General features: G+C 39.1%; 3 protein-coding genes and 1 long non-coding RNA gene across 8 annotated transcripts; 3 read left to right on the top strand and 1 right to left on the bottom strand.

Annotated features, from left to right (window-relative positions):
• Positions 1-26,200: 26,200 nt before the first annotated feature.
• Positions 26,201-29,094, top strand: LOC103421635 (large ribosomal subunit protein uL29c-like). 4 transcript variants are annotated; one of them, XM_029098920.2, is made up of 3 exons: positions 26,202-26,690; positions 27,217-27,427; positions 27,880-28,213. In XM_029098920.2, exons 1-2 carry the CDS (start codon positions 26,349-26,351, stop codon positions 27,397-27,399), a joined length of 525 nt encoding a protein of 174 aa, XP_028954753.1. In that variant the 5' UTR covers positions 26,202-26,348; the 3' UTR covers positions 27,400-27,427; positions 27,880-28,213. The 4 variants fall into 4 exon arrangements, with proteins under 4 accessions (XP_028954752.1, XP_028954753.1, XP_070671120.1 ...); XM_070815019.1 differs by lacking the exon at positions 27,880-28,213 and adding an exon at positions 28,899-29,094 and having other exon boundaries at positions 26,210-26,690; positions 27,217-27,416; XM_029098921.2 differs by having other exon boundaries at positions 26,210-26,690; positions 27,217-27,416.
• Positions 29,095-45,851: 16,757 nt separating this feature from the next.
• LOC114820178 (uncharacterized) lies at positions 45,852-48,030 on the top strand. Its single transcript, XR_003767578.2, has 4 exons — positions 45,852-46,087; positions 46,223-46,343; positions 46,758-46,824; positions 47,622-48,030. It is a non-coding gene; the product is annotated as an uncharacterized lncRNA (long non-coding RNA).
• Positions 48,031-48,381: 351 nt separating this feature from the next.
• Positions 48,382-54,012, top strand: LOC139192871 (uncharacterized). Of its 2 annotated transcripts, XR_011577378.1 has the most exons (3): positions 52,983-53,221; positions 53,357-53,477; positions 53,902-53,968. XR_011577378.1 is itself a non-coding variant. In XM_070815730.1 (2 exons), exons 1-2 carry the CDS (start codon positions 48,391-48,393, stop codon positions 53,970-53,972), a joined length of 1,125 nt encoding a protein of 374 aa, XP_070671831.1. In that variant the 5' UTR covers positions 48,382-48,390; the 3' UTR covers positions 53,973-54,012. The 2 variants fall into 2 exon arrangements, 1 of the variants encoding a protein (XP_070671831.1); XM_070815730.1 differs by lacking the exons at positions 52,983-53,221; positions 53,357-53,477 and adding an exon at positions 48,382-49,444 and having other exon boundaries at positions 53,902-54,012.
• A 1,150-nt stretch (positions 54,013-55,162) lies between these two features.
• LOC139193167 (uncharacterized) lies at positions 55,163-55,627 on the bottom strand. Its single transcript, XM_070816150.1, has one exon. It carries the CDS (start codon positions 55,625-55,627, stop codon positions 55,163-55,165), a length of 465 nt encoding a protein of 154 aa, XP_070672251.1.
• Positions 55,628-72,089: the final 16,462 nt, after the last annotated feature.

Raw genomic sequence — 72,089 nt, 5'->3', positions numbered from 1 at the left:
GGTGGGTTAGGTATTGAGTCATCCATTCACATGTCATGGTGAGTTAAGCATTGCATCATCCACTCACATGTCATGGTGATTTAAGCATTGCATTATCCACTCACATGTCATGGTGATTTAAGCATTGCATCATCACTCAAATTTCTGGTGAAAGTGAATCAATGCCCACGGCATTGAAGAATTTCTTGGTTTTGAGTGAAGTTTTGGTCAATCCTTCTAGAAATTTATCCCTTCTTGCAACTTGTATTTGTTTCACCAGATTTTTAGCATGTTCATAGCCTCTTTTGTCTTCAAATTCGTCCCTCCTCATGCCTCCATGCTTGCACAATCCAATCTTGGCCCAAAAATGCTCTAGAATGTTCCAAATTGCTCCTTTTTGCATACTTTGACAATAAAACCTGAAATTGCACGAAAATGACTTTAAACACTAAACTAACTAAGGAAAAATAACATAAATGCATGAGAACAAGCCAATTAAGTCGCATAAAAATGCTCCTATCAAATTCCCCCACACTTAGCTTTTGCTAGTCCTCGAGCAAAACAAAGAAATAAAACAAAACAAAACCAACAAACATAACCTAAACCTTCCAACGTTTGCCTCAGGGATTTCCAATGCACATGTCATGTTAAAGATTATCATTCCCACAGATTTGAGTCAATTTAACACTTAAGCACATACTTAATCATAGTCACTACTTACTAGTTCACAATTAACCAATTAAAACAATGTTTTGAATGTAGTAACATGCCTTAGAGAATTCCCTCAATCCTTACAAGATATGCACTCTATTTTCACTCAGATTTTCTAACTACACACCCTATACTAGTTATATGTGAGAGAATTGATGTAGATATAAAAACGAATGCTCACATATATGTATCACAAAGAACGCAATTTCCGGAGTTAACAAGCATGTTTAGATATGATCCCATGAATGGAATGCTACTACTTAGATGCGAGAACCAGTAACACCATATGCTCATACCAAATTCAAACTCCACAAATTGAAACACATAACACTCAAGATAGAAGTTAAGGGTTGCAACGGGGCTTGGGGTTTTGGTTAACAAAGAAAGGATAGGGAAAACAAACGTTCTTCAAGCATTAGTACGCAAAGTAATGGAATTAAGACTTAGAATTCACTTAGATTGCAGAAATTAACTTTAAAACACAAAGGGAAGACTTAGACAACTCCTTAGGGTCGAATTCATTGTTTTGGACCCTTACTTCAACAAACAATACTTTGGAACACTTTTTCACATCTTTTCAACTTTTTTTTTTTTTTTTTTTTTTTTTTACCCGTGCCTATGGCACATAATTGACAAAATAAAAACTTCCCCCACACTTGGTTTCTGCCACAAAGGAATTCAATTTGAATCATGCTTACTATACTTTAAGAACGAGGGTATGGATAGTCCTAATCTAGGCTAGGTGAGGGTAATGTGGGTTAACAAAGAAAAGGCTAAACAAGGCTCAATGGGGTTAACACCTACAAAACATAATGACAATGGATTCACGGCTTTTTGGCTAAGGTGGTGGTCACTACACAACTTTATCTTGAATATGTGTTATGTTAATCAATAACATGCTTTGAATGAAATGGGCATGAGTTCTAGTGTTTGGAACTAAATGATGAAACGCCTTCTAAGTAGCAACCAAGCAAAGAATAATGAGATCATGCAACGACTTTAGAAAACAAAGAATGCACAGATTTTGACTCTTCAAATAAACATTTAGGCTCAAGTCTCACAAGGTTGTAGCGTTAATTTGAGTTCCTTCCTTCAAGCATGTTACAAAAACTGATTTTTCCTTTATGATTACATGTGAATTCATAAGTTATAACCACAACCAAGCATAAACCAAAGAGTACATCGAACTTTTATCCATGTTTATAACTTTCTTTAACCGTCATGCAATTACAAACCGAATCCTCATCATTGTGTTGGAAGGTACCCTAAGACACAAACAAACACACAAAAACAACTCTTTTTGGGTTTTTAAAACAATTTTTCAAATTTTTATGGGATTTTGGGATTTTTGACTTAAAACACACTAAAACACACCAAAACAGCTTAAAAAGGCTTAAAAACAGTGAAAAACAACATTAGAAATTATGAGTGAGAAAACCCTATGAATTTGCATCAAAACACTTTGGTTACCCCCCCCACACTTAAATCAAACATTGTCCTCAATGTTTCAAGCATAGACTAACACAAATAACAAACAAACAAACAAAACAGCAACTAAGCAATTTAACATGGCATAAATGAAAACAACAACAAAGAGAAGGGTTTAGGAACGCAAATCTGGAATTGGAGTGCTCTCTATGTCCTCCTTTGTTGAATGCATGGGTTGCCTCCCAAGTAGTGCTTGCTTTAACGTCGTACAGCCGGACGAAGACCTCATTCACTCCTTACTAGGGCCCACGACATTCAAGGGTATGTCATCCACGCCATGCTCCACAAAGGTGTCATAATAGGGCTTCAAACGATGCCCGTTCACCTTGAATTCTTGTCCCGTTTTCAAGCTTTGGATTTGGACTGCACCATGAACAAAAACATTAGTAATAACAAATGGTCCAATCCATTTAGAACGTAACTTACCGGGAAACAAACGTAAACGGGAATTGAACAATAGCACTTTCTGCCCAATTGAGAATGATTTCCCACGGATCATGTTGTCATGGAAAGCTTTGGTCTTTTGCTTGTAAATGCTTGCATTATCGTACGCCTCGTGCCGTATCTCATCAAGCTCATTCAATTGCAATCTCCTTTGACTTCCCGCTTCATCGAGGTTCATGTTAAACTTCTTGATGGCCCAAAGTGCTTTGTGCTCCAATTCAACAGGAAGATGGCACGCCTTGCCATAGACAAGTCGGAAGGGGGACATCCCAATGGGGGTTTTGTACGCCGTACGATACGCCCAAAGTGCATCATCTAACCGTAAGCTCCAATCCTTCCGTGTTGGCCCAACGGTCTTCTCAAGTATTTGCTTGATCTCTCAGTTGGAAACCTCGGCTTGGCCATTCGTTTGAGGATAGTAAGGTGTAGAAACCTTATGATTGACATTGTATTTCCTCAATAACGCCTCAATGGTCCGGTTGCAAAAGTGTGACCCTCCATCACTAATGATCACTCGTGGCATGCCAAACCTTGCAAAAATGTTAGTTCTAATAAAATCTGCAACCACTTTAGAATCATTAGTTCGGGTGGCCTTTGCTTCCACCCACTTTGACACATAATCAACTGCAAGCAAAATATATATAAAACCATACGAAGAAGGAAAGGGACCCATAAAATCAATACCCCAAACATCGAAAATTTCAACATTTAGGATAGAAACCTGCGACATTTGGTCCCTAGCACCAATGTTACCCATTCGTTGGCATTTATCACATGTTAAGCAAAACGTTCTAGCATCCTTAAAAATACTAGGCCAATAAAATCCACATTGTAATACCTTAAGGGCAGTTCTTTGTGTGCCAAAGTGCCCACCACATGCATATGTGTGACAAAAACTTAAAATTGAACGAAATTCAGAATCATGCACACAACGACGAACAATTTGATCCAGGCAAAATTTCCACAAATATGGATCATCCCACACATAAAACCGTGCATCATGCCTAAGTTTATCACGTTGGTGCCTAGTGTAAGTGCTTGGAATTCGTTTTGTCACCAAAAAGTTCACCAAATCAGCATACCAAGGCTCACTAACCTTTATGGACAGCAATTGTTCATCGGGGAATGTCTCCAAAATTGGCAAAGCCTCCTCATTATGCACCATTCGGCTCAACTGGTCAGCCACTACGTTCTCACTTCCCTTCTTGTCACGAATCTCTATGTCGAACTCTTGAAGTAGCAACATCCACCGAATTAGCCGTGGCTTGGCCTCCTTTTTGGTGAGCAAGTACTTCAATGCTGCATGGTCAGTGAAAACAATTACTTTAGTACCAATTAGATATGATCTAAACTTATCTAAAGCAAAAACAATGGCAAGAAGTTCTTTTTCTGTAGTGGAATAGTTCAATTGTGCATCATTCAACGTCCGTGAGGCATAGTAGATGACGTGTGGCCTTTTGTCCTTCCTTTGTCCCAAAACAGCCCCTAAAGCGTAGTTGGACGCATCGCACATAAGCTCGAAAGGTAGGCTCCAATCTGGTGGAACAATGATGGGTGCCGTGGTTAACAACTCCTTGAGTTGATTTAATGATGCCGTGCACTCCTTGGTGAATTCAAACGCCACTTCTTTTTGTAGGAGACGGCAAAGAGGTTGTGCTATCTTCGAAAAATCTTTGATAAACCTACGATAAAATCCTGCATGACCAAGAAACGAACGAACCTCTCTAACTGAAGTCGGAGAGGGTAAGTGACGTACTAGATCTATTTTGGATTTATCCACCTCAATGCCGTTTTCAGAGATAATATGCCCTAAAACTATGCCTTGTTTTACCATAAAGTGACACTTTTCCCAATTTAAAACGAGGTTAGTTTCCATGCATCGTTTTAAGATTAATGTGAGATTTTCCAAGCAACCATCAAACGAATCGCCAAAGACACTAAAATCATCCATGAATACCTCAATAATCTTCTCAATAAAATCTGAAAAAATACTTACCATGCATCGTTGGAATGTGGCCGGTGCATTGCATAAACCGAACGGCATGCGGCGGTAAGCAAAAGTACCAAATGGGCACGTGAAGGTGGTCTTTTCTTGGTCTTCCGGAGCTATGACAATTTGATTATATCCCGAATAACCGTCAAGAAAACAATAAAAAGAATGACCGGCTAACCTTTCGAGCATTTGATCGATGAATGGTAGTGGAAAGTGGTCCTTCCTTGTGGTGTTGTTGAGCTTCCTATAGTCAATGCATACTCTCCAACCTGTTTGAATACGGGTTGGCACAAGCTCGTCCTCGGCATTCTTCACCACAGTGACTCCGGACTTCTTTGTGACAACTTGAACCGGTGAGACCCAACGGCTATCCGAAATTGGATAAATCACCCCACAATCGAGAAGCTTTATAATCTCCTTTTTCACGACTTCCATCATTGGAGGGTTGAGTCGGCGTTGAGCCTCTCGAGTTGGTTTAGCCCCCTCCTCTAGAAAGATGCGATGCATGCACGTTGTAGGGCTAATTCCCTTAATATCGGCCAATGTCCATCCGATGGCTGTTTTGTGCTATTTCAACACCCGAATCAACTTTTCTTCCTCTAATGCCGTGAGTGATGAAGAGACAATGATGGGCAACGTCTCTTCCTCTCCCAAGAATGCATACTTTAAATGATCCGGCAACGGTTTAAGCTCAAGAACGGGGGCCTGAATCACAGAAGGTAACAACGTATTAGTGGAAACGGAAATTGGAATTGGGTTAGACGGCTTACCATGATGTTTTGGCAATGATTCCAAGGCAGCCACAAGCTCGGCTTGTTCATCATTTGGTACGGCCATGTTGGGTTTTGTGCCAAATCCTTGTGCAATTGTTGTTTCGAGTGGATCGTCTTCTAACATATCAAGATAATCTTGCGCCAATTCATCCAATATATCAATAGAAAAACAAGAATGATCATCTTTAGGAAATTTCATAGCTTCAGAAATGTTAAAGTTAATAATCTCCCCATCAAATTCCATTGTCAACGTCCCTTTGAACACATCGATCTTGGTGCGTGCTGTTTTCATGAATGGCCTCCCAAGTAGAATCGGCAATGGGGTGACATTTGGTGAGTCCTCCATCTCTAAAACGTAGAAATCCGCTGGAAATATCAAGTTATCCACCTGCACCAACACATCTTCCAAAACTCCTTTCGGATATGCATTAGAACGATCGGCTAATTGAATTATAACACCATCGTTTTTAAGCTCTCCTAAGTTCATGGATGCATATATTGAGTATGGCATGACATTAATTGAAGCTCCTAGATCTAACATAGCATGTTCAAATTTAGTATTGCCTATAACACATGGAATTGTAAAACTTCCCGGATCTTTGCATTTAGGAGGTAATTTTCTTTGCAAAACAGCGGAAACATTCTCACTTACCTGGACAACCTCTTTGTTTGAAATTCTCTTTCTTGTTGTACATAGTTCCTTCAAAAACTTGGCGTACCTAGGTACTTGCTTAATTGCGTCAAGGAGAGGTATATTGACTTGCACTTTCCGGAACGTCTCTAGAATGTCCTTTTCAGCTTCTTCTTTCTTTGTTTGCTTGAACCTACTAGGAAAGGGGACATTCAAAGGAAAATCATTAGTAGGAATGGAATTGGACACGGTGTACCTTTATTTGGCAGATTGGATGGCTTAGGAGCCATGGAGACTTGCGGCAAAGGAACCTCTTTCCTTGCCGTGGCCAACCCTTGTTCCTCCTCTTCAATTATCACTTCCTCCACCTTGTTTGGGGCTGATTTGGATGGTGGTGGGGCTGTTCCAACTTGTTTCCCGCTTCTTAACATGATTGCCTTGGCAGATTCAAAGCCTCCTTTTGGATTTGCAATGGTTGAGCTAGGCAACCTGCCTTGCTCTCGAAACTGCCCCATGAACTCGGCAATTTGCCCTACTTGTTTCTCCAACTCGTCCACCTTTTTGTCCCTATTTTGCATTCCCTGCGCCATAGAAGTTAGTAAATTAAAAATTTGATCATTATCAATAGACGAACCTGATTTTTGGGCAGGTTGTGCTTGGGGTTGAGTTGGTGCAAACGGCTTTTGATAGAAACCCGGGGGTTGTTGCCTAAATCCGCTTTGTTGTTGGCCTTGTTGGGGTTCTCGCCATTTGAAATTTGGATGATCACGCCAACCGGGATTGTAAGTATTAGAAAAGGGGTCATTCCTTGGTTGGTATTGGTTGCCAAATCCCACGACATTGAGGGTCTCCCACCCTCCATTTTCTATCAACTATGGGCACTTGTCCGTAAGGTGGCCTTGCATGGAACACACGCCACAAGCTGCCACGTTTTGCACTTTTGGACCTTCCACTACCTGAGAAAGCAAAGTAGTAAGGTTAGCCATTTGATTTTGAAGTTCGGTTATGGCACTTACCTCATTTGATGTGGTCGTGGGTTACTCCTTTGTCCAACGCCTTCGTATTGTTGAGCATTCAACGCATGGTTGGAAATTAAAGTCTTTGCTGCCGTGGGGGTCTTGTCCACCAAGGCTCCTCCCGCCGAGGCATCTAGAATTTGACGTTCGATAGGTAGTAGCCCCTCGTAGAAGTATTGCAAAAGAAGTTCCTCCTTCATCTGATGCTGTGGACAAGAAGCAACAAGAGATTTAAAACGTTCATAATAAGTAGGAAAAGATTCACCTTCCTCTTGTTGAATTCCACTTATCCTTTTCCGTAGGAGGATGACTCGAGAAGTTGGGAAAAACTTCTCCAAGAAGGCCCGTTTCATGCTTTCCCATGATGTGACGGTTCCGGGTGCCAATTCGTACAACCAATCCTTCGCCTTTTCCAAGAGAGAAAAAGGGAAGGCTTTCATCTTCAAAATACTCCCATCGACATTGACGGGGGTCATGCTCGAACACACCACCTCGAATTCTTTCAAGTGTTTGTTAGGATCTTCCATGGACAACCCATGGTACTTCGGAATGTGGTGTAACAAGCTTGACTTCAATTCAAATTCTTTTGTCTTTCCTCGGGCTGCTGCGGGGTATTGGATACATAGAGGCGCGGCATTGTCCAATCCCGAGGCTGAAAGTTCTTTGATTGTTCGATTGTCCACCTCCATGTCTTTTTCTGCCTCCTCCTTTTCTTCAAATTCGGATTCAGAACTAGAACTAGGTGGATTAGGTTCTGGTACTTTCCTTTTCCTTCTCAAAGTTCGTTCAAAATTGTCGTCAAACTCCGATATATGTGCACGAACTGGTTGAGAACTACGAGTCATAAACTAGTACCTGAAATAAACAAAATCAAATAAAATTAAAACTAAAATTAAAACACACAAAAAAGAAATAAAAAGAAACAATGGGGATTTAGCAAAGTTGCTAATCCCCGGCAACGGCGCCAAAATTTGATGCGAAATATTATAAGCACACAAATTAAACCCTCTTTTTGACAATTGTAGTATAGATGTAAGTAGGGTATCGTTCTAAACCGGGGATTAGGAGGGCTTGCTAAAACCTCTAAACTGACTCAAAAACAAAAAGAAACAAAGTTAAAAATGTAAACCAAAGACTTTTAAAACAAGAAAGTAAAAGGGGGATTTGGGTTTGGTGAAGTTGAAAGTAAAACAAATAAACTAAAACTTAAATAGATTTTTAAGTAGGCAGATTATAAAACGAATTTGAGAAATAAGATGATGGATGGATTAGTTAGAGGTCCGTTCTTCACACATGACACACTTGTACATGAATCGATTTCCAATTGCTTTTCAATAAACTATGATGCTCAACACCCCAGATTGACCGTGATGCACAAATTAACCCTCAGATTTTCCTTTACTTATTGAATTGGATGAATGCATGCGACAATCCAAATTATTCTCTAAAAGTCCCCTATATGAATGCATAATAGAGATACAATCAGAGATCATTACGTTCAATGAAAATCATAAGTGTTGACGAGGCAATTGTAACTATGAATGCATGATACGTTTGTCAAGAATTCAATTAACGCGATTGTGACAAGCAACCTTCACTACTCATGAATATAAACTTGTAACAATTAGGTGAAACTCATTTATATTCTAGCATCTAATTCATGTATGAAAACTAAGTATGCATCCTTAATAAACATACAAGAATCAATTATGAAGAAAATAGATAATTGAATTGCAATCACAACTTATCAAATCACAATTGGAAGAAATCAATTCATATCACAAGCATGTTCATGGCTTCAAACTTCCCCCTAACTAAATAGGGGTTTAGTTCCTCATGTTCACCAAACAAAGATAAATAGAATTATACATTGAAAACAAAAGAAACAAAACACCTAAACGTTCCAACGATCCATGTTGGATAGCAAGCACGTACAAGAACTTTCCTCTTCTTCTTTGTTGCAACACAAGGTTGGAGTGATGTTTTGAAGGGTTGGTTATGTGGAGGAACGGATGGGAAGGAGTTTAGATATGTAGGGAGAGGCAAGGCAAGGCTTGGAGAATGGTTAATTTCTGGATGATTTGAATGAGGTTGCTGCCATGGTATTTATAGGAAAAGGATGGACTTGTTTAACACAAAATTCTGGTGGAATTGAGTAGGTGAGCACGGCAAGAGTGGGAATTGTTGGTGGGTTAGGTATTGAGTCATCCATTCACATGTCATGGTGAGTTAAGCATTGCATCATCCACTCACATGTCATGGTGATTTAAGCATTGCATCATCCACTCACATGTCATGGTGATTTAAGCATTGCATCATCACTCAAATTTCTGGTGAAAGTGAATCAATGCCCACGGCATTGAAGAATTTCTTGGTTTTGAGTGAAGTTTTGGTCAATCCTTCTAGAAATTTATCCCTTCTTGCCACTTGTATTTGTTTCACCAGATTTTTAGCATGTTCATAGCCTCTTTTGTCTTCAAATTCGTCCCTCCTCATGCCACCATGCTTGCACAATCCAATCTTGGCCCAAAAATGCTCTAGAATGTTCCAAATTGCTCCTTTTTGCATACTTTGACAATAAAACCTGAAATTGCACGAAAATGACTTTAAACACTAAACTAACTAAGGAAAAATAACATAAATGCATGAGAACAAGCCAATTAAGTAGCATAAAAATGCTCCTATCATGAATCTAATCCATCATTGGATGTTTCTTTATTATGAATGAAGAGATAATCAGATATCTCTTTATATGACTAAAAGAGATATTTGGATGGAAACATTAAAAGTAATGACTTTAGTGTGTTCCATTGTGAATGCAAAATATATTGCCATATAGAAGCTTACAACAATGTTGTTTGAATGGGAAAGTTCATTTATGAACTCTCTATTCGGTTCCAACCAGAAAGTGTCTTTAGTGTACTGACACTACGACACTAATGGGGCGATAGCTCAAGCCAGGGAATCAAGGTCTCATCAAGATCCGAACTCAAATGAGAGACTGAACCACATGATTAAGAATCAGGTATAATGGTGATGTCGTTATTCTCAAGGTTGCTTCTATGGATAACATATAGATATCCATTGTCTAGGCCTACTACTTAGCCATTTATGAAATGACTACAGAAGAGGTATCATCACGGATGACCAAGCTGATTGGCTCTAGTGCAAGTGGGAGATTGTTGGAAATGTGCCCTAAAACCAATCATATGATGATACTTTACGGACATTTCACATGTTAAACTAATCTAGTTTAATATCAAGGGCAAAGATTATTGTTTGAGCCGTCTCATATAAATGTTATACGCTTAAACGATAAGTCCAAGGAATATGTGATTGGGAGAATGCGATCTAAAGAAGTTAGATTCATGAGACCATTCTTTCATAGACACATCCTAAACGTTCCTAATCATAGGATTGCCAATTGGGCATTGACAGTCCTTTAAGATCAGTACATGATGTGTCTTCTCTCAAGGAGAGTGACTAGTCTCGAGTCATTGGTGTGTGTGACATCAAGACAAGCATGTAGGTGCTTAATAATGAATGAGTCCACTGAACACGATCAACGAGGAGTTCTCATACTCATGTCACATGAGAACTCATGGTTGGGATAATGCAAAGTAGTCCTTTGACCTGAGGCATCATAGTTATCTTGTGGTTAAGTCCTTGATCTTTGATTATGTCAAAGTCATTCCATCAGGAGGGTGTCCACGGCATCGTCGGGGTTAAGCCACTTAGCCATGGAGGCAAGTGAATGCGCAACAAGGGATCTCTAACCTTTAAACCGTTTGGGGGAGAATACTCTATGATATGATTAAGAAACTCTGGCCAGAGTATGAATGAGATTTAGGAAGTCATTCCAAATCACATTCAAGGTAATCATATAAGCACACGAATCACATTGGATAGTAGACATGAATAAACTATCAAACCAAACAATGTGGTCAAGAGTATTGTATTAGAGAAAGACCGTATTGCATTTGTAATCCTAAACTGAATAGGTTCGCCACCTCTTCTGATTAGCTTGGGTAACCATGATATGCTGCTAGGTGTCACTCATGGTTTGTGGAAGCCCTAAACGTGTATAATCACTAAAGGGAGAATTGAAAGTAAGTTTCAATTCACAATCGATTTGAAATGGTTTTAATCGCCCACTGCCTCGCTAAAAGGAACCTAATGGATCGTACACCGTGTAAGGTGGAGATTGAAGAAACAATGGAGATGAGTAAGAATAATTAAATGGTTTAATTATTTATGGCAAGGATTAATTAATATGTTAATTAATCAAACGAATAAGTTCGTTAAAGACCTCGGGATAGTTTTGGACCTTAAGGCCCAATGGGCTTCGAACGTCAAGCCCATTGACTTAAGTTGTATGACAACTTAATAAATAATGATTCACAAAGGCCCAATTAGCCCAATAATACCCTAAGGCCGGCCATTTAGAGATGGAGTGAGTTTTGGACTTATTTACAAGTTTGCCACTCCAATGAATTAAGGTATAAATATGACTTTATAGCCAAAATTCATTAAGGGTTTTCTTTTGGGGAAAGGATGAGAACATAAGCTCTCCTTTCTCTCTAAAGTGGCCGGCCTCCTTGGAGGGTTTAGCTAGCAGTCCTACTACTCCAAGGTCACTCATTTCTTATCAAATCTAACCTTGGTGAAGAGACTTAGAGGTTCTCAATTTTGGGAACTTAGAGAACCATTTCATCCATCCAAATCCATAGATCTAAGATGCAGGGAATGAAGGCCCTCTCTTTGGGTGATTAGCCTTTGCTTATGCAAAGAGGAATCTACAAAGGTATAATTTCTCAACTAACAAATGTTGTTTTAAGTTGAGTCTTGGTTCACCAATCTACTAGGCTTTGAATTTCATGGTTAATGTTTTGATTTTAAGTGCATACAAGCATGATTCCGCCTTTAAATTTGTTAATTGCATGCTATAGATGTTGCTTAAATGAACATGTTTTTCACAAAATTTCCTTCAGCGGTGCCTCCCCCTACCTTGCTTAATACTTTTGCCAAGTCAACAGACATATCAATCTCAGGGCAAAAGGAAAGATTTTCATCCTCACCAGTCTCATTTTAGTAAAAGGAGTAAGGGACACTACCACGATAATCAAGGGTATCGCCATGATAATCCTCGACCTCAGGAAATCAACACAGTAGGTCAAGCACATGTCATGACAGCCCCTACCCCAAGGTATGAGGCATACACACCTTTGAACTTCACATGCATGGCCATTTACCCCAGCCTATCACACCAGATACCAAAGCCAAAGCCAAGGCACACAGATTACAAGCCCACGAAGAACACGGGCACGTTTTGCTGCTACCACGAGCATAACGGCCATGACGGCGAGAAGTGTATCACCCTTCGTGGTCATATTGAAGCTTTGGCACATGAAGGAAAGATTGATCAATTCCTCCTTCACCCTTCAAGGGGTAACCATAACCAACGCCAGGTAAATGTGATATATTCCATAAGTGGTTGATAAGAGCATTTTTATGCGACTTAATTGGCTTGTTCTCATGCATTTATGTTATTTTTCCTTAGTTAGTTTAGTGTTTAAAGTCATTTTCGTGCAATTTCAGGTTTTATTGTCAAAGTATGCAAAAAGGAGCAATTTGGAACATTCTAGAGCATTTTTGGGCCAAGATTGGATTGTGCAAGCATGGAGGCATGAGGAGGGACGAATTTGAAGACAAAAGAGGCTATGAACATGCTAAAAATCTGGTGAAACAAATACAAGTTGCAAGAAGGGATAAATTTCTAGAAGGATTGACCAAAACTTCACTCAAAACCAAGAAATTCTTCTTCAATGCCGTGGGCATTGATTCACTTTCACCAGAAATTTGAGTGATGATGCAATGCTTAAATCACCATGACATGTGAGTGGATGAAGCAATGCTTAAATCACCATGACATGTGAGTGGATGATGCAATGCTTAACTCACCATGACATGTGAATGGATGACTCAATACCTAACCCACCAACAATTCCCACTCTTGCCGTGCTCACCTACTCAATTCCACCAGAATTTTGTGTTAAACAAGTCCATCCTTTTCCTATAAATACCATGGCAGCAACCTCATTCAAATCATCCAGAAATTAACCATTCTCCAAGCCTTGCCTTGCCTCTCCCTACATATCTAAACTCATTTCCATCCATTCCTCCACATAACCAACCCTTCAAAACATCACTCCAACCTTGTGTTGCAACAAAGAAGAAGAGGAAAGTTCTTGTACGTGCTTGCTATCCAACATGGATCGTTGGAACGTTTAGGTGTTTTCTTTCTTTTGTTTTCAATGTATAATTCTATTTATCTTTGTTTTGTGAACATGAGGAACTAAACTCCTATTTAGTTAGGGGGAAGTTTGAAGCCATGAACATGCTTGTGATATGAATTGATTTCTTCCAATTGTGATTTGATAAGTTATGATTGCAATTCAATTATCTATTTTCTTCATAACTGATTCTTGTATGTTTATTAAGGATGAATACTTAGTTTTCATACATGAATTAGATGCTAGAATATAAATGAGTTTCACCTAATTGTTACAAGTTTATATTCATGAGTAGTGAAGGTTGCTTGTCACAATCGCGTTAATTGAATTCTTGACAAACGTATCATGCATTCATAGTTACAATTGCCTCGTCAACACTTATGATTTTCATTGAACGTAATGATCTCTGATTGTATCTCTATTATGCATTCATATAGGGGACTTTTAGAGAATAATTTGGATTGTCGCATGCATTCATCCAATTCAATAAGTAAAGGAAAATCTGAGGGTTAATTTGTGCATCACGGTCAATCTGGGGTGTTGAGCATCATAGTTTATTGAAAAGCAATTGGAAATCGATTCATGTACAAGTGTGTCATGTGTGAAGAACGGACCTCTAACTAATCCATCCATCATCTTATTTCTCAAATTCGTTTTATAATCTGCCTACTTAAAAATCTATTTAAGTTTTAGTTTATTTGTTTTACTTTCAACTTCACCAAACCCAAATCCCCCTTTTACTTTCTTGTTTTAAAAGTCTTTGGTTTACATTTTTAACTTTGTTTCTTTTTGTTTTTGAGTCAGTTTAGAGGTTTTAGCAAGCCCTCCTAATCCCCAGTTTAGAATGATACCCTACTTACATCTATACTACAATTGTCAAAAAGAGGGTTTAATTTGTGTGCTTATAATATTTCGCATCAAATTTTGGCGCCGTTGCCGGGGATTAGCAACTTTGCTAAATCCCCATTGTTTCTTTTTTATTTCTTTTTTGTGTGTTTTAATTTTAGTTTTAATTTTATTTGATTTTGTTTATTTCAGGTACTAGTTTATGACTCGTAGTTCTCAACCAGTTCGTGCACATATATCGGAGTTTGACGACAATTTTGAACGAACTTTGAGAAGGAAAAGGAAAGTACCAGAACCTAATCCACCTAGTTCTAGTTCTGAATCCGAATTTGAAGAAAAGGAGGAGGCAGAAAAAGACATGGAGGTGGACAATCGAACAATCAAAGAACTTTCAACCTCGGGATTGGACAATGCTGCGCCTCTATGTATCCAATACCCCGCAGCAGCCCGAGGAAAGATAGAAGAATTTGAATTGAAGTCAAGCTTGTTACACCACATTCCGAAGTACCATGGGTTGTCCATGGAAGATCCTAACAAACACTTGAAAGAATTCGAGGTGGTGTGTTCGAGCATGACCCCCGTCAATGTCGATGGGAGTATTTTGAAGATGAAAGCCTTCCCTTTTTCTCTCTTGGAAAAGGCGAAGGATTGGTTGTACGAATTGGCGCCCGGAACCGTCACATCATGGGAAAGCATGAAACGGGCCTTCTTGGAGAAGTTTTTCCCAACTTCTCGAGTCATCCTCCTACGGAAAAGGATAAGTGGAATTCAACAAGAGGAAGGTGAATCTTTTCCTACTTATTATGAACGTTTTAAATCTCTTGTTGCTTCTTGTCCACAGCATCAGATGAAGGAGGAACTTCTTTTGCAATACTTCTACGAGGGGCTACTACCTATCGAACGTCAAATGCTAGATGCCTCGGCGGGATGAGCCTTGGTGGACAAGACCCCCACGGCAGCAAAGGCTTTAATTTCCAACCGTGCGTTGAATGCTCAACAATACGAAGGCGTTGGACAAAGGAGTAACCCACGACCACATCAAGTCAATGAGGTAAGTGCCATAACCGAACTTCAAAATCAAATGGCTAACCTTACTACTTTGCTTTCTCAGGTAGTGGAAGGTCCAAAAGTGCAAAACGTGGCAGCTTGTGGCGTGTGTTCCATGCAAGGCCACCTTACGGACAAGTGCCCACAGTTGATAGAAAATGGAGGGTGGGAGACCCTCAATGCCGTGGGATTTGGCAACCAATACCAACCAAGGAATGACCCCTTTTCCAATACTTACAATCCCGGTTGGCGTGATCATCCAAATTTCAAATGGCGAGAACCCCAACAAGGCCAACAACAAAGCACATTTAGGCAACAACCCCCGGGTTTCTATCAAAAGCCATTTGCACCAACTCAACCCCAAGCAGAACCCACCCAAAAATCAGGTTCGTCTATTGATAATGATCAAATTTTTAATATACTAACTTCTATGGCGCAGGGAATGCAAAATAGGGACAAAAAGGTGGACGAGTTGGAGAAACAAGTAGGGCAAATTGCCGAGTTCATGGGGCAGTTTCGAGAGCAAGGCAGGTTGCCTAGCTCAACCATTGCAAATCCAAAAGGAGGCTTTGAATCTGCCAAAGCAATCATGTTAAGAAGTGGGAAACAAGTTGGAACAGCCCCACCACCATCCAAATCAGCCCCAAACAAAGTGGAGGAAGTGATAATTGAAGAGGAGGAACAAGGGTTAGCCACGGCAAGGAAAGAGGTTCCTTTGCCGCAAGTCTCCATGGCTCCTAAGCCATCCAATCTGCCAAATAAAGGTACAACCGTGTCCAATTCCATTCCTACTAATGATTTTCCTTTGAATGTCCCCTTTCCTAGTAGGTTCAAGCAAACAAAGAAAGAAGAAGCTGAAAAGGACATTCTAGAGACGTTCCGGAAAGTGCAAGTCAATATACCTCTCCTTGACGCAATTAAGCAAGTACCTAGGTACACCAAGTTTTTGAAGGAACTATGTACAACAAGAAAGAGAATTTCAAACAAAGAGGTTGTCCAGGTAAGTGAGAATGTTTCCGCTGTTTTGCAAAGAAAATTACCTCCTAAATGCAAAGATCCGGGAAGTTTTACAATTCCATGTGTTATAGGCAATACTAAATTTGAACATGCTATGTTAGATCTAGGAGCTTCAATTAATGTCATGCCATACTCAATATATGCATCCATGAACTTAGGAGAGCTTAAAAACGATGGTGTTATAATTCAATTAGCCGATCGTTCTAATGCATATCCGAAAGGAGTTTTGGAAGATGTGTTGGTGCAGGTGGATAACTTGATATTTCCAACGGATTTCTACGTTTTAGAGATGGAGGACTCACCAAATGTCACCCCATTGCCAATTCTACTTGGGAGTCCATTCATGAAAACAGCACGCACCAAGATCGATGTGTTCAAAGGGACGTTGACAATGGAATTTGATGGGGAGATTATTAACTTTAACATTTCTGAAGCTATGAAATTTCCTAAAGATGATCATTCTTGTTTTTCTATTGATATATTGGATGAATTGGCGCAGGATTATCTTGATATGTTGGAAGACGATCCACTCGAAACGACAATTGCACAAGGATTTGGCACAAAACCCAACATGGCCGTACCAAATGATTAACATGCCGAGCTTGTGGCTGCCTTGGAATCATTGCCAAAACATCATGGTAAGCCGTCTAACCCAATTCCAATTTCCGTTTCCACTAATACGTTGTTACCTTCTGTGATTCAGGCCCCCGTTCTTGAGCTTAAACCGTTGCCGGATCATTTAAAGTATGCATTCTTGGGAGAGGAAGAGACGTTGCCCATCATTGTCTCTTCATCACTCACGGCATTAGAGGAAGAAAAGTTGATTCGGGTGTTGAAAGAGCACAAAACAGCCATCGGATGGACATTGGCCGATATTAAGGGAATTAGCCCTACAACGTGCATGCATCGCATCTTTCTAGAGGAGGGGGCTAAACCAACTCGAGAGGCTCAACGCCGACTCAACCCTCCAATGATGGAAGTCATGAAAAAGGAGATTATAAAGCTTCTCGATTGTGGGGTGATTTATCCAATTTCGGATAGCCGTTGGGTCTCACCGGTTCAAGTTGTCCCAAAGAAGTCCGGAGTCACTGTGGTGAAGAATGCCGAGGACGAGCTTGTGCCAACCCGTATTCAAACAGGTTGGAGAGTATGCATTGACTATAGGAAGCTCAACAACACCACAAGGAAGGACCACTTTCCACTACCATTCATCGATCAAATGCTAGAAAGGTTAGCCGGTCATTCTTTTTATTGTTTTCTTGACGGTTATTCGGGATATAATCAAATTGTCATAGCTCTGGAAGACCAAGAAAAGACCACCATCACGTGCCCATTTGGTACTTTTGCGTACCGCCGCATGCCATTCGGTTTATGCAATGCACCGGCCACGTTCCAACGATGCATGGTAAGTATTTTTTCAGATTTTATTGAGAAGATTATTGAGGTATTCATGGATGATTTTAGTGTCTTTGGCGATTCGTTTGATGGTTGCTTGGAAAATCTCACATTAATCTTAAAACGATGCATGGAAACTAACCTTGTTTTAAATTGGGAAAAGTGTCACTTTATGGTAAAACAAGGCATAGTTTTAGGGCATATTATCTCTGAAAACGGCATTGAGGTGGATAAATCCAAAATAGATCTAGTACGTCACTTACCCTCTCCGACTTCGGTTAGAGAGGTTCGTTCGTTTCTTGGTCATGCAGGATTTTATCGTAGGTTTATCAAAGATTTTTCGAAGATAGCACAACCTCTTTGCCGTCTCCTACAAAAAGAAGTGGCGTTTGAATTCACCAAGGAGTGCACGGCATCATTAAATCAACTCAAGGAGTTGTTAACCACGGCACCCATCATTGTTCCACCAGATTGGAGCCTACCTTTCGAGCTTATGTGCGATGCGTCCAACTACGCTTTAGGGGCTGTTTTGGGACAAAGGAAGGACAAAAAGCCACACGTCATCTACTATGCCTCACGGACGTTGAATGATGCACAATTGAACTATTCCACTACAGAAAAAGAACTTCTTGCCGTTGTTTTTGCTTTAGATAAGTTTAGATCATATCTAATTGGTACTAAAGTAATTGTTTTCACTGACCATGCAGCATTGAAGTACTTGCTCACCAAAAAGGAGGCCAAGCCACGGCTAATTTGGTGGATGTTGCTACTTCAAGAGTTCGACATAGAGATTCGTGACAAGAAGGGAAGTGAGAACGTAGTGGCTGACCAGTTGAGCCGAATGGTGCATAATGAGGAGGCTTTGCCAATTTTGGAGACATTCCCCGATGAACAATTGTTGTCCATAAAGGTTAGTGAGCCTTGGTATGCTGATTTGGTGAACTTTTTGGTGACAAAACGAATTCCAAGCACTTACACTAGGCACCAACGTGATAAACTTAGGCATGATGCACGGTTTTATGTGTGGGATGATCCATATTTGTGGAAATTTTGCCCGGATCAAATTGTTCGTCGTTGTGTGCATGATTCTGAATTTCGTTCAATTTTAAGTTTTTGTCACACATATGCATGTGGTGGGCACTTTGGCACACAAAGAACTGCCCTTAAGGTATTACAATGTGGATTTTATTGGCCTAGTATTTTTAAGGATGCTAGAACTTTTTGCTTAACATGTGATAAATGCCAACGAATGGGTAACATTGGTGCTAGGGACCAAATGCCGCAGGTTTCTATCCTAAATGTTGAAATTTTCGATGTTTGGGGTATTGATTTTATGGGTCCCTTTCCTTCTTCGTATGGTTTTATATATATTTTGCTTGCAGTTGATTATGTGTCAAAGTGGGTGGAAGCAAAGGCCACCCGAACTAATGATTCTAAAGTGGTTGCAGATTTTATTAGAACTAACATTTTTGCAAGGTTTGGCATGCCACGAGTGATCATTAGTGATGGAGGGTCACACTTTTGCAACCGGACCATTGAGGCGTTATTAAGGAAATACAATGTCAATCATAAAGTTTCTACACCTTACCATCCTCAAACGAATGGCCAAGCCGAGGTTTCCAACCGAGAGATCAAGCAAATACTTGAGAAGACCGTTGGGCCAACACGGAAGGATTGGAGCTTACGGTTAGATGATGCACTTTGGGCGTATCGTACGGCGTACAAAACCCCCATTGGGATGTCCCCCTTCCGACTTGTCTATGGCAAGGCGTGCCATCTTCCCGTTGAATTGGAGCACAAAGCACTTTGGGCCATCAAGAAGTTTAACATGAACCTCGATGAAGCGGGAAGTCAAAGGAGATTGCAATTGAATGAGCTTGATGAGATACGGCACGAGGCGTACGATAATGCAAGCATTTACAAGAAAAAGACCAAAGCTTTCCATGACAACATGATCCGTGGGAAATCATTCTCAATTGGGCAGAAAGTGCTATTGTTCAATTCCCGTTTACGTTTGTTTCCCGGTAAGTTACGTTCTAAGTGGATTGGACCGTTTGTTATTACTAATGTTTTTGTTCATGGTGCAGTCCAAATCCAAAGCTTTTCTTCCTCAGGGTAGAAACATATTGGATCTCAGTTAGGCTTCTAATACTTGCCTCCCCTATTGTCTTCTACATGAAACACTTGGTGCCCAGGCCTCAAAGTTCGTTCACTATTTTTCATGGCCTTGTTGGAAGATTTAGATATGGGTGTGCTGCCACTTATGGAATATATCATATTCACTTGGCGTTGGTTATGATTATCCCTTGGAGGGTGAAGGAGGAATTGATCAATTTTTCCTTCACGTGCCAAAGCTTCAATATGATCACGAAGGGTGATACATTTCTCACCATCATGGCCGTTACGCTCGTGGTAACAGCAAAATGTGCCCGTGTTATTTGTGGGCTTGTAATCCGGCTGCCTCGACTTTGGCTTCGGTATCAGGTGTGCTATGCTGGGGTAAATGGCCATGCATGTGGTGTTCAAAGGTGTGTATGCCTCATACCTCGGGGTAGGGCCTGTCCTGACATGTGCTTGACCCACTATGTTGACTGCCTGGGGGCGGGGATTATTGTGGCGATACCCTTGGTTATCGCAGTAGTGTCCCTTACTCCTTTTACTAATATGAGAATGGTGAGGATGGAAATCTTTCATTTTTCCCTGAGATTGATATGTCTGTTGAGCAGAGGGAAGCACCGCTACCATTTGGAAGGTTAAGGTCATCTCATTTGTTGATCTGGCTTCCACTCCCTACTTGCTGATAAGGGGTGGCCGTAGGGGGTTTCCCTTGATATGTCCTTGCTTCGGCGGAGGCGTAGTTGTAAGACTATGCCATCACCTCAGAGTATGTCTTCCAAGTGTTGGCATTGCTCATGTACTTGAAGAAACAGTCACGTAGGCCTTCTATGAAGGCCTTGAGGGCGGTCTTGTCATTGCCTCAGCGCAGTGAGAATACTCATGGATGAAGCGACCGACATACTCTCGTAGTGACTCGTCCGACTTCTGGCGAAAAGTGTACAAGTCATCTGCAGAATGCAAGCGATCGGTCTGGAAGATGTGTTGAGAGACAAACAGTTTCCTCAGTTCCTCAAATGAGTCTACTGTCTCAGGTGGAAGACAACAATACTAGTTTAGAGTTCCGCCAGAGAGGGTGGAAGGGAAGAGAAGACATCGCTATTTAGTTCTTCCAATGTCGCTAGCAAAAATTTAGCTTTTTCCCAACGAAAGTGTACTCGAGAAATATGTGAGGTTGGTGAAGGTTTTGAACACATGTCTACACTGAGAAGTATCATCCCACTTTCGAAATAAAGATGATGACTGTTGACTCTCAATCATGAAGAAGATGGTTCGTTTTGAACGGTTCTAACCGTTGGAAAATAAAAGTGATACTCCGTCATGCTGCCTTTGCATAGTCAAGGCATCCGAAGAACATGTCATCCTGGATTTCCAAAATGACCAGAGTCATCAAAGGTGTAAAACAAGGGTAAGGTGAGATAACAACACTTCAGTTGTCAGAAACTTTATTCATTTTCAACAAACCAACCTAAACTTAACTCTCCTCGGTTGTAAGTGAGGAAAAACACTGTAGCGAGAAGATCAGCAACAGTTTGTCGATAAATCGACGAGATTAAAGATATCTCATTTCTGCAACACTTTGCGAGAATTTCAACCTTCTTCCGCTAAACCCTTTTTGGAAAAAGGAAAGAATGTCGTTCCCAAGAAAGTACCAACTTAACAATGATTACTCGAGAGAATGGTATAAGGCTGAGTGTCGACGTTCCCAAACACTCAATTTTGATGCTGAAATTGAGGAGAGAGTCATTGGTAAGACTACTCCAAATTTCGTCAGGCTATGAAAGAACTCTCGGTTTCCAAAAGTTGATCAGGGAGACCAACAACTCGAAGCAGGACTAACTGTTTTAGTCATCAACTGATTGAGTTGTTGAAGTCTAGGTACGACTCTAGGGTTTGACCTTTCGCCTTGTGGATAGGTTTGAGGTTTCCTAGATAAGGTATTTGGTTGGATAGGCAACAAGGGCCCACCATAATAGTTACGTGTCGTCTCCTTTTAAGGACGCAAAAATTGTTCAAAATGACGCAAAGAATAGCGTATAATACAAGAAATGAATCGAGGTGTACCTCCCCACATGGTTTGCCTTGTAATCTCCTTCCAATGATGGCATAGACCAATGTATATAATTACAAATGTCACCGCTAAAAAAATTGACAAATATACACTAACATTACTCGCGCAAGATAAAATAGAAGAAAAACTTATAGGTGCTTAGTAATTTAAGTTGTTTGATTATAAGAGGCAAAGCCATTGACAACCTTTGTCAAAGTTATTTATGGTACAACTAATGTTACTTATTATTGTTTGATTTTCTTGTCGCGTCAATTCATATAACGAGGGTACACAAGTTTACTCAGAACACCTCACTACTTCTGGTAAGAATACTTCCATGCATAAACTAAACTAATTTAGAGGTCTTAAAATGTACACATGGTTGTGCTTTCTGCTAAGAGACAAACCACCATAGGCTGGAAAGCTTTGTAGGATTCCAGATTGCCTTTGTTATGTGTGGGCAAATGGAAGAGCAAGTTAATGGTGCCAACCCCAACTTTGACAGTTCTGAGAAAAGAATCATTAAACAATTAAATCAAAACCAGATTTCACTTTTCTGTCTCTATATAATATCCAAGACGGTGATCAATCCTTCAAAGGAAAAGGAATCTTTGATTTGTCTCTTAACAAATACAATGTTTAGTCAGAAATGGAGGACAAACTACTATTCGTTTTCACACTATCAATTCTTAATTACAATGATTAGGCTGTAACTAACAAGATTCCCATCTTGTATATAAGGCCAACGGTCAAGTTAGTGCCAATGTCCATTGTGATGGATATAATTGTAAGATCCCACATTGCTTAGGGGAGTGGATCGTGTAAGCCTTATATGTATATTTCCATCTTTACATAGCATGAGGCCTTTTGGGAGCTCATTGGCTTCGGGTTCCATTAGAACTGCGAAGTTAAGCGAGTTCGCACGAGAGCAATCCCATGATGGGTGACCCATTGGGAAGTTCTCATGTGAGTTCCCAGAAACAAAACCATAAGGGCGCGGTCGGGGCCCAAAGCGAACAATATTGTACTACAGCGGAGTCGAGCCCAAGATGTGGTGGGGGCCCGGGTCGGGATGTGACAATTTGGTATCAGAGCCAATCCCTGGTTGGAAGTGTGCCGACAAGGACGTCGGGCCCCTAAGGGGGGGTGGATTGTAAGATCCCACATTGCCCAAGGGAGTGGATCCTGTAAGCCTTATATGTATATTCTCATCTCTACCTAGCACAAATTCTTTTGGGAGCCATTGGCTTTGTGTTCCATAAGAACTCCGAAGTTCAGCAAGTTTGCTTGAGAACAATCTCATGATGGGTGACCTACTGGTAAGTTCTCGTGTGAGTTCCCAGAAACAAAATTGTGAGGGCGTGGTCGGGGCCCAAAGCGGACAATATCGTACTACGGCAGAGTCAAGCCCAAGATGTGGTGGGGTCCGAGCGGGGATGTGACAATAATCTTCCAAATAACTTTAATAATTGTCATGCTATCTACAACATAACTGCTTGCCAAGGACCGAGAGACCAAACTGGTAAAAAGGGTTGCAAATTACCCGTTACACGGTAGAATTAATCCACAAATCAGGGTAATTGGTCATGTGAAGCGAGAGAAAAAAAGGAAATAAATCACCGGTTACACGATAGAAGAAATCCACAAATTGAATTTTTTTTTTAACTTTTCTTAAGTTGCAAACCCAAAATTTGGAGGCTGCATCTCCCATTTTCATGAAACTGATGCGGCATGACAAAGAAAAGGACATCAAATGAGAACCTTAATTAAAAGGCAAGAAAATTAGAATCTGCTAGCAAATATGAGAAAGTCTCAAAATTTGAGTAAAATAAGATAGAAAACAAACCTAACGCCTAAACGTCTTATGTATGATGCCTCTTCCTAAAAGCTCTAAAATCTCCAACCCTTGGAGTAAAACTCAACATTTAGGTTATAAACTTACCCCAACTTGCTCAAATCATTGGGATAAATATGAGTTTTAACCCAAAACTCATTTCTGGGGTAAATTTAGGCCAGGATTTTCCTTGGATTAGTGGGGCTGACCCATCATAAATGTGTGTTTGTTTTAGTTTTATATTTATAAATTCATTGAATCCAACTACTAAGATCTAATATGATCAAATCCAACAGTAAAAAAAAATCTAACAGTCCAAATTTTAGTCCAACGGCTAAAGTAATTAAAAAAAATTGCGTTTCATATTCTTTCATGGTGTTCCACGAGTTTCATAGTGTCGGTTTAATGATTTTTCATTTACTGGAATCTAAATATTTTTCGGTTAAAATATTCATAAAATTAAATTTGGATAGTATACATATTTTATTTTTTATTTTTCTTAAAGTTACTTTAGAAAAAATTTATGCTAAATTCATTCTTTACTAATGTGTGGGCTAAAAATTTGGTTGGAGGAGAAAAACTGTTTATAAGTTAAAACTTGAATACTCTAGGTTAAAAAATTTAGGTTTAACCCAAGGGTTTGAGATGGTCTAAGAATCCAAATAAGAAAAGAATTAAACAAATAGTAAAATACCAAAATGTCCTTATAAACTTAAATACCTAATAATACATTGTAAACTATGGAATTCCGCCAAAAGCCAACATGTCATGGCGAAGCAGTAAGTTTGATGCACATTGTTGTCCTCTTTGAATCGACGGGTCAGGAACTCAAGGTGAACACTAGAGCCCAAATATGCAAAGCTTTATTCTTGCTTGTAGAGTTTGCGCCTTTCGACTTTATATCCAATCCATTCCGCTATCTACATTAATGTATATATATATATATATATATATATGGGTTATGATCGAGGACACAACACAAATGGAAAGAAACTAATGTGCTTCGACAGAGGTGCCTTAACACAAACTCTTTAGTAAGTCTTCAAACGTATACAATTGATCGGTGTCTAGTAGTTTCCGGTTGGCGAAATATGGTACAAACAATAGTTTCAAAACAAATATGTACTTTAACAAATCATTGAGACGTGTATTTTGTTTAAGAAATATGTACATGTACAATATGTTGTTTTGTTTATTTAATGACCACAAATAAAAAGGACATGTAAAAGTTAAAAATGAAACGTGAAAATCACCTAGCTTACTTAACAATGTAATAAGTGTAATTCTATAGACATTGGGATAAGAAATCTTTAGGAAAAGTTTATTTGAATTCATATAACATCTCTCTACACCGAACTTAAATTGTAAATGTAAATTGTCTTTTGTAGCCTATTGCATAATTACCATCAAGTACAAGATGAAATTAACCATAAAACTACAATTTATCAATAAATCCACACCCAATAATCAAAGTCTACCCTCATACAATCTTTATCCTCCATTCATTTTGACTAAAACCCTAAGAGCTCTCATAGAGAAAAACAAGCTTTAGTGAGCAATGGGTGATGACTAAGTTATATTTTTTTTGTTTTGTAAATTTGATACAGTTGCTTGTGACATTCTAATTTTCTATATATATACAGTTGCTTGTGACATTCTAATTTTCTATATATGCTGAAACAGTTTTCGACGAAACCATATTTATTCAACTAGAATGGTAATTATTTAAAAAGTACATGCATGTCTGACGAAGAACGGATGCCCAATGATAAAATGCTTCTAAAAGTGCTGCATATATTTCTGCTAGAAGGGAAAATTTTGTTTTATCCTTCACCTTTGCAAGAACAACATTCACTTAGTCATGTCATCATGCACCTCTAACTGGTATTCTACAAGTGAAGTTCCTACTTCCCTTGGCCCTTTACTATTGGAGAAAGAGTTTCAGAGGTTTCAACAGAACCAAACATCTTGTTACTAGTACATGTTGAACCATCATTTTCAAATAAAGGTGGCTACCCGCTTTAAAGTTGTTGAACTCTACGACATTTGGTCCAGAGGATCTACTGCACTGAGACAAATAATCCAAAAGGCTATTTTGATTGATAATATCACTCGGTGCATGAGAAATCCTTCCCATCTACGTTACTGCATAAGAAAATATTTCAGCCCACTAAATTTAAAAGTTCAATGAATTTACGTGAGTTTTTAGTTTGAATGGGTGTAAATATCAAGTTACTTATTGAATTGCGTTAATTTGTGAGGTAGATTAGGTAATAAATTTGAGTTTAAAGAGATATTGAGAGTTTGGTAAAAAATACCATAGGTGTAGGAAGTAAGTTGAATGTAGAGATAAGTTATATGAGCTCGAATAAAAATTTTCAAATCCTTATCAGCATCCTTGAGCGGACCGGAAATCTCTGTAACGGCGGCGATAGCAGCGGAACTTTCTAGTTTCTGTTGTTGTGTTTTGCTATTTGGGCCACAACTGTTGATTGGCCCTTTTGAAGTCTGTTTGCTTCGGCCCTTTTTGCTTGTTTATAAGTTAGCTTTGGGCCCATAGGATGTGTATATGTTCTTTTTGTTTTTGTATGTATTCCTTTTTGGTGTGTAATAAAAAGCTTGCTTACCGAAAAAATAAGAAGATAAGAAATCCTTATCGGCATCCCAAAATCCCAGAAGCACGGAAGTGGTGGAGAGACAGAGAAACGGAAAAAGGATGTTGGGCGCAATCTCCATAGCTCCACCTTCAACGGTTACATTTCCCTCAAACCTGCCGTCGCCAGTCTCCAAGTCCTTCAATGGCATGCGAGTCCAACGCCTTTGCCCAAACATCGGCGTTCGTCTTCCGACGGAGTCATCTCGGAGGCCGTGCTCGCCGTCGTCTTCGGTTGTGATGATGGCCAAGAGAGAGGAAGAAATGAAGGAAATCCGGACCAAAACCACCGAAGAAATCAACGAGGAGGTGGTCGACCTCAAAGGAGAGCTCTTCATGCTTCGCCTCCAGAAATCGGCTCGCAACGAGTTCACTTCAAGCGAGTTCCGTCGAATGCGCAAAAGGGTAATTATATTTTCTTTTTCCTCGAAATTATTTGTCATAAATTGGATGAAATTATGAAATGTGGGCTTTATTTTCCTTAATTTATGCGAAATTGTTATGCTTGTTCAGAGAGAAAATGCTGGGGGGAAGGAAGTTAGAAGAACTTTCTGATTAGATGAAACTGGATTTCCAAATTTCAATTCACAGTGAGTAAAGTAAGCATGCCCATTATTTTAGAAAAGGGTACGTGCATTTACTCAATACGTTCTCCTTCGAATGAGTTCCTTCATCCATCGGGGGCGTGAGTCAGTGAAACCCATGTAGTTCTATGCAACCAAAAGTGAGAATATCATATATGAACATATGTAACGGTTCCATCAAGAAACAAACTGCATTCCTACACCGTTTTTCAAGTCATCAATGCACCGCCATCTGAGTAGAGATTGCTTGTTTATTAGAATTCCGTTACTTGTTTGCTATCCTTGTGTGCAAATGTGAGTTTTTGGGGTTGTTGCTCTACTTATGTGAAGTTGGTTTTAAATCGTAGATTGCTCGCTTGCTTACTGTTAAACGGGAAAGAGAGATTGAGGAGGGAATTGGTAAGAGGCTATCAAGAAAGTTCGATCGACAATGGAAGAAAAGCATTGTTGTTAGACCGCCTCCGTCGTTGAAGAAGTTGCAAGACGAAGAAGCAGCTGCAGAAGCTGCTGAGAAGGCTGCATCTGCATGAGCCATATGCAGTATTGGGTAAATACCATGTACTAGTCTACCCTTGAAAATTAGAAATGTCTAATTTTGTTGGTTTAAATCATTGTTCAAATTCTGTTTCAGACAATTTGTTTATAACATGATCTGTTGTAGTATAAAATGATCAATCCAGTCGAGGTCAAAATTTGTAAACTTATTTTTAATGACTCAAACGTTGAATTGCATGTGTCTGGTTTTCCCATCAAGATTAATACACCGGCTTACGGAGTATTGCTACAATTTCTATGAAGCTCTGTTTAGTCATATAAGAACGCTTTCCTCGAACTCGAAAGCAAGCTGATTCGGCTGATCAAAATCAAATCAGATAACGTAAATGTGTGAATGAATCTGTTGTGGGTACGATTAGGTTGTACTTTTTCTACTTATTTACTTAACATAAAGTTATGTTGATTATTGCCAACTGTTGGAGTTCACAATGGAAAATTCGGACGTGTTTCTGCAGAAGGCATGGCATGGCGTGGAGTACAAAGTGCTGGGTAGTTCCAGCCAACAGTATTCAGCTTATCATGAACCTGCAATTGAGTACTTAGGAGAAGGTCATCCCTATATAAGCTAACACGTGCCAATGAAGGGCTTCCGTGCAGAGTAAATGTGTGAAAAACTTTGCAACATTCTGTAGCTTTTCGTTTCAAGTCGTTGGATCGTGAATACTGTTGGACAAAGCTCTTATCAAAATTATCCGGATGGATTTGTTGAACTTTAACGAAAAGATTCTCATACTGTTTCACTTTAACGAAAAATCATATTTTTACAATAAAAAGTCAATCATTGTACTATTTATATTACCTTTAATTTTTTCATTTTCGTTAAGGGGTGTGATATCCACACCCCTTTTTACTTCTCCCACACCTTTTTGGTTTTCGGTCATCGGATCGAATAAATTGAAGAAGATTAACGGACAGAAATTAACAAGAAGTGTGTGAGAAGTAAAAAGGGTGTGTGGATAGCACACTCCTTTCATTAAAATTCAAAATTTTCAAACCATTTTTATTAATTTTCTTTTTGTTGAATGCCCCTCCTCGTCAACATATGTTTCCCACAAAACCATCACATCAAATTCAAAATTTAACTGGCTTTGCTAGCTGACCCACATAATTTGTTTGCGATAAGAGACAACTAGGATTAGCTCATTATGAGGATTAGCTCATTATGAGACTTAGCCCACCCCCTCAGTTCTTTAATGTAGGTAATATCATTTGTTCAAAAAAATAAAAATTCGTACTTCTGCTACAACTTGATTTCAAAATCATTTAATATCCTCTTTTAAAATTCTAACTGACTACAATGTGATTTTTGTTGTAAACATTCCTAGTTTAAGTGTGATTGTGTAATCCTAGATTAGATTTGATTCTAGTTATGGATAGGAACATATTTATGCAACTTAGTTAGCTTGTTCTTGTGTATTTGTGTTGTTATTTCTTAGTTAATTATGTATTTTAAGCTATTTTCGGGTGTTTGTAGGTTATAATAACAAAGTTGGCAAGAAAGTGCATTTTGGAGCATTTTTGAGCATTTTTGAGCCAAGATTCGATAGTGCAAGCATGGAGACATGAGGATGGACGTTTTTGAAGATTTGAAGGCTAGAAATCAACATGTGTGTGTGTGCAAGTGTGTTGACCTACAACTCCAAACATCCATCCACTACACCCATTACATCCACTCATTACCAAACACTCATCCACTACACCCATTACATCCACTCATTACCAAACATCCACCCACTACACCCATTACATCCACATCATCCATAACTCTCCACCCTTCACCATAACTCACCTATATCCATCCACCACTACAAGAGACCATCCATTCACCACTCACACCTTGGTGCCGCATATTCGCAAGGAAGGAGGATTGCTTGGAGTTGTGCTAGTCATTCAATTTGGATTGCTGGAGCATTCTAGGTGTATTTTACTTTGGTTTTCAATGTTTAATTTCAATTGTTTCTGTTTAATTGCAAGTATGAGGAACTAAATCTCTTTTGGCTAGAGGAGAATTCGAAACCATAAATATATTTGCAATATGAATTGATTTCTTCCAATTGTGATTTGATAAGTTGTGATTGCAATTCAATTATCTATTTTATTCATAACGGATTTGTGTATGTTTATTAAGGATGCATACTTAGTTTTCATGCATGAATTTGATGCTAGGATATAAATAAGTTTCACCTAATCGTTACAAGTTTATATTCATGAATAGTGAAGGTTGCTTGTCACAATCGTGTTAATTGAATTCTTGGCAAACGTATCATGCATTCATAGTTACAATTGCCTCGTCAACGCTTATGATTTTCATGGAACATAATGATCTTTAATTGTATCTCTATTATGCATTCATATAGGGGACTTTTATAGAATGATTTGGGTTGTCGCATGCATTCATCCAATTCAATGAGTGATGCGAGAATTACTTGACACACAAATTAAACCCTCTTTTTGACAATTGTAGTATAGATGTAAGTAGGGTATCGTTCTAGGCCGGGGATTAGGAAGGATTGCTAATCTATTCTAAATTAATTCAAAAATATTAAACAAGACTCAAGGACACAAAACTAGGCTAAAAACTCTAATAACTCGAAACACACTTAGAATGACTCAAAATAATGAAAACAATCAAATTAGACACTAGGAATTGAAATGGACGGAAATTGAATTAAAAGACTAACAACAATGAAAACTAACTAAATAATATAATTTAATAATGGGGGGTTTGGTTTTGATGAAAAGTAAATTAAACTTAAATAAATTACAGAATTTACAAAAACATGAAATTAAGGTGAAAGGATAGGTGACAGACTAGCTAGAGGGTTCTTCTCCACACATGACACATATGCAACCTAAATTGATTTTCAGTTGTTCTTTCAATAAATTGTAAATCTCAACGCCCCAAATTAACCGTGAATTGCACTAATTAACCTTCAGTTTTTCCACAAGTTATTGGGTTGGATGATTGCATACGACAACCCAAAACATTCCCTACAAGTTCCCTACATGAATTGCATAATAGAGATACAAGCAAGAATCATTAAGTTCTATGAAAAACATAAGCATTGACGAGGCACTCGTTACTATGATTTGCATGAAACTTATGCCAAGAATTCACTTAACGCAATTGTGGATAACAACCTTCACTACTTGTGAATATAAGTTCATAACGATTAGGTGAAATTCACTTATATTCTAGCATCAAATTCATGCATGTAAATTAAGTATGCATCCTTAATCGACATACAAAAATAAGTTATCAATCAAACAGTTAAGCAAATTAAATCACAACTCAGAAATCACAACTGAAGGTAATCAATTCATATTACAAATATATTCATGGCTTTGAATTAACCTCTAGCCAAACTAAAATTAGTTACACATTATTAAAACACAAATAAACCAAAAGTAAAATATAAGTTGGAAAGATTTAACCGAGAGAGAAGAGGCTTGCAGCTTCTGTCCACCTCGGTGCTGCGCGGGTTCTGCTCTCAACAAAGCTGCCAAGGCAGCTGTTTGTTCTCTGTTCTGCACTTGACACGCTGCAAGGTGCAGCCTTCCCTTCTTCTTCAAGCTGCCAGCCGCAACTTTTCCCCCTTTTTCTGCTGGTCTCTCCCTCATTTCCTGCGCCTGTACTCACTACCAGCTGCCAAGGGCAGCTCTCTCCCCTATGCTCCCCGTGTCACGCTTCAAGCCTCCTTTGACTTCCCTTTTCATACTGCCCAAGCAGCTGAATTCCTCCTGGTGCTGCCTCTCCTTCCTTGCGTCTCTGCGAGCTGCCCAAAGGCAGCCCTCTCTCCCGCTTCCCCCCTTCTCACCGAGGCCCCCCTTCTCACCGAGCCCCCCCTCTCACCGAGGCCCCCCCTCTGCTGCCAAATGCAGCTCAAATTTATTCTCCTTGTTTTCTGACCTCCTTGGTGCTGTTTTCTTTTTGTTTTCTATTTGTTTCACCAACCCACCAAAGCAGATTCTTTTTGTTTTTCAATTGCTTCACCAACCACACTGCCATTTGCACGTTTACTTTGTTCCTTTTGAGCATTTTTTTAACAAAAGCATCTCCAGATCCTTTAGCATTGTTGCTGGGGCACCCTGAAAGAAGATAATAATCGGTATAAATATTTTGAATATACAAAACTGGTAATTAGAAAATTGGAACTGTGAGAGAAACCAACACTAACCATGAAAATAACGTAAATAGATCTTATTTGTGCTATTTTTGTTTTCTTTGCATAACAGATCTTATAAACACAAAAATAACGTAAATAGCTCAAAAATATAAGGAACTAACTAAGAAAAGATGAGTGAATTTGAAGTAAAAATATATATAAATATGATCCGATCAATGAGTAAAGGAAAATCTGAGGATTAATTTGTGCATCACGATTAATCTGGGGTGTTAAGCATCATAGTTTATTGAAAAGCAATTGGAGATTGATTTGTATGCAAGTGTGTCATGTGTGGAGAAAGACCTTCTAGCTAGCCCATCATCCATCCAAAACAACCAATTTCGTGCAAATCTGTTTAGTTCTAGTTTCTGTTTTGTTTTACTTTATTTTCATCCAAAACCCAATGCCCCTTTACTTTAGTGTGTCTAATCAGTTAGAATCTGTTTTAGTTTGTGTTTTTAAGTGTTTTGTGTCTATAGAGTCTAGTTAAGTGTTTTTAAGTTTCTTTTTGTAAGTCAGTTTAGTTTAGATTAGCAATCCCTCCTAATCCCCGGTCCAGAACGATCCCTACTTATACATATACTACAATTGTCAAAAGAGGGTTTAATTTGAGTGCTTAACTTTCATCGCATCAAATTTTGGCACCGTTGCCGGGGATTAGCAACTTTGGTAATCCCCCGTTGTTTCTTTTTCATGTCTTTTGTTTTAGTTACTGACTTTGTTTCTATTTGTGTCTTTTATGTTTACTTATGATATTTGATTTAGTTTTGTTTCCTTGATTTCAGGTACTAGAGAAGTAAGACATGGATTTTGCTACCATTCAAGCTCAATTCAGGTACATCTTTAGATAATGATATGTTTAATAAGTTACTCACCTTTTTGAACTAGGATGTAGAAAACCGAAACAAAAAGGTGCAAAATCAAGCCAAGAAGACGGGCGAATTGGAAAAGCAATTTGGGCAGATTATGGAGTTCACGGCACAAATTCAAGAGCAAAGTGAATTCTCCAACTCAACTGTTGAAAATTTGAAGGAAGATTTTGAAATCCATGATGCTATCACTTTGGGAAGTGCTATGGAGGTTAGAGGTGAACCCAAGACATCCAAACCAAGCCAAAACATGGATAAACAGTTGCTGCTCGAAGAAGAGGAGAATAACAAGGCCACGGCAAGGGAAGAACCACCCTTGCCGCAACCCCATATGCCATCTATGCCGTCCACTACAACCAAGGTAAGCCTAAATTCAATTTGTCCTGACCCCGTTTCACCAAATGTCCTTATTCCTTGCAGGATCATGCAATCCAAGAAAGAAGAGGGTGAGAAAGGCATCTTCGAAACCTTTCCAACGATTCAAGAGCAAAAAGTGGATGAGGAATGTCTAGAATTCATCAAAGAAGATACACTTGAGACAAAAATTCTCAAAGAAGTCGGATTTTATGACACGGGAGAAGTCATAAATGGCACCCTTCACCCTCCATTTCAAGGCAGACATACATAACCCTTTTTCTTCTCCGAAAATGCCTTTCCAACAAACCCTCTCGAGTCACTCAGTGTTCCTTATTCCTTGGGGTACCTCTGCAAACAACTCATCCAAAGCAAAAGTATTTCATATCATGAAGGTTGAAAGCAAGAGTATCTCATATCATGCTTTCTCCCTGTCCTTCTCCTTGTCGTTGTTTTGGGACAAGGAGAAAGAGAGCAATCAGCCAGCACTTGGTATCAATCTTCCGATCTGGAACCGACTGCCTGGAACCCCTTCCTGATTGCTTACCTAGCCTTGCTCTCGAGTACTCATCTTCATCATTTTATGCTTCCTCTTCATCCACCACATCTGCCTGGAGAACAGATAAGGGAAGTGAAAATGATACCTCGAAGCATGTGGAGACAATTTGCCAATTCATCCTCAGCTAGGGACAAGGAGAAAGAAAGCAAGAGGTGGGCACTTGGAAAGATTGAAGAAAGAAACAGACCAACACCTCTACCTCGTGCCTGCCTGCCGTGCAGAAGAAACAAGCAGAGAAGAATGCAGACTGCACAATCAAATCAACCCAGCACAAGGAGTCTGATTTGAAACCAAGGAACTCTCATATTCCTCGCTCAGAATTCCAAACCAGTTCAAGATCAAAGCTGTGGAAAGTCAACAAGATCATCTATCTCCAAAACCAGATTTGCGTTCTTAAACTCTACTCTGTCTGTTTTTTTTTTTTACTTTGCTATACTTGTCATGTTTATTCGTTGTTTGTTTATTTGCTTGTTTTTATGTGAGTTTATGCTTGAAACATTGAGGACAATGTTTGATTTAAGTGTGGGGGGGGGGGTAACCATTATTTTGCATGAAATTCGTAGGAGTTCATCACTCATTACTTCTAATGTTGTTCCTTGCTGTTTTAAGTGTTTTTAAGATGTTTTGGAGTTGTTTTGCATGAAATTCGTAGGAGTTTATCACCCATTACTTCTAGTGTTGTTCCTTGCTGTTTTAAGTGTTTTTAAGCTGTTTTGGAGTGTTTCAGTGTGTTTTGACATAAAAATCCGAAAATCTCATAAAAATTTGAAAAATTGTTTTGAAAAACCCAAAAAGAGTTGTTTTTGTATGTTTATTTGTGTCTTAGGGTACCTTCCAACACAATGATGAGGATTACATGACTGTTAAAAAGAGTTATAAACATGAATGAAAATTTGATTTACTCTTTGGTGTATGCTTGGTTGTGGTTATAATTTATGAATTCACATGCAATCATGAAGGAAAAATCAATTTTTGTAACATGCTTGAAGGAAGGAACTCAAATGAACGCTACAACCTTGTGAGACTTGAGCCTAAACGTTTATTTGGAGAGTTATTAATCTGTGCAATTTTTTTGTTTTCTAAAGTCGTTGCATGATCTCATTATTCTTTGCTTGGTTGCTACTTAGAAGGCGTTTCATCATTTAGTTCCAAATGCTAGAACTCATGCTTATTTCATTCAAAGCATGTTATTGATTTGCATAACACATATTCAAGATGAAGTTGTTTAGTGAACTAAGAGCCAAAAAGCCTATCCCGTTCATTATGTGTTTAAGTTTAACCCCGTTGAGTCTTGTGTTGCCTATGTTCTTTGTTACCCACACTATCCTCACCTAGCCTAGATTAGGACCATCCATACCCTTGTTCTTGAAGCATAGTAAAGCATAATTTAGAAGGAATTCCTTTTGTTGAACTCTTGCAGAAAAACAAGTGTGGGGGAAGTGATTCTTGTGTGTGTGTGTGCCAAAGTCCTTCATAAGGCATGGGTAGAAAAGGAAAAGAAAAAGAAAAATTCATGGAAAATAGAATGAAAAGAAGAAAATTTGTGAAAAGAGTTGAAAAATTTATGAGAAAGAGCTCTAAAGTGTTGTTTGTTGAAGAAAGGGTCCAAAGCATTGAATTCGACCCTAAGTGTTGCATGAATCTTCCCTTTGTGTTTAAAAGTTGATTTTTGCATTCTAAAGTAAATTTCAAGTGTCGATTCCATTACTTTGCTTGCTATCGCTTTAAGAATGTTTGTTATTCCTTTCCTTTCTTTGTTAGCCATTACCCCCAAGCCCTGTTACAACCCTTGACTTCAATCTTGAGTGTTGTGTGTTTCAATTTGTGGAGTTTGAAATTGATATGAGCATATGATGTCACTGGTTCTCGCATCTAAGTAGTATCATTCCATTCATGAGATCATATATATACATGAATTAATAATTCTAGAAATTGCTTCTTTGTTGAAAAACATATGTGAGTACTAGTTTTCATGTTTACATCAATCTTCTCACATATACCTAATATAGGGAGTGTAGTAAGAAATTCTTGTGTGAAAATAAGAGTGTATCTAGTAAGGAATTGAGGAAATTCTCTAAGGCATGTTACTATATTCAAAATGTTGTTTTAATTGATTAAATGTGAGCTAGTGAATGGTGACTATGATTAAGTAAGCTCGAGGGTAAGGAATGCTTAAATCTATGTAAGTGGTGATCTTTGGCATGTCATGTTTCATTGAAAATCCCTGACGCAAATGTTGAAAGGTTAGGTTGTGTTTTGTTTGTTTTGTTTGTTTTGTTTCGTTTTGTTTCTTTTGTTTTGCTCGAGGACTAGCAAAAGCTAAGTGTGGGGGAATTTGATAGGAACATATTTATGCGACTTAGTTAGCTTGTTCTTGTGCATTTGTGTTGTTATTTCTTAGTTAATTATGTATTTTAAGCTATTTTCGTGTGTTTGTAGGTCATAATAACAAAGTTGGCAAGAAAGTGCATTTTGGAGCATTTTAGAGCATTTTTGAGCCAAGATTGGATAGTGCAAGCATGGAGACATGAGGATGGACGTTTTTGAAGATTTGAAGGCTAGAAATCAACATGTGTGTGTGCAAGTGTGTTGACCTACAACTCCAAACATCCATCCACTACACCCATTACATCCACTCATTACCAAACACTCATCCACTACACCCATTACATCCACTCATTACCAAACATCCACCCACTACACCCATTACATCCACTCATTACCAAACACTCATCCACTACACCCATTACATCCACTCATTACCAAACATCCACCCACTACACCCATTACATCCACATCATCTACATAACTCTCCACCCTTCACCATAACTCACCTATATCCATCCACCACTACAAGAGACCATCCATTCACCACTCACACCTTGGTGCCACATATTTGCAAGGAAGGAGGATTGCTTGGAGTTGTGCTAGTCATTCAATTTGGATTGCTAGAGCATTCTAGGTGTATTCTACTTTGGTTTTCAATGTTTAATTTCAATTGTTTCTGTTTAATTGCAAGTATGAGGAACTAAATCTCTTTTGGCTAGAGGAGAATTCAAAACCATAAATATATTTGCAATATGAATTGATTTCTTCCAATTGTGATTTGATAAGTTGTGATTGCAATTCAATTATCTATTTTATTCATAACGGATTTGTGTATGTTTATTAAGGATGCATACTTAGTTTTCATGCATGAATTTGATGCTAGGATATAAATAAGTTTCACCTAATCGTTACAAGTTTATATTCATGAATAGTGAAGGTTGCTTGTCACAATCGTGTTAATTGAATTCTTGGCAAACGTATCATGCATTCATAGTTACAATTGCCTCGTCAACGCTTATGATTTTCATGGAACGTAATGATCTTTAATTGTATCTCTATTATGCATTCATATAGGGGACTTTTGAAGAATGATTTGGGTTGTTGCATGTATTCATCCAATTCAATGAGTAAAGGAAAATCTGAGGGTTAATTTGTGCATCACGGTTAATCTGGGGTGTTGAGCATCATAGTTTATTGGAAATCAATTGGAGATTGATTTGTATGCAAGTGTGTCATGTGTGGAGAAAGACCTTCTAGCTAGCCCATCATCCATCCAAAACAACCAATTTCGTGCAAATCTGTTTAGTTCTAGTTTCTGTTTTGTTTTACTTTATTTTCGTCCAAAACCCAATGCCCCTTTACTTTAGTGTGTCTAATTAGTTAGAATCTGCTTTAGTTTGTGTTTTTAAGTGTTTTGTGTCTATAGAGTCTAGTTAAGTGTTTTTAAGTTTCTTTTTGTAAGTCAGTTTAGTTTAGATTAGCAATCCCTCCTAATCCCCGGTCCAGAACGATCCATACTTATACATATACTACAATTGTCAAAAGAGGGTTTAATTTGAGTGCTTAACTTTCATCGCATCAGTTATCCTTTCCTATTGTATCTTGTATTCCTTGGGGAAGAATGAATATCTTCTCTCCTTTACTACTATAAATAAAGGCATAATGTAGGAGGGATAACAACACACACATTCCCCTACAATTCTACAAACACACCTGTTTTCTCTCTTCTCCTTGCCGTCGATCCTCTCTCTCCTTGTCAGATAAAATAGACCACAACACGTTATCAGCACGCTCCTACCGCTGCGCTTAGGAATCTGACGTTGAAGAATTTTTCTGCATCAAACCAGTTCATCCATATCATGACGCAATTAGGTTCTTTTAAAACAACAGTTTTTATCTCGATATTTTTGCAGCCCTAATAGCATGAACATTCACCATGATGCATGACCCAAGTTTACGTTTTTCGAATTTTAGATTCTACATAAATTGTGCATGCATCATAATCATAATTGTTGAATTACGTGAATTTGATATTGGTTATGAATTGAATCAAATATATTTGTATATCCATCAAATTGAATTAAATTAACATATTATTGTTTAGAATATGCATATAATTGAATTACATATGAATTGAAAAAAAATAAGCAAATTTTTGCAATCTAAAACCTAAGGTTCATTCGAACCCATGCCATCACCCATCCCTGTCGATGAGCCCCCGAGCCAAAGAACACAACTGGAGCTTCTGTTCCTAGCCCAAAACCTTAACCCCGACACCCATAAGGTGTCGCCACCCCTATGTCACCGTGCTGCACGGCCAGCAACCTTGCCTAGCCACTTCGGCTACCTCCTTGACGACCTAAATATCATCCACGGTGTCCTATGGTTGAAGATTCCCTCAAATCTCATCAGATTTCTTGAAATTCCGATTTTAATTTCTAGGGTTTTGGTTGAATCGTTGAGATTTCCCAATCTCTGATTCGTAATGAAGATAAAAAAAACACCCATCAAGGGTGCCCCGAGTTCCCCTTGTCCAAGAACTGGCCACCTGCAGTGGCGGTGCCGATCATCTTCTTCGGCGACACTCCCTAGCTTTACTAAGACTTCTTGGTTCAACCCAACCCTAGTTTGGGCTTGGCATGATCTCGGGCTAGAAAAAGAGAGTTTTTTTTCTCTGGGCTTGTTATTTCAAGCCTAACCTGTCCCCAAGCCGCTAGGCTTGACCCACAGATGGCATCCTACTCTAGCCCGTTGGGCTTTAGAGCTTCCCTAGCTCAAATTGTTTCCGCGGCCTGATGAAAAAAAAAAAGAAAAAAAATTTCTTGGCCTCCTCTGAAGCTACCCGTAAAAATGTTTTTGTTTTTCTTGGGCTTGCTTGCAACAACCCAACCCTTGTCCCGTTCTCACCGTGGGCTTGCAGTCCCACCCGAGATTAAAACCAGCCCAATTTTTGGGCTTAGGTCACACAGACCACATTTTTTTCAATCCACCCATGGCTTAGCTTATATTTTTTTTTGGGCCGCGAGTTTTATTCGCCTAATTATTTTAGGCCCAATGGGTTTTATATTTTTTCACCCACACTTTAATTTGGCCCGAAGTACAAATAATTAAATTCAATTATAATTGTAAACCTAAAGTTCTATTTTGCATATTCTTGTTGCATATTTGTTTGCATATATATTTGTGTTTGCCTACAAGAATATATGAACCTGGAGTTCATAATTATTTTGAAACCTGAAGTTTCTTATATACATGCTGTTGATGCACAAAATCAGTGAGGACTTTGGTACAACAGAAAGTGTTAAGTTTATGACCTTCGCTAGATTGCTCCGGTCACTAGTATAGATACATATGTAAATGGATAGAGATAGGGAAGCAAACACAAGATGTACGTGGTTCACCCAGATTGACTACGCCCATGGAGTAGAGGAGTTCTCATTAATTGTAAAGGGTTTACACAAGTACATAGGTTCAAGCTCTCCTTTTGTGAGTACTAGTGAATGATTTAGTACAAATGACATTAGGAAATATTGTGAGAGAATGATCTCTATTTATAGAAGAGAGTTTCTAGTTTCATTCTGACATTGACACGTGTCGTGTTGTGATTGGCTTTTGATGGCGACACGTGTCGCGCTATGATTGGCTTCTGATGTCGACACATGTCGTGCTGTGATTGGCCTCCTGGTTGTAGGAAAACTCTTCTGGGTCCTTAACGGTATAATGTTGACCAGTGCTCAGTAGTTTCGGGATTGGTCAAGTATGGTACAAACAGTGCTCCCCTAAGTTCCTGAGTGAGGGAAGCTCCTCGGTTGGGGACTTGCAAGATCCAAGTCATTGAGTAATCATGAAACTTCTAAGTACCGAAGTGTGGTATCATTTTCACTTGCCTTATCTGTCTCATATGTAGATGTGACATCTTCTCTGGAAGTACTTTTCCTCCATCCAGGGGTGGTATCTTTAACCGATGAAGATGCACAAGGTAATGTATCAATTTCACTTGAACCTTGTAGTTTTGGGCTTGGTTAAGTGCGATACAAAACCCTATAATAGGAGTCCCCCAAGTCGTCGAGCTAGGAGATTTGCCGAAAGAGGTAACAGACAAGGTAAGCAATCAGACTTCCAAGCAAGCAACCTAGATCGGAGGTTCGACTTCAGCTTCCGGTTGATTGTTCTCCTTCCCCTTGTGTCGTAAACAGCAACAAGGATAAGGAGAAGCAAATGGAGAAGAGATGATATGAGATACTTTTGCTTTTGAAGAAGTAACTTTCCACAGGCTTATTCTTGAACTGGGCTGGAGGGTTTTCTGGTTTCCTCTAGAGTATAAGGCCAACTCAATAATTTGAGGGTTAAAACAAGTCCATCAAATCAAGAGTGCGTTCGACCTTGATGATATGGGATACTTTTACTGTTGACGAAGTAATAGATGAATCGGCATGTGTTCTATTGCGCTTGTCTCCACATGCTTCCTTATATCCTTCTCACTTGCCCTATCTGTTCCTCAGCCAGATGTGGTATCTTTTCTGGAAGCATAAGATGTTGAAGATGAGTACTCAAGAGTAATGCCAGGTAAGTATCAGGCAAGGGGTTCCAGGCAGTCAGTTCCTGACTGGAAGCTTGATTCCAAGTGCTGACTGATTGTTTTCTTTCTCCTTATCTTACAGGTAAGAACAAGGCCAAAGGAAAAGACAGTGAAAAAGTATGATATGGGATACTCTTGCTTTTGACCTTGATGATATGAGATACTCTTGCTCTGGTGTGGCTGGTTTGCATAGGTATTATTGGGGGGGGGGGGAAGAAAGCTGAGTATTTTGAGAGGCTTCGATGGGAGTGCCCTCTCAGATATGAGGAAGGGTTGAGCATTTTTGCAGGTCTGCCTGTCCGTGGAGGGTGGAGGTCGACATATATAGGAGTCTCCCTAACAACAAGTAGTAATGCTATTCCTTTACCCTTATTGGTCGAAGCAATGTAGTGGGAGCTGCAAGCTTCACATGTTTTAACTTTGTCAGAGCCCTTTGAAAAAGTGGTATGTGGTATCTGGAAAGCTGATGTTGCGAGTGAAGATTGCAGACAAGCTTTATCCAAGGAAATCTGGCTCTCGAAGTTTGGAGAGCAATGCCTCTTCGGTTTTTGAACAAGCAATCCTGTCGGGGATCTGGCTCTCGAGATTCGGAGAACAGTGCCTCTTCGATTTTTAAGAAAGCAATCATGTTGGGAGTCTTGCTTTTGAGATTCGGATAGCGGTGCCTCTTCGATTTTTGAGAAAGTAATCATGTTGGGAGTCTGGCTCTCGAGATTCGGAGGGCGGTGCCTCTTCGATTTTTGAGCAAGTAATAATGTTATTCCTTTACTCTTCTTGGTCATAGCAATGTAGTGGGAGCTTCAAGCTTCACATGTTTTAACTTTATCATAGCGCTTTGAAAAAATCGAAGGAGTTGACGAATGAGGCATTTCCTTTCTAAGTGGTAGCCCAAAACTCCTTAATATATATTTGTTATGAAAATTGTTAGGCCCAAAGAAGAGGAGGCCTAGGCAATTTTTTTTTTGAATTTTTTTTTCGATTTTTTTTTTCGAATTTTCGAATTTTTGAATTTTTAAATTTTTAAATTTTCGAATTTTCGAATTTTTGAATTTTCGAATTTCCGAAAATATATATATATATATATATATATATTTTTTTTTTTTTTTTAAAGCTTTGTAGGTGAAGCTTTGGTGTTGAAGCTTTGTAGGTGAAGCTTTGAGGTTGAAGCTTGGTTGGGCACCATGAATTGATTTTGTTTCACACTATCTTGATCAAGATTGTGTGAAGCTTTTGTGTTGAAGCTTTGTAGGTGAAGCTTTGTGGGTCAAGCTTTTGTGGGTGAAGCTTTTGTGGGTCAAGCTTTTGTAGGTGAAGCTTTTGTGGGTCAAGCTTTTGTGGGTCAAGCTTTTGTGGGTCAAGCTTTTGTAGGTGAAGCTTTTGTGGGTGAAGCTTTTGTGGGTAAAGCTTTTGTAGGTCAAGCTTTTATGGATCAAGCTTTTGTGGGTCAAGCTTTTGTAGGTGAAGCTTTTGTGTTGAAGCTTTTGTGGGTGAATCTTTTGTGTTGAAGCTTTTGTAGGTGAAGCTTTGGAGTTGAAGCTTTGTAAGTGAAGCTTTTGTAGGTCAAGCTTTTGTGGGTCAAGCGTTTGTAGGTGAAGCTTTTGTGTTGAAGCTTTTGTGGGTGAAGCTTGAAGGGAAAACTATGAGATTCATGTATGGGATTTCTAAATGACTATCATGCATATCCAAAACAATTATGATATACGAAAGCAGCGGAAGCATTTATAACAGATTATCAAAGCTATAGTCATGCAAATCCCCTTCAAGGTTCATAGGTTTATATATAATGCATCAAAACAAATTATAGAATCAAGAACAAAGTGAAGGTTAGTCTTATACCTCTTGATCTAGACTTGAGACCAAGGATGGACCAACTCCAAGCCCTTTGCTCCTTGAAATCCTTGAGCCTAGCTTCCCTCCTTGCCTCCTCCACTTTGAAAGAATGAGTGCTCCTAGGTTCTCTTCAAGTTTCCAAAGTAGGAAACCTCTAAAGATCCTCACCCACTAGTGTAGTGAGAAGGATGAAGGAATAACCAAAAGGGTGAAAGATTGTTAGCTAAAACACCCCAATGGTGGCCGGCCCTTTGATGTGTTAGAGAGCTTTTTCTTTTGCCTCTTTGTTGTTTAAACACTTCAAAAAACCCTCATGAACAATATCTTATAAAGTTCCTTATATAGACAAAAGAAACCTAGTCAACACTTGACTAAATATCTCACCCTTTCCACCTTAAAGTGGCCGGCCTCTTTGTTGTTTGTTTGGGCTTTGGGTTTTTATTATTTCAAGTCATCCAATGCTTGAATAAAAGCCCAATGGGTTTAGGCCCAATGGGCCCAATTAAACCCGAACGTTTCTTTAAGCCCAAAACGATCTTTATCGCTTTTATGATTTCTTTAGACTTTTCTAAATTAATCACAACACATAATTAATCCAATTAATTGTTTCCATCATCCATTAGTTACTCACCACAATAGTGTTATGGTGAACAATCTTTTAGGTTCTAATTAGCAAGGCAGTGAGGTGATTGGCATCAATCCAATTGCTTATATTTAATTCAATCACTTAGTGAATTAAAACTTCATTTTAATTCACCTTTCTTCTTTGACGACTACATTTAATCATCTAGAAGAACTCACAAGCTATGAGTGACATCTAACCATATGTCATAGCTACCCAAGCTAATGTAGAAGTTTATTCGAAGAACCTAGTCAGTTGGAATTACAATGTAATTCAATCCTTCTCTAATACAATACTCTCAATCACATCATTAGGGTATGGATATATCATGTCAAACCCCTAATGTGATTATTCCTTCATATATGATTCATTTGAGTCGTATAGGAACGCTTTCCATTCAATACGCTCGATACTTCGGCCGAAGATTCCCGAATCATATCTTAGAGTATTCTTCCTCTCTTATCGAGGATTAGAGATTCCTTGTTGCGCATACACTTGCCTTCATGACTAAGTGGCTTAACCCCAATTATGCCGTGGACACCCTCGAATGGGGAGACTTTGACATAACCAAAGATTAAGTACTTAACCACAAGACAACGACGATGCCTCAGGTCTAAGGATTACTTACATCTTTCCAACCATTAGAGTTACTTGCTTGACATGTGAGTAGACCTCCATGCAAGTACCCTCGTTCGATTGTGTTCAGTGAACTCATTCCCCTAATGAGCACCTACATACTTGTCTTAGTGTCACAACACGAATGGGATGAGACTTTCCATCCTTCCAATTGAAGCAGACACAATGTGTACCGGTCTACGCATGGTCAGTATCCCTCCGACAATCCAACGACCAGGAACCTTTTTGGACATTTGGTTATGTGAAGAAGGTCTCTGTAGTCTAACATCATTAGATTACTTCTTCAATCGATCCACTGTCCATGGATACACTATTTAGGACATATATCGTTTATTGAGATAGTCCTAATTCGTGTCTTTGCCATTTGATGTATAAGAATCATCCATACATCGATTCATTTGTCCTGAAAGGTTTCTTCCAAAGATTGACTTTCAGGGCATATTTCCAACAATCTCCCACTTGCACTAAAGTCAATCACTAGTGTATCTTATACATCTTGTCGAGAGAGTTTATGCTCGTAGGTTAACTTGGTTATGTATTAATCTCTTTTATATTTAAAAGGGATTTACTTATCAAATGTTTCCAAAACATTTGATGATGTCTCTTTATTGTGTTCGAATACTTTGATGAGACCTTGATTCCATGGCTTGAGCTATCGCCCCATTACGTCGTAGTACTCTACTAACGACCTTATGGTTTGGATTCAATCATTGGTTCTAAAAGAACCCCTTCCATTCAAAACACCTTTTGAAGCAGTTTCTAAAACTATATATCGACATATATTTCGTTTGTATACTTTATACAAGCTTTGCTCCAACCTTGAGACCATTGCAGTACAATACTAACAATTCATTCATATGATTAGTACTTCATCCATTATGAAGTTCCATTTGTTAAAATGGCTTATTTTCACTTTGGTTAACAACCTAAGTGAATGCACGCTTCCAGAGTCCCACTCTGATGTTTCTTTCTTAAAGGCAATAATACTCTATCAGTTGCTTTGGTTCTGATCCTGGGATATAGTAATATCTTAAAGTGATAAACTCAGTGGTTTCTTCACCTTTGGATATCTACTTCACAAGTCAATACATGTGTCCCTTTTGTGATTTTATGACACATTCATTATAAGGATTATGAAAGTGATTTCCTATCACATAGGAAAATGCTTTCTTAAATCTTCAACATTTGAGATTTAATTTCCATATAACATTATTTGAGATAGCCTTGCTATATCAGTAAGTCCAATTTCAAGTCTATACTTCAAAATTGACCGTGTCATGTTTTGTCATTTTTCGAGTAACATCTATGTTTCATCAAGTCTATCAAATAGACTTTATTCACATCTTGTTGCTCAAATTATGACATCACTCCCACTGGCCTTGTTGTAACTTAGCATTCATTCAAAATTAACAATTATATTTTCTTGATTTGAATGCATATTGCTCCCACTCATTTAAATGAATCATACATAAAAGAATTCCTTCTCAAGCAATTCCATGAAATGTGTGACTTGCTTTATCAAATCTATTCATTTAAATTATATGGTGTCATACACCATACTTCAAGTTTTAGTCATACTAAGACCTTTAATGTAGTCATATAAGAATTATCTAAGTCTTTAGTGGAAGCATGGCTCCTACTAAGGATATAGAAACTCAACCATTCCTTCTAGGTGGTTGATATAATTCTTTATCAAAACTACATAGAGCAATATCGTTACATGAGATGTTGAATTTGGATTGTCTTGTTGTTAAACCATATGTTGTGACTCATTTTGAAACTTATTCCCTTTTGTTTCATCAACTTGTCCATATGCTTTGTTATTAGCATGTTCTCATAAAAGAGAATGATGGACAACTCCCAACATATAACCATTTTATGTTAGGTTGACGAAACCAACATTCAAAGACTATTCTTTAAATGTTACACAACATAGAATTTTAACGGTTGAAGAGCTTGAGTCCTTTTAACAATTAAAATTACAAACTCTTAATAATAGTCAAGTACTATTATTCTCTAGACAACTATAAACCAATCACATTCAAGTTTATATCCATTTTCACACCTCCCACTATTTCTCATGACTTTAATGAGAAATCATTTCATACATTCAAAATGTATAAAAGTGGATTATATTGGTAGAAGACATTGTGTAGTAGCTTTGAAACATTTCAAGCTTATTTGTTTCAATCTTCACTAAGTTTAATGTCTTGTTATTTAAGTGACTAAAGTCTTTAAACCTTTTATAGATTTAGACACTTCTTTCTTGGTTTAATTACTAACACATTTGACATTTTAAAACAATTTTAAGAATGCCCAATTAATTGTTCAAAACTACTAATTGAATCAAGAGTGATCTTGATCATTGTGTTTCAAGTGATAACCATATTGTCACAGCCCGTCCCGGAGGTACTTTTGACGGGAATGTGAAATGACAGAATTGCCCTTATTGGACATTAAGGTACGTAGGTACGTAACGTTATTTTGAAAATAGCATTGGTTGGATGGGATTTTATTGGAAATTGATTTGTGGTATGTTTGGTTAGGATGAAATGGAGGGTGTGGATTATTTTGGACCACACCTGATCTTCCTCTCTCCCTCTCCTCCCCCGTGCTTTCCCTGTCTCTGTCTCTCCCTCATGAACTCACACCCTCACACACCCATATCGTACGGACCACCACCAAAACCCTTCAAAACTTGACGGATCGGGGCAAATAAGGTATGTATCTTCATCGTTTTGACGTCCTGAGTTCATTGGTACTAGTTTTAGGAAGTGAAACCTTCGATTTCACGTAGATCCCGAACCTCCATTTTTGAGGTACTGTTCATGCGAACGTAAAATGTTGTGTTTCAGGAGATTTCAAGCTTGTGGTGAGCTTTAGGAGGTCCTAAGGAAGCTCGGGGACGTTCGTTGGAGAATTTTGGACGCCGGGATCGTAGGTTTCAAGTTTGGCCGAACCCTTGGTTTTTGCAAGGTGAGATTTCGTAGTTTTTAGGCCCTAAAACTAGTCCAACGTGATAGTACACTCTTAGGGCTTCAATTTGGTATAAAATACGAAGAAAATGGGTGAAAAACGAAGGAGAACAGTGAGTTTGAAAATCGGCCGGAGTTCGGCCGGAGTCCGGCCACCGGAGAACCAGTCCGGCGAGACCCTGCGAGGAAGATGACACGTGCGCTGCACGTGCTGCGCGTGGCCAGCGCGTGGACCCGTGCCACGTGTGGCGCGTGGGGCTTCCAAAAATTTTTCTAAAAATTTCCTGACGCTCGTGACGTCGAGTAGGTCGATGTGGTATATTCATATACCAAAATTGAGCATCGTATGAGAAGTTATTTCGAATTATTGGTGATATGCTTAAAATTAATGTTTTTATAGTTGTTTCGCATATAGGTGAGACGTATCCCGAGGACGACCGCATCCAGGGACGCCACGGGGGTTACGACCCGTCGACTTATCAGTGAGTGGGCAGTTTTGTTTTCGTATTACCTATATACTATTGTTTTTCCCAGAAAAATGCTTTTATGAGAAATTATGTTTTGAAAATGCCATGCATAGAATTATTTGGAAAATGTGAATTTCATACGAGTTATATGATTGATATATGATGCATACATGTTGCATGGTGCTGTGGAGGCACAGGTAAGTCAGGTGAGTTCATTTATTCATTGAATTGTTGTTGAGATGTTTTGAGCTCATAACCTGCACCCTAGGTGTTAGTGCTTATTTTATTCACCACACCGCACGCTCGCCTTGGATCCAAGTAGGTGGATGTCGTACAGACCATGTGAGGGTTCCGACATGCCAGTCGTACAGACCATGGGGTTCCGACTGGTGGGTGACCTTAGATATGCGCGCTGATGATATGATGAGAGAAGCACTAGAGCGTATTTTTACACCTTTCATCGTATAGACTACCTTACGTAGTTCCGAGTGATGTGCAGAGTAGGGCCGTATAGGTCACTGTGGTGACTCCGGCTTAGTGGGATTTGAGCTATTGAATTAATCGTATAGGACCAACTGCAGGGTCTCCGATTGATTCCTTATTTCACCTGATTTATATTTTGATTTATGGCATGGCATGTTTTCTTGAAAATGTTAAAGATTTGAGATTTAAATGTTGAGATTTTATATGGTTATATATTTCTGGGAAAGTATACAGGTTTTTACGGCGAGGGGATATAACTGTTTTAATGAAATGTTTTGCAAAACTAATTTGTTTTACTGACCCACTCATTTTGTTTTGCGCCCCTCCAGGTTCTAGTTTAGCGGTGGTTGGCTCACGAGGTCCTTTCCGGCTTTCTGACAGATTTGGGACATGTAGGACTCACCTGAGGGTGATGTATTCTTATTTTAGTCCTACTTGACTGCAGTTAACCTATGCTCTGAACTTATGTGTTTACTTGTAACTCGTCCGGTTATGTCCGTATGTGGTTATGTTGAGTTTGGTTTGAATTTCTGTTGATTTATGTTGTTGTTACGCTTCCGTGTCGTGCTTATGGTTACGTCACGCCCACGTGACGGCCAGCACACCTGGATCCTCCGGATCAGGGTGTGTCAGTTTGGTATCAGAGCTTAGGTTGCAGTCCTGTAAAATTGTTAATGTCTTAACGATCTTTTGATGTTTTCTGTCAGAATCATGCCGCCTCGTAGAGAGCGTAGGGAGTCCCGCCGTACTTCTGAACTTAATTTCCCGGATATTACTCAGTTAGGGGAAGCGATGGCCCAGGCTTTACAGAATGTGATTCGTCCTCCCCCTCATCCGAGGACACCTCTGGAGACCATGTACAACTTGAAGTTAGATCGGTTTATGGGTAATGAAAGTCATGAGGGGGCAGAGAAATGGCTAGATCATATTGAGAAAACCTTCCAGGTGATGCAGAGTCAGGGGAATCTCCCTGCTAATAGGTGGGTGGAGACCACCACTTGGTTTCTGGGTCGTGAACCAGCAGCATGGTGGATAAATCAGACTAGGTATATGTCACCTGAGACGGCAGCCGACTGGAAAGTATTCAAAGAGCATTTTATGAAGAGATTCGTTCCTCCTGAGTATATTGACCGTAAGAAGCAGGAATTCACCAGGTTGAAACAGAGAAATATGTCGGCACATGAATATTATAGAAAGTTTACTGATTTGTCTCGTTATGACACTGATACAGCTGGTAATCAGGGAGAGATGCTTCGACGTTTCAAGTTGGGATCTAAGAAGAAGTGGCGTACCTTTGCCAATGCACTTCCCTGCGCTGATTATCATGAGTATTTCGAGATTTTGGTTAGGATGGAGGACTCTGATAATCTTCCTGACAGTGAGGATGACGAGGACAAGAATGAGGGTCAGAAGAGGAATGATAAGGGTAAGGGTATTTCTATTCCTGGACCTCGACAGACACAGAGTTTTAAGAAGAGTGGAGCGAGTTCGAGTTCTTCTAGTGGGGGATATAGTTTTACTGGCCCGAGGAGAGGTGGTGGAAGATTTTCTGGTGGGCCCAGATTTCAGGGTCAGAGGGATGCTGGTGGATCTGGCGCTCCATGGTGCCGCCGTTGTAACTCCCGTCACCATGGTGAGTGTAGGAGAGGTTCTGGTGCTTGTTTTACGTGTGGGCAGATGGGACATCGGGCTTCTCAGTGCCCCCAGGGTCAGCAGAGACCGCAGCAGACTAATATGCCACCTCCAGCACCAGTTCAGCAGAGTTTTGGACCGGGTGGTTATGGCCAGTCGAGTCGTGGTGGTGCCTACCACTATCAGGGGGATGCTGCTCCGTATGCTTCCGGACCTTATCAGTATTCTCAGGAGCCATATCCTCAGGCAGGGTATTCTCAGGATTTTGGAGGTTATTCTTCTTATTCCTCTATGCCAACTGGTGGATCGCAGTGGCATCAGGGAGGTCAGCCCCGTCAGGGGGAAATTGCTACTGGTGGTGCAGGATCATCCAGGCAGCCTAGTCAGCCAGGCCAGGGACGTAATCCTCAGGGACGAGGTAATCAGGGCAATAGAGGCCGAGGTGGACGTCAGCAAGCTCAGGGGCGAGTTAATCATATGTCCCTGCAGGAGGCTCAGAACCATCCAGACTTGATAATGGGTACGTTAAATGTTCTTGGTCATTTTGCTAAGGTTTTGATTGATTGTGGTGCTACGCACTCTGTGATTTCTCATACGTTTGCTCAAATAACCCAACCTCACCTTTCACCTCTAGGATTTGATTTAGAGTTTGCCATGCCTAGAGGAGATAAATGTTATGTGGATAGTGTGTATCTGGGGTGTCCAGTGATGGTTGAGGGCGTGATTATGTCCGCTGATCTTATTCCGTTAGATATTGTGGATTTTGATGTAATTTTAGGGGCCGATTGGTTACACCATAATCGTGCCCATATTGATTGTTATGGTAAATCAGTTACTTTTTATCGTCCTGGATTACCCGAGGTTACTTTTGTGGGCGAGAGAAGTGGGGTGAGACATGGAGTTATTTCTGCCATGAGGGCGAGGAAATTATTATCGAAGGGTTGTCAGGGATATTTGGCACATGTGGTATTAAATGATGTTGCTCCTACTAGTATAGAAGAAGTTGGTGTGGTCAGACATTATCCGGATGTTTTCCCTGATGATTTGCCGGGATTGCCGCCAAACAGAGAGGTGGAATTCTCTATTGATTTGCTTCCAGGTACGGACCCTATATCTCTGACTCCTTATAGAATGGCTCCTGCTGAGTTGAGGGAATTGAAAATCCAGTTGCAAGAATTACTTGATAAAGGTTTTATTCAGCCTAGTTCTTCACCTTGGGGTGCTCCAGTATTATTTGTGAAGAAGAAGGATGGAACTCTTCGATTGTGTATTGATTATAGACAATTGAACCGGGTAACGATTAAAAACCGTTATCCATTGCCTCGCATTGATGATTTGTTTGATCAGCTGAAAGGTGCGTGTGTATTTTCTAAGATTGATTTGAGATCTGGGTATTATCAATTGAAGATTAAGGAAGATGATGTACCTAAGACGGCTTTCCGGACTCGGTACGGGCATTATGAATTTTTGGTTATGCCATTTGGGTTGACTAATGCACCTGCAGCTTTTATGAGATTAATGAATGAGGTATTCCAGAAATACCTTGATAAATTCGTTATTGTTTTTATTGACGATATTCTGGTATACTCTAAGTCCCAAGCTGATCATATCCGACACCTTAATTTGGTGTTAAGGAAATTAAGGGAGCATCAGTTGTATGCCAAGTTCAGTAAATGTCAGTTTTGGTTGACTGAAGTGGCATTTTTGGGGCATGTTGTATCAGCTCAAGGTATTCAAGTTGATCCTCAAAAGATTGCAGCAGTGGAGAATTGGGAGCAACCTCGAACCGTCACGGAGGTACGAAGTTTTCTTGGCTTAGCAGGTTATTATCGACGGTTCGTTCAGGATTTCTCTATGATTGCTTTACCGTTGACAAAGTTGACCAGGAAGGATGTTAAATTTGAGTGGGATGAGAATTGTGAGCGGAGTTTTCAGCAATTAAAGTATTGCCTCACTCATGCACCGGTGTTGGTACTTCCTGATGATAGCGGTAATTTCGAGATCTATAGTGATGCTTCACTAAATGGTTTGGGATGTGTTTTGATGCAGCATAATAAGGTGATTGCCTATGCTTCTAGGCAGTTGAAAAATCATGAAAGGAATTATCCTACTCACGACCTTGAATTGGCAGCAATTGTTTTTGCTTTGAAAATTTGGAGACATTATTTGTATGGTGAGAAGTGTAAGATCTTCACTGATCATAAGAGTCTTCAGTACTTATTCACCCAGCATGATCTTAATCTTCGTCAGCGAAGGTGGATGGAATTGCTAAGTGATTATGATTGTTCTATTGAATACCATCCAGGTCGTGCTAATGTAGTAGCGGATGCACTGAGTAGGAAACCACAAGGTAGACTTAATGCCCTATATGCTAGTCGTGTTCCTCTTCTTGCTGAACTGAGGGCAACTGGAGTAAGATTGGAGTGGGAGAATCTAGGTGGAGCATTTCTTGCTAGTTTTCAAGTCAGGCCAATTTTGGTGGAGCGTATACTTGCATCTCAAATGGTGGATGAAGAAATTCAGGAGTTGGTTCAGTTAAGAAGTGAAGGGAAAAAGAAAGACCTCAGAATTCGGGAATCAGATGGTATGCTCATGCAAGAAGACAGAATGTATGTTCCGAATAATGAGGAATTGAAGAAGGAAATTCTGGACGAAGCACATTGTTCAGCTTATGCGATGCATCCGGGAGGAACAAAAATGTACCATACCATTCGACCATTTTATTATTGGCCGGGTATGAAAAGAGAAATTGCAGAATATGTGAGTAGGTGTATTATTTACCAACAAGTGAAAGCAGAAAGGAAGAAGCCCTTTGGGCGAATGCAACCACTTCCCGTTCCCCAGTGGAAATGGGAAAATATAACAATGGATTTCGTGTATAAACTTCCTCGTACGCGAAATGGATTTGATGGTATTTGGGTGATTGTGGATCGACTCACCAAGTCGGCGCATTTTATTCCGGTGAGGGAGAAATACCCTCTAAATAAATTGGCTAAGTTGTTTATCTCGAAGATTGTAAAGTATCATGGAGTCCCAGTAAATATTATCTCCGATCGAGACCCGAGGTTTACTTCTAAATTTTGGGTGGCTTTTCAGGAAGCTCTGGGTACTCAATTATTGTATAGCACAGCTTATCATCCTCAAACTGATGGGCAATCAGAGAGGACCATTCAGACGTTGGAGGATATGTTGAGATCTTCAGTACTGCAATTTGGTGATTCTTGGCATGATCGTCTGGACTTAATGGAGTTTGCTTATAATAATAGTTTTCACTCGAGCATTGGTATGTCCCCATTCGAGGCACTTTATGGTAGGGCGTGTCGAACGCCATTATGTTGGTCTGAGGTTGGCGAACGGATATTAGAAGGCCCTGAGATCGTAGATGAGACGACTCAAAATGTTCAGGTAATTAAGTCAAACCTGAAAGCAGCCCAGGATCGACAGAAGAGTTTAGCGGATCGGCATACTACTGATCGAGTGTATGATGTGGGTGATTGGGTATTCTTGAAATTGTCGCCTTGGAGAGGTGTGGTACGATTTGGGAAAAGAGGAAAGCTAAGTCCGAGATATATTGGACCTTATGTGATCATTGAAAGAGTTGGTGAAGTTGCCTACCGGTTGGAACTGCCTCCGGAGTTATCTAAGGTCCATAATGTGTTCCATGTCTCTATGCTTCGGCATTATGTTTCTGATCCTTCTCATGTGATTCCTCCTCAACCGTTAGAGATTAATCCGGATTTGACTTATGATGAGGAACCGGTCACTATATTGGATTGGAAGGATAAAGTTCTAAGGAACAAGACGGTGAGTTTAGTCAAGGTGTTGTGGAGGAACCATTCTGCAGAGGAAGCTACTTGGGAGACGGAAGACCGGATGAGAGAGATGTACCCAAGATTATTCTACGAGTATTGAATTATGATTTGGTTATGGGAATTTCGGGGACGAAATTCTATAAGGAGGGGAGATTGTCACAGCCCGTCCCGGAGGTACTTTTGACGGGAATGTGAAATGACAGAATTGCCCTTATTGGACATTAAGGTACGTAGGTACGTAACGTTATTTTGAAAATAGCATTGGTTGGATGGGATTTTATTGGAAATTGATTTGTGGTATGTTTGGTTAGGATGAAATGGAGGGTGTGGATTATTTTGGACCACACCTGATCTTCCTCTCTCCCTCTCCTCCCCCGTGCTTTCCCTGTCTCTGTCTCTCCCTCACGAACTCACACCCTCACACACCCATATCGTACGGACCACCACCAAAACCCTTCAAAACTTGACGGATCGGGGCAAATAAGGTATGTATCTTCATCGTTTTGACGTCCTGAGTTCATTGGTACTAGTTTTAGGAAGTGAAACCTTCGATTTCACGTAGATCCCGAACCTCCATTTTTGAGGTACTGTTCATGCGAACGTAAAATGTTGTGTTTCAGGAGATTTCAAGCTTGTGGTGAGCTTTAGGAGGTCCTAAGGAAGCTCGGGGACGTTCGTTGGAGAATTTTGGACGCCGGGATCGTAGGTTTCAAGTTTGGCCGAACCCTTGGTTTTTGCAAGGTGAGATTTCGTAGTTTTTAGGCCCTAAAACTAGTCCAATGTGATAGTACACTCTTAGGGCTTCAATTTGGTATAAAATACGAAGAAAATGGGTGAAAAACGAAGGAGAACAGTGAGTTTGAAAATCGGCCGGAGTTCGGCCGGAGTCCGGCCACCGGAGAACCAGTCCGGCGAGACCCTGCGAGGAAGATGACACGTGCGCTGCACGTGCTGCGCGTGGCCAGCGCGTGGACCCGTGCCACGTGTGGCGCGTGGGGGCGCGTGGGGCTTCCAAAAATTTTTCTAAAAATTTCCCGACGCTCGTGACGTCGAGTAGGTCGATGTGGTATATTCATATACCAAAATTGAGCATCGTATGAGAAGTTATTTCGAATTATTGGTGATATGCTTAAAATTAATGTTTTTATAGTTGTTTCGCATATAGGTGAGACGTATCCCGAGGACGACCGCATCCAGGGACGCCACGGGGGTTACGACCCGTCGACTTATCAGTGAGTGGGCAGTTTTGTTTTCGTATTACCTATATACTATTGTTTTTCCCAGAAAAATGCTTTTATGAGAAATTATGTTTTGAAAATGCCATGCATAGAATTATTTGGAAAATGTGAATTTCATACGAGTTATATGATTGATATATGATGCATACATGTTGCATGGTGCTGTGGAGGCACAGGTAAGTCAGGTGAGTTCATTTATTCATTGAATTGTTGTTGAGATGTTTTGAGCTCATAACCTGCACCCTAGGTGTTAGTGCTTATTTTATTCACCACACCGCATGCTCGCCTTGGATCCAAGTAGGTGGATGTCGTACAGACCATGTGAGGGTTCCGACATGCCAGTCGTACAGACCATTAGAGGGGTTCCGACTGGTGGGTGACCTTAGATATGCGCGCTGATGATATGATGAGAGAAGCACTAGAGTTTGGTTTGAATTTCTGTTGATTTATGTTGTTGTTACGCTTCCGTGTCGTGCTTATGGTTACGTCACGCCCACGTGACGGCCAGCACACCTGGATCCTCCGGATCAGGGTGTGTCACATATAAGAAACGTTTTTCTTATTACTTATATCATTATAATGTGATCTTCCTTTTCTTCAAGAAAGGATTCTCTAGACTTTTGTCAATTCATATAGAACTCATAAGTAGACAAATGGAACCAAATCTAAAGATTCATTGTATCCTTTTATGTCCTACATGTGAGATCTATCCATAATTGATAAATCTAAAGTTTGGTTTATCACATTACAATTAAGTGATATAACTCTTGTATCTCATCTAGGATACAACAAGACAATTTTCAATTCATAACACTACTTTAAGGAAATAGTATATTAAAAAGGCATACTTCACATTACATTAATATGATAGTTCAAACATTCATAATGTTTAATACAAAAAGTATTAGCTCTATACATTTAGAGACTAATATAAATACCTTTATACATTTAGGCACTATATAGTGGTCTTCCATCACATGAAGCCACATAATAAGTTCTTATCAAAATAAGAAAGTTTAAAGACAATCTTTAATGCCTAACAAACTTCCTAAGTAGTGAGCAAAAAACATAGTGGCCGAACCCTTCACCACATTTTCTTTGCTTGTTCTTCTTCTACTTGGCTTCTCCACCTATATACAATTATACAAGTGATTAGCTCTTTATATCAAATATAAATATTTAGAAGATCTAACATTTAGAATTGAAGATAAGGACATAAACCATACCTTGTGGCTTGTCCTTAAGACTTGCAAGGTATAACTTGCAATTCCTTCTCCAATGCCCCTCCTTTCCACAGTGGTGGCAAGTCCCTTTGGGCTCCTTTGCCTTCTTTTTCCTCACTCCTCCTTTCGGCTTAGGAGTGGGTGACTTCTTCTCCTTCCCTTTGCCTTTGCCTTGCGGCATGGCCTTGGAAGATGATGGCTTGTTGTAGGCTACTGCAGCAATCCCTACACCGCTCTCTTTCTTCATAGTCTTCTCAGCAGTTACTAACATGTTTAGTAACTCAGAAAGAGTACTATCCATCTTATTCATATTGTAGTTCATTACAAACTGAGCAAATGAATCAGAAAGAGAAGCCAATACGAAGTCTTGGGCAAATTCCCCGTCAAGTGGAGTTCCAAGGTTCTCCAATTGTTCAATGAATCCTATCATCCTCAGTACATGTTGGTGTACTGGAGCCCCCTTGACCATCTTGGTCTTTACAAGTTCACAAACAGTGCTAAAGCGACGGTTGCGCGTCCCTTCGCCATATAACTCCGTAAGATGGAGTATTATGGAAAATGCACTATCCATGCCCTCGTGCTGTCTCTGTAGCTCCTCATTCATGGAAGCCAACAGATAGCACTTGGCTTGTATATCATCCTCAACGTGCTTGTCATACTTAGCACGTTCATCCTCAGTAGCCTCAGGGCTGAGAGGTATGTGAGGTGGAGGCTTATCTAGTATGTAAACAATCTTCTCCAATGTTAGGAGAATCTTGACATTACGATACCATGATGGGAAATTGTGCCCCTCTAGGCAATGTTTGTCGAGTATTTTCGCGAGTGTGCTTCCAACCATATCTATATACATAAACAAATACAATAATTAGATTGATTGTTGTTTAAGTCAAACGATTCGGGTCTTTAAACCGAATGACACCACCCACCATTTTTGGCAAATTCCATGTCCCCCATAATGGAATCCGGGAGATTTCAAAGAAAGCTCCTAGCGGGTTATGGGAGGCTCACTATTACCAAGCCCACCTCACGATGATACGATGTTTGGCTAGCAACAATAATAATGAGAGGGTACAATTACCCATTCACAACAACCTCTTGTGATTACCCATCTTTTTGGCCTCTAGAAAATAATACCTCACGATGATACGATGTTGGCATTATGTTTCTTAGTTAAGTTCTTTCCCACCATGCCGGTTTAGCTAGGGGTTCAAGCATGACCTCACGATGATATGATGTTGGCCATACTCGTTGCCTACCTTAACCTCATCAAATGTTTTAAATAAACTCCTCCTGAATATAAGCATGCACTTTGTCACTTCCCCATGATAGGGTGAAGGCGGTGTACAAGTCATAAATGCTTGGAGCCTACCACGGTGGAAGGCCACGAAAAAGTGTTCTAAGCACTCTTACGCTTTCAACTTAATATTTGTTTGGTTGAGGGATTTTAAGGTCTCATCAATTTTATTTATTTAATCACAATCAAATAAATAATGTCCTATTACAACTACTAGTCCAAAGTTAATGAAATTAGTAGCATATAATATCCCCACTATTCGTTTTCATAAAACAAATCAATATCAAAACATTTTTCAAAATATTGGAGATATATATAACTACTAATTGTATTCATTATAATTTAGTAGCGTATGATACTCCCACTATTTGTTTTGAGAAAAACAAATCAATATCAAAAACGAATTTTTCAAATATTGGAAGTAACTACTACTACTAAGGTTTTTGCATTCCTTTGAAATTGGACTTTATAGTTATCTTAGGCTCTTGGATGACCATGGACTTATTAGATTATTGCAACAACGAGCCATCATTGTTGAATATAAACTCGGGGAGGTTGTGTCAATTTAATTACGTGCTTATCAATCCAATTAAAACCATTTTCATTGAGCCATTAGAAATGAAAGACAATCATTCATTGCTAATTTGGGCATTGGACCCTTTTAATCTTTAATCTCATGTCAAAACCCTCTTTTAGTTATGTCTCCTTTACCAATAGTTAAAGAAACTCTAGTCTAGCACTAGAGGGAATCCATTAACGAATAGAGATTAAGAAGTAATAAGAATTACAAACCGATTTGTACAAATTCCTATAATTACATATACTAAAAGGGGAGAGAAAGATTAACGTCAAACGTGACAAGGTCCAATTAAACAGTAATTAAAACACATTCCCAAGGTTCAAACAATTTGATTTTAGCGCCTTATCATATAGCTCAATTATCGTTTAAGGCATAAGTCCAAAGTCATCAATTTCATAACTACTTAAACATATTTAAATAATCATAAAGGAATGCAACATAAACATTTAGATTTAGTGCATATGGGCATAATAGTATTATGAGTTTAAACAACTAACAAAATTAAAATCAAATATTTTAACTTTCTAGTTAGTAGGGGCCTAAATGTAAATATGAAAAGTTAGGGGTAAAATCGTAAATATTTCAAAGTAAATATCAACTTTTCAAAGATTACAAAATAGCCCCACAAGTGGATAAATCCACTAGGGAGGCCGGCCACTTAATGGGGGAATGGGAAGTCTCACCCACATGCTTTAATTCAATGCAAAGTAGAAAAATCAAAATTTTGCTTGTCACTTGGTTTTGGCATTTAAAACTTAGGTGAAAAGGTTTGATGGAAATCTCCTAGTCAAGTCTAGGGTTTTATAAGTATATGATATGGTTATGGATGGTATGAACATCACCCAAAACCACAAAACAATGCATTAAAACCATTTTCATCAAAAACCAAACTATGAACACCAAGAACAAAACCATGAACACTTTTTCAAGATTTGTGTATTCTTGGTGATTTTTCAAACCCAAAAACAAAAGTGACAAGGTTTCTTCTTTCTAGCTTTAAAAGGATGTGAGAGTGGTTTACAATAAAACACAAACACAACCCAAAACCACCCCCAAAACCGTGCCATCCCTTTGGTTCAAAACCCCAAATTTTGTTCATGACTTATTCTTCATTCATGCATCTAAAACACCCTTTTACATGCATATCTTTTTCAACTCTTGATTTATATTTTTCAACCATTGAAAAACAAAAGATAAACATACTTTAAATGAAGAAATTATATGTCAAACTAGTTCTAAACTCATTTTTCATTCATGCATACAAAACATCTTTTGCATCCATACCTTTCTCAACTATTGACTAACATTTTTCAACTATTGAAAAACAAAAGATAAACATACTTTGAATGAAACAACAATATGTCATACATAACATTAATACCCATATGCATAAAATCCAAAAGGACACATTATACATAAACCTTTGGCTCTGATACCACTTGAAGGGAAAACTATGAGATTCATGTATGGGATTTCTAAATGACTATCATGCATATCCAAAACAATTATGATATACGAAAGCAGCGGAAGCATTTATAACAGATTATCAAAGCTATAGTCATGCAAATCCCCTTCAAGGTTCATAGGTTTATATATAATGCATCAAAACAAATTATAGAATCAAGAACAAAGTGAAGGTTAGTCTTATACCTCTTGATCTAGACTTGAGACCAAGGATGGACCACCTCCAAGCCCTTTGCTCCTTGAAATCCTTGAGCCTAGCTTCCCTCCTTGCCTCCTCCACTTTGAAAGAATGAGTGCTCCTAGGTTCTCTTCAAGTTTCCAAAGTAGGAAATCTCTAAAGATCCTCACCCACTAGTGTAGTGAGAAGGATGAAGGAATAACCAAAAGGGTGAAAGATTGTTAGCTAAAACACCCCAATGGTGGCCGGCCCTTTGATGTGTTAGAGAGCTTTTTCTTTTGCCTCTTTGTTGTTTAAACACTTCAAAAAACCCTCATGAACAATATCTTATAAAGTTCCTTATATAGACAAAAGAAACCTAGTCAACACTTGACTAAATATCTCACCCTTTCCACCTTAAAATGGCCGGCCTCTTTGTTGTTTGTTTGGGCTTTGGGCTTTTATTATTTCAAGTCATCCAATGCTTGAATAAAAGCCCAATGGGTTTAGGCCCAATGGGCCCAATTAAACCCGAACGTTTCTTTAAGCCCAAAACGATCTTTATCGCTTTTATGATTTCTTTAGACTTTTCTAAATTAATCACAACACATAATTAATCCAATTAATTGTTTCCATCATCCATTAGTTACTCACCACAATAGTGTTATGGTGAACAATCTTTTAGGTTCTGATTAGCAAGGCAGTGAGGTGATTGGCATCAATCCAATTGCTTATATTTAATTCAATCACTTAGTGAATTAAAACTTCATTTTAATTCACCTTTCTTCTTTGACGACTACATTTAATCATCTAGAAGAACTCACAAGCTATGAGTGACATCTAACCATATGTCATAGCTACCCAAGCTAATGTAGAAGTTTATTCGAAGAACCTAGTCAGTTGGAATTACAATGTAATTCAATCCTTCTCTAATACAATACTCTCAATCACATCATTAGGGTATGGATATATCATGTCAAACCCCTAATGTGATTATTCCTTCATATATGATTCATTTGAGTCGTATAGGAACGCTTTCCATTCAATACGCTCGATACTTCGGCCGAAGATTCCCGAATCATATCTTAGAGTATTCTTCCTCTCTTATCGAGGATTAGAGATTCCTTGTTGCGCATACACTTGCCTTCATGACTAAGTGGCTTAACCCCAATTATGCCGTGGACACCCTCGAATGGGGAGACTTTGACATAATCAAAGATTAAGTACTTAACCACAAGACAACGACGATGCCTCAGGTCTAAGGATTACTTACATCTTTCCAACCATTAGAGTTACTTGCTTGACATGTGAGTAGACCTCCATGCAAGTACCCTCGTTCGATTGTGTTCAGTGAACTCATTCCCCTAATGAGCACCTACATACTTGTCTTAGTGTCACAACACGAATGGGATGAGACTTTCCATCCTTCCAATTGAAGCAGACACAGTGTGTACCGGTCTACGCATTGTCAGTATCCCTCCGACAAACCAACGACCAGGAACCTTTTTGGACATTTGGTTATTTGAAGAAGGTCTCTGTAGTCTAACATCATTAGATTACTTCTTCAATCGATCCACTGTCCATGGATACACTATTTAGGACATATATCGTTTATTGAGATAGTCCTAATTCGTGTCTTTGCCATTTGATGTATAAGAATCATCCATACATCGATTCATTTGTCCTGAAAGGTTTCTTCCAAAGATTGACTTTCAGGGCATATTTCCAACAAAGCTTTTGTGTTGAAGCTTTTGTAGGTGAAGCTTTGGAGTTGAAGCTTTGTAAGTGAAGCTTTGGAGTCGAAGCTTTTGTTGGGTACCATGAATTGATTTTGCTTCACACTATCTTGATCAAGATAGTGTGAAGCTTTTGAGAATTTGTAGTTGTCCTCCATTGATGAAGCTTTTGTTGGTGAAGCTTTTATGGGTGAAGCTTTTGTTGGTGAAGCTTTTATGGGTGAAGCTTTTGTGTTGAAGCTTTTGTTGGGTACCATGAATTGATTTTGCTTCATATTATCTTGATCAAGATAGTGTGAAGCTTTTGAGATTTTGTAGTTGTCCTCCATTGATGAAGCTTTGTTGAATTTCCCAATTCTTTTTTTTTTTGGAAACTAGAAATTTGAAAATGTGGGAGAGACAACATATACAAATTTTGCTTCCACACTGTTGCGCAAGAGATTGTGATGCAAGCCACACCTTGTAGTAGTCGAAGGTTTGGATGAACCATATAAATTGAATTTGCTTCGAATGTCTAAGAATTGTACTTGCCCTCCATTGATGAAGCTTTTGTTGGCACCATAAATTGGTTTTGCTTCACACTACCTTGATCAAGAGTATGTGAAGCTTTTGAGAATTGTGGTTGAACTCCTTTGATGAAGCTTTTGCTAGCACCATAAATTAGTTTTGCTTCACACTATCTTGATCAAGAGTGTGTGAAACTTTTGAGAATTGTGGTTGCCCTCCATTGATAAAGCTCTTGTTGGCACCATAAATTGGTTTTGCTTCACATTGTCTTGATCAAGAGTGTGTGAAGCTTTTGAGAATTGTGGTTGAACTCTTTTGATGAAGCTCTTGTTGGCACCATAAATTGGTTTTGCTTCACACTGTCTTGATCAAGAGTGTGTGAAGCTTTTGAGAATTGTGGTTGCCCTCCATTGATGAAGCTCTTGTTGTTGGCACCATAAATTGGTTTTGCTTCACACTGTCTTGATCAAGAGTGTGTGAAGCTTTTGAAAATTGTGGTTGCCTTCTATTGATGAAGCTCTTGTTGACACCATAAATTGGTTTTTCTTCACATTGTCTTGATCAAGAGTGTGTGAAGCTTTTGAGAATTATGGTTGAACTCCTTTGATGAAGCTCTTGTTGGCACCATAAATTGGTTTTGCTTCACACTATCTTGATCAAGAGTGTGTGAATCTTTTGATAATTGTAGTGTTTTCATTGTTACAGATGGGAAATGTTTGAAGTAGATGCAAGAGGGCTGAATAGCTTGATCTTCGTATGCCATGCACTGAAGTTGTTGTTGGCTTGCAATTAGACTTTGTTGAGTTGTCTAGCTTGAGGGTTTTTGATTATTTTTGAATGCTAGGAGTTCACATGTACAAGTTGTACCACTCGTCTTCTGGTAGGTGGAATGAATGGTGAGTTTCTTTCATCACTTGGTTGGTGGTACGAAGGTGAGTTCCTTCATCACCTTTCATCACATTTCATCACCTAGTTAGTGGCACGAAGATGAGTTCCTTCTTCCCCTGGTTGGTGGCATGAATGGCAAGTTGTCAAATGATATTAGAGTACGAGTTGTACATTTCATCACCTGGTTGGTGGCATGAATGAGAGTATAGGTTGTACATTTCATCACTTGGTTGGTGGCATGAAGATGAGTTCCTTCTTCCCTTGGTTGGTGGCATGAGTGGCAAGTTTCCAAATGATATTAGAGTACGGGTTGTACATTTCATTATTGGTTGGTGGCATGAAGGAGAGTACGGGTTGTACATTTCATCACCTGGTTGGTGGCATGAAGATAAGTTCCTTTTCACCTGGTTGGTGGCATGAGTGGCAAGTTGCTAAATGATATTAGAGTACGGGTTGTACATTTCATCACCTGGTTGGTGGCATGAAGGAGAGTATGGTTGCACATTTGATCACCTGGTTGGTGGCATGAAGATGAGTTTCTTCTTCACATTTCATCACCTGGTTGGTGAGAATAAGGGTAAGGTGTCTAGGCACATTGTAGCAACTGCCGAATGACACAAAATATGTTGAACCCTTTCAAAGCACATCTGGCTTATGTATGAATGTGTTGAAATGTATGATTGAACGAATATACTGTGAAGCTGTTCGTTTATTTGTATAGTCTTGTTGACATATACTTAGACTCTGTTTCATGTTGGAAGCATTCGTGTTGAGGCTTTGAACCCAAGTGTTTCATTGCTAGGAATGTAAGAGGATTAGGATCGAGTTGTCTAAATCACCTCTTTATTGAATTTATGCCAAATAGTCTATGTTACATAGGATGCCGAACGGCTGAAGCTTAACACTTGTGTTGGAAGTATGCCCACAAAGCCACTCATTTGATGTAATAGCTTTTGGAATACTTATTGTATTAAACGTTTATATGTTTAATGAAGGGCAAAGCTTATTGTTAATCACTATTTATTGTATCATGTGTTTAAGCAATAAGGGAATCCAAGGAATGTATTTGATCTAAGAGATAAGTGATCTAAGTGAGTTAGATTATCGAGACCTTTCTCTTATGTTCATTCCTAAAACGTTCCTAGCCATAGGATTGCCAATTGGGCATTGACAATCCGCTAAGGTTAGTATGTGTTATGTTGACTCAAGCGTGAGTATGACTAGTCTTAAGTCATTTAATGTTGGACACTAAGACAAACACATAAGTGCTCGAAAGAGTAATCGAGTACACTGAACAACGATCAAAAGAGAGTTCGAACATACATGTCATGTAAGAACTCGATAGTTGCAATATGCAAAGTAGTCCTTTGACCTGAGGCATCATAGATGTCTAATGGTTAGGTCCTTGATCTTTAAAGTGTTAATAGTTTGCATATGTATTCAAATGTTCTTACATGTTCTTAGCTAGGACACAATTTTTTCTTCAAGTGGTATCAGAGCCTAGGCCTAGTTTATGGTGAATCCTTTTGGGTTTTGTGATTTAAATGTTGTAAATGTTACAAGCTTTGTTCTTGCTTTTGAATATAAATTTTGCTTGAAAATTTAGCATCTCAAATGTTGTAGATGTATTTCATTTAAGCATGAATATTGGAACTAAAATTTGGTGCCATGTATGTTGGGAAATTCGGCAAATCCAAAGGGTGATTTTTAGGTTCATGTTTGTCTTGTTAAAATGGTTTTAAAGTGACTTTTGGAACCCCTAAGTACCCTAGGATATTAGCCCTCTTTTGAGTGGTGAACAATTGAGTTTTGGTGAGTGAAAACATTCATGGAGCTATTATGAGTTTTCATGAGTGTTCTTCAATGTTCTTGAAGTTCTTGCCAAGAACAAAAAGGTTTGAAGTTTTGATTCAAAAGTTTTATGTTTTTCATAAAGTTTTGGTTTAATTTTGATGGGTGATGGTTATTGGTGAAGCATTAATGTTGGCTTTAATGTTTGACAAAACTCTTTAATGTTTTACAAAACATTTTCTTACAAACCATCAATTTCACCTTTTGTGCAATTACATAAAGTTTTGATACTTTTGTGTATTTGCATTTTGGCCCAAAAGTTTACGTTTTTACGTTAAGGCCCAAAAACTCTAAAGGACAAATTGTTTTGATCCTTTAATGATGTTTTTGCATTATTAAAATTTTGGGTTCTAGTTGTAATTACATGAAGTTGTGGACTTTTGTGTTTTTACAAAGTGACCCCAAAAGTTTTTGTATTTGCATTGTGGCCCAATTGTTGTGGTCATAGTTTCCTTATGGCCCAAATAAGATGAGAACAAAATGGTTTTGTCTCCTAAATGAGAATTGGATTTTCATTTCATTTAGTTCCATTTAAATCAATTCTATGGATCCAAAAACCAATTGTTTAAAGTTGTTTTCTTAGTTAATGTGATTGATTAAGAAAAGGGTGATTATGAACCAAAGGCCTCGATAATTGAGCTATGTGATTGGCCGCCTTACATTATGAATGTTTGGGTTTGGTAGTGTAGATATTGAATGTAATTTGATTAATTCAATTTGTTGTAAATGGACATAAGTCCATCATTTGTGTTGTAAAAGGGCATAAGCCCTTATTATTATTTCATGTATTCCTTTTGTTTATATGTATGCAAATTGGAATAGTTGGGTCCAACGCCCAATAGGAAATAACGGTTTAATTGGATTAAACGCGTAACTAAAATCAACAACTATCTACCTTAAACCCAAGGTCCAACACAAGGCTCGTGTTGGATCAAATCTAACGGTTCATAATCATCCTAAAACCTAATATGACTATATAGTCCATATGAGGATGCAATGCGTTCGTTAGTAGTTCCATATAGTCTCGCTTGTTTCAACGAAACAGTGGGAGTATTATATGCTACTAATTCATATTAACTTGGACCAATAGTTGTGATAGGCCCAAGTTCTTTTAATGAGATTAAAATGATTTTGATGTAGCCCAACACTACTCCCTCAAACGAATATTAAGTTGATAAGCGAGAGATGTTTTGAACATCTCTTCGTAGGCCTTCCACCGTGGTGGGCTCCAATCGTTTGTGACTCATGCACCGGCTTCACCCTATAATGGGCAAGTTCAAAGTATGTGCTTACATCCAAGAGGAGTCCTTAAACATATGATGAGGTGAGTGTAGGCAACGCGTATGACCAACATGATATAATTCTGAGGTTGTGCTTGAACCCCTACATAAACTAAGCATGGTGGGAATGACTTAACTAAGTGGAATGGTGCCAACTTGATATAATTCTGAGGCAATCATTCTCTAGAGGCCAAACAAGATGGGTAATTACAAGAGTTGTAAATGAATAAAGCGTTATTCTCTCATCATTATTTTTGCTAACCAACATGATATAATTCTGAGGTGGGCTTGGTAATGGTGAGTCTCCCATACCCCGCTAAGAGTTCAATATAACTCTCGAATTCTATTGAGGGATGTGGAATTTGCCAAAAATAGTGGGTGGTACTATTTGATTCAAAGACCCAATCAAATAGTTTTAAAATTAACAATCTAATACGATTTCTGTTATGTTATGTAGTTAACGACATGCCTAAAATTATACCCACCATTATACTTGACAAAAGGGGCCTTAAGGGCCAACGTTTCCTTGCTTGGTATCGCCACATTGAGAATGTCTCAAAGGTGAAAGACATATTGTATGTATGTGCTTAAGCAATCCCCTCCTCATGTACCTCCTACGAAACTAGCTTCAAAGGAGGAGTGTCAAAATTATGTTAGACACTATGAGGATGACTTACAAGCCAAATGCTTAATCCTCACTTCACTTAGTGAGGAACTTATGAAGCTACATAAGCACATGGACACTTCTTGTGCCATGGTTGAAAGTTTGCATAAGATACATGACAATGAGACTAGTAATGTAGGATTCTCAAATGTTTGTAGTCTAATGAATGCCAAAATGGCAAAGGGGACATCGGTCCATAAACATGGACAAAAGATGGAAAAGATATTTAAAGATCTTAAAAGTTTAGGAACTTCCATCGATGGAAAAATGGCCCAAGACTTTTTCCTTGCATCTCTCTCGGATGATTTCACTAAGTTTATTGTAAACTATAAAGTGAATAGATTCGATCATGCTTTAAACGAGATGATTAACATGTGCTGTAAATTTGAAAAAGGTTTCAAAAGGGACAGTGGGAGTGAGAATGCAATCACAAGGAAAAGGTTGCATAAGAAGAAGGCAAAGAAATCCAAAGGAACATGCTTTCATTGTGGAAAGGATGAACGTTGGAAGAAGAAATACAGGGTGCGCATTGCAAGCCTTATGACACGAACTTTTGAAGAGACTATTTCTGTCATAGAGAGTGCTTTTACAGTGAGCTCCAATTCCTGGATATTTGATTCAGGCGCTAGTCAACATATCTGCAATACGTTGCAGGGACTAGTAGGGAGCAGATCACTGCGCAATGGGGAGATGGTTGTGTGAGTTGGGAACGGCACTAAAATCTCTGCAAAAGCAATAGGCACCTACATGCTTAACCTACCCTCTGGGGAAGTCCTGGAACTTAAAAATTGTTTATATTTTCCTTCATGTATAAAGAATTTGATTTCTATCTCTAAGCTTTTACGAGATGGGCACTCAGTATTGTTTGACAAAATGAGTTGCACTTTATACTTGAATGGTCGTATTATCTCTCATGGTAATATGATAGAGGGACTTTTTCACCTAGAGACGAATAGTGGGATGCACTGTATTGCAAGCGGGAATACCTCAAAACCCAAAAGGGCTAGAGAAGAAGTTAACCAAGAAAAGATGTGGCATCTTAAACTTGGACATGTGAACCTTGATAAGATTCACAAGATGTCGAAAGACGGATATATCCGCCCATTAGGTAATGACCAGATGGGTACTTGTGAATGTTGCTTGAAAGGGAAGATGACCAAATCTCCATTTACTGGAAAAGGAGAGCGTGCCACTAAAATTCTAGGGTTAATCCACACTGACGTATGTGGACCTATGTCTACTACGTCGAGAGGAGGCTTCTCCTACTATATCACATTCACCGACGATCACTCTCGGTTTGGCTATGTGTATCTTATGAAGTACAAGTCAGAATCCTTTGAAAGGTTCAAAGAATTCAAGAATGAAGTTGAGAAGCAAACTGGGAAACAGATAAAGACCCTAAGATCGGATCGAGGGGGTGAATATCTGAGTAACAAGTTCCTAGATTATCTCAAAGAGTGTGGAATTGTATCACAGTGGACTCCACCAGGGACTCCTCAACATAACGGAGTTTCTGAGAGGAGAAACCGAACCTTGATGAACATGGTTCGTTCTATGATGAGTTCCGCTGATCTACCAATATCATTCTGGGGATATGCACTACACACAGTAGCTTATTTGCTGAATGCAGTTCCTTCTAAATCTGTTCCACAAACACTATATGAGATATGGTATGGGAAGAAGCCAAGTCTTAAACATCTTAAGATTTGGGGTTGTCCAGCATACGTTAAGAAACAAGATGCTGGAAAGCTTTAAGCGAGATCAATTAAATGCTATTTTGTGGGGTATCCTAAACAAACCTATGGATACGAATTCTATCACCCTGACGACCAGAAAGTCTTTGTCGCCAGAACTGCTATATTCATGGAGGATGAATTCGTTCTTAATAGAACTAGCAGGATAGAATTGAAGGAAATTAATGAGATTAATGATGAACCACAAACCAGCACTCGACAAGTTGACAACCCTGTTCCTGAACCCCTAGCTCCACGTAGATCTGAACGGGTTAGTAAGCCACCTAAGAGGTATGGCTTAGACAATGACTTTGCGGAATTGCACCTTCTAGGTGACAATGACACAAAGGAGGACCCTAGGGACTACACTGAAGCAATGTCCGACATTGATTCAAAGAGATGGCAAGAGGCCATGAAATCCGAGATGGATTCCATGTATCAAAATCAGGTCTAGACTCTTGTAGACCCTCCAGAAGGTATTGTACCTGTTGGAAACAAATGGGTCTTCAAGAGGAAGATAGGCGTTGATGGGAACGTGGAGACTTATAAGGCTAGATTAGTAGCCAAGGGTTACAGGCAAAGAGAAAGGATTGACTATGAAGAAACTTTCTCTCCTGTAGCCATGATTAAGTCCATTCGGATTTTGCTTGCTATAGTTGCGTACTATGATTATGAAATCTGGCAAATGGACGTGAAGACGGCCTTTCTGAATGGCTACCTAGAGGAAGAGCTTTACATGGCTTAACCCGAAGGTTTCGTGTCCAAGTCTGAAAAGACTAAAGTATGCAAGCTTCAAAGGTCCATTTATGGACTTAAGCAAGCCCCCAGGAGCTGGAACATTCGCTTCGACACTGAAATCAAAACGTTTGGTTTTACTCAAAATGAAGACGACAATTGTGTTTATCAAAAGGTCGTTGGGGATGCAGTTGTATTCCTAGTGTTATATGTAGATGACATATTACTATTCGGGAATGACACTGCAGTACTTTCTTCTGTAAAAGTGTGGTTGTCCAAAACCTTCCACATGAAAGATTTAGGAGATGCATCATATGTACTTGGGATAAAGCTCTATCGTGATAGATCCAGAAAATTAATTGGATTATCCCAATCTATGTACATTGATAAGGTGCTAAGTAGGTTCCAGATGGAACAATCTAAGAAAGGTTTTCTTCCTGTTAGACATGGAATTCACCTTTCTAAGTCCATGGAACCTAAGACTCCTGAAGAGATACGGCAAATGAATGCTATTCCTTATGCTTCCGCCATAAGGAGTCTCATGTATGCCATGATATGCACAAGGCCTGATATCGCATATGCTGTGAGCATTACTAGTCGATATCAATCTAACCCAGGATCAGAACACTGGGCAGCTGTCAAGACAGTCCTTAAGTACTTAAGAAGAACTAAGGACATGTTCCTCGTTTATGGAGTTGCAACAGAGTTGCGAGTGGAAGCCTATACAGACGCAGATTTCCAATCTGACGTCGATGATAGGAGTTCCAACTCCGGATATGTATTCATTCTGAATAATGGGGCTGTCAGTTGGAAAAGCAATAAACAAAGTGTAATTGCTGATTCCACGACAGAGGCTGAATATGTCGTTGCAGCTGAAGCCGGCAAAGAAGCGTTCTGGATGAAGAAGTTCATCACTGAACTTGGAGTGGTTCTAACCATTACATCACCGGTAACTTTGTACTGTGATAATAGTGGGGCGATAGCTCAAGCCAAGGAACCCAGGGCACATCAAAAGAACAAGCATTTTGACAGGCGCTTTAATATCATTAGAAGATATGCTGCCGAGGGGAAAGTCAACATTCTCAAAGTTGCTTCAGCCGATAACGTAGTAGATCCACTGACAAAGCCAAGGTCTCAAATCCAGCTTGACCGTCATATGGAAAGGATGGGTATTAGATACATGGGAGGATGGCTTTGAGTGCAAGTGGGAGATTGTTGGAAGTATGCCCACAAAGCCACTCATTTGAGAATAGCTTTTGGAATACTTATTGTATTAAACGTTTATATGTTTAATGAAGGGCGAAGCTTATTGTTAATCACTATTTATTGTATCATGTGTTTAAGCAATAAGGGAATCCAAGGAATGTATTTGATCTAAGAGATAAGTGATCTAAGTGAGTTAGATTATCGAGACCTTTCTCTTATGTTCATTCCTAAAACGTTCCTAGCCATAGGATTGCCAATTGGGCATTGACAATCCGCTAAGGTTAGTATGTGTTATGTTGACTCAAGCGTGAGTATGACTAGTCTCAAGTCATTTAATGTTGGACACTAAGACAAACACATAGGTGCTCGAAAGAGTAATCGAGTACACTGAACAACGATCAAAAGAGAGTTCGAACATACATGTCATGTAAGAACTCGATAGTTGCAATATGCAAAGTAGTCCTTTGACCTGAGGCATCATAGATGTCTAATGGTTAGGTCCTTGATCTTTGATCATGTCAAAGGCATTCCATTGGAGTGTCCATGGCATTGTTGGGGTCAAGCTATCTACTCATGTAGGCATATGAATGTACAACAAGGGATCTCTAACCTTCCATGGTGGAAGGAGAATACTCTAAGATATGATTCGAGAGTCTTTGGCCAAAGCATATGAATATAACTTAGGAAGTTTGTTCCAAATCATATTCAATTGAATCATATAGAGAAGTATCACATTGGATAGTAGACATGAAACAAACTATCATTCAAACAATGTGATTAAGAGTATTGTATTAGAGAAGGACCGTATTACATTGTAATTGTAATTGGATAGGTTCTCCAACCACTTCTACTTAGCTTGGGTAACCATGACATACTGCTAGGTGTCACTCATGGTTTGTGGAAGCCCTAATGATTAGCAAACACTAATTTTAAGGGAGAATTGAAATGTGGTTTCAATTCACAATCGATTGTTAAGAGTAACAATCGCCCACTACCTCGCTAATTAGAACCTAATGGATCGTACACCGAGTAAGGGCGATAGTGAAGAAATTAAATGAAATGGATATGCAATTAAATGGTTTAATTGAAGAATGGTCAAAGATTAATTAAATTAGTTAATTAATTTTACGAAAGGTTCGTATTGGGCTTTTAAGTTGGTTTTGGGTTTCGGGGCCCAAAAGCGTTTTGGTCCACAAGGCCCATTATGTTTAAGTTGTATGACAACTAAAACAAAATGGGCAAATTAGCCCAATAACAAGGTAAGGCCGGCCATTAGGGTGAATGGAGCAAACTTGGATTAATTACAAGTTTGCCACTCACTTGTAATGAAGTATAAAAGCAACTTTATAGCTTTATTTTCATTGGGGTTTTCTTTGAGGCAAATAGGTGAAACATTTTCTCTCTTTCTCTCTACAAAGAGGCCGGCCACTTAGAGGAGATTTAGCTAGCAATCTTTTCTTCTCTAAGTCATCAATTTCATCTTCACACCTCACCCTTGGTGTGGAGACTTAGAGACACCAAACCTTTGGTGTTTTGGAGATCCTTTCCTCACATCCTCAAGGAGCAAAGGAGCACTAAAAGGGGAAAATCACAAGCAAGATTCAAGTAGCTTGGAGGTGACTTGAAGGCCCTCCATTTGGGTGAATCCCTTGTGTAAACAAGGATGAGCTTCAAGGGTAAAGAAACTCTAAATCTTTACTTCTCTTTAATGTTGTTAAAGAGTCTTTTGGTTCACCATATACTAGGCTTTGAAAGTCATGGGTTTTATGAATTGTTTTTGAATGCATGCCTACTTTAAAGTGTTAATAGTTTGCATATGTATTCAAATGTTCTTACATGTTCTTAGCTAGGACAAAATTTTTTCTTCAACTTGTACAATGTGAGTTTACTTGTAATACTTCAAGTGATCAGCGTTCCATGGATGACCAAGGGTCTTGCCATATGAGCTTCTAAGCTTGTAGGAGCCAGGGCGATTGATGCCAACAACTTCAAACGGTCCATCCCAGTTTGGACTAAGTGTTCCTTCACTCGGGACTCTGTCGCAGAGTAATCTTTTCTTCAATACCCAGTCCCCCATTTTGAAAGAACGAGGTTTGACCCTTGAGTCATAGTAGTTGGAGATGCACTGCTTGTAGGCGACATTCCTCAAGTGAGCCTCGTTTCTGTGTTCCTCGACTAGATCTAAGTTGAAGGTAAGTTGTTTGTCATTTTCGCTTTGCACGTAGTTCTGGACTTGGAACGTTGCTTGCTCAAGATCAACTGGGACAACTACCTCTGTACCAAAGGCAAGTGAGAATGGGGTTTCTCCTGTTGGTGTCCGATATGAAGTGTGATGTGACCAAAGAACTTAGGGTACAAATTCTGGCCAACAACCTTTAGCCTTCTCCAAGCTGGTTTTCAAAGTATGCTTAATTATTTTGTTGATGGCTTCAACTTGTCCATTAGACTGGGGAGGCAAAACATAAGTTGATGTTGAACTTAGAGCAGAACATCCTGAATTTATTGTTGTCGAACTGTCGCCCGTTGTCAGTGACTATCGCATTAGGAATGCCGAATCTGCAAATGATGCTCTTCCATACGAAGTCTTCTATTTTTGCCTCAGTAATGGTTGCTAAGGGTTCTACTTCGGCCCACTTTGTGAAGTAGTCAACTGCGACGATTGCATAGCGAACCTTACCCTTCCCTACGGCATTGGGCTGATCAAATCAAGTCCCCATTAGGCGAAAGGCCAAGGGCTGATCATAGGAGTGAGCGGCTCGGGAGGGGAGTGAGGAATAGTTGCGTAGCGTTGACACTT

Source organism: Malus domestica, chromosome 16 (genome assembly GCF_042453785.1).
Source record: "Malus domestica chromosome 16, GDT2T_hap1".
In the NCBI taxonomy this organism is placed as follows: Eukaryota; Viridiplantae; Streptophyta; class Magnoliopsida; order Rosales; family Rosaceae; genus Malus; species Malus domestica.
This window is presented reverse-complemented; position numbering and strand designations above follow the sequence as displayed.

Excerpts from the sequence above, each read along its gene's own strand:
- LOC103421635 (XM_070815019.1), top strand. The coding sequence starts at position 26,349 with ATGTTGGGCGCAATCTCCATAGCTCCACCTTCAACGGTTACATTTCCC. Across the intron at positions 26,691-27,216 it reads TCCGTCGAATGCGCAAAAGG|ATTGCTCGCTTGCTTACTGT; the intron begins GTAATTATATTT and ends TTTAAATCGTAG.
- LOC139192871 (XM_070815730.1), top strand. The coding sequence starts at position 48,391 with ATGAAGAGATTCGTTCCTCCTGAGTATATTGACCGTAAGAAGCAGGAA. Across the intron at positions 49,445-53,901 it reads CCATCCAGACTTGATAATGG|GTGAGACGTATCCCGAGGAC; the intron begins GTACGTTAAATG and ends TTTCGCATATAG.
- LOC139193167 (XM_070816150.1), bottom strand. The coding sequence starts at position 55,627 with ATGATAGGATTCATTGAACAATTGGAGAACCTTGGAACTCCACTTGAC.